This window comes from Tiliqua scincoides, chromosome 12, assembly GCF_035046505.1.
Source record: "Tiliqua scincoides isolate rTilSci1 chromosome 12, rTilSci1.hap2, whole genome shotgun sequence".
Taxonomy (NCBI): Eukaryota; Metazoa; Chordata; class Lepidosauria; order Squamata; family Scincidae; genus Tiliqua; species Tiliqua scincoides.
In genome coordinates, this window is record NC_089832.1 from 9,030,433 (window position 1) to 9,102,521 (window position 72,089).

Consider the following 72,089-nt stretch of genomic DNA (forward strand, 5'->3'; position numbering starts at 1 on the left):
GGCCTTGCTGAGGGAGAGTCAGCATTGCTTCTGTAAGGGTAAGTCTTGCCTCACGAACCTTATAGAATTCTTTGAAAAGGTCAACAGGCATGTGGATGCGGGAGAACCCGTGGACATTATATATCTGGACTTTCAGAAGGCGTTTGACACGGTCCCTCACCAAAGGCTACTGAAAAAACTCCACAGTCAGGGAATTAGAGGACAGGTCCTCTCGTGGATTGAGAACTGGTTGGAGGCCAGGAAGCAGAGAGTGGGTGTCAATGGGCAATTTTCACAATGGAGAGAGGTGAAAAGCGGTGTCCCCCAAGGATCTGTCCTGGGACCGGTGCTTTTCAACCTCTTCATAAATGACCTGGAGACAGGGTTGAGCAGTGAAGTGGCTAAGTTTGCAGACGACACCAAACTTTTCCGAGTGGTAAAGACCAGAAGTGATTGTGAGGAGCTCCAGAAGGATCTCTCCAGAATGGGCAGCAAAATGGCAGATGCGCTTCAATGTCAGTAAGTGTAAAGTCATGCACATTGGGGCAAAAAATCAAAACTTCACATATAGGCTGATGGGTTCTGAGCTGTCTGTGACAGATCAGGAGAGAGATCTTGGGGTGGTGGTGGACAGGTCGATGAAAGTGTCGACCCAATGTGCGGCGGCAGTGAAGAAGACCAATTCTATGCTTGGGATCATTAGGAAGGGTATTGAGAACAAAACGGTTAGTATTATAATGCCGTTGTACAAATCGATGGTAAGGCCACACCTGGAGTATTGTGTCCAGTTCTGGTCACCGCATCTCAAAAAAGACATAGTGGAAATGTAAAAGGTGCAAAAGAGAGCGACTAAGATGATTACGGGGCTGGGGCACCTTCCTTATGAGGAAAGGCTACGGCGTTTGGGCCTCTTCAGCCTAGAAAAGAGACGCCTGAGGGGGGACATGATTGAGACATACAAAGTTATGCAGGGGATGGACAGAGTGGATAGGGAGATGCTCTTTACACTCTCACATAATACCAGAACCAGGGGACATCCACTAAAATTGAGTGTTGGGCGGGTTAGGACAGACAAAAGAAAATATTTCTTTACTCAGCGAGTAAAGAATCTGTGGAACTCGGTCTGTGGAACTCCTTGCCACAGGATGTGGTGCTGGCGTCTAGCCTAGACGCCTTTAAAAGGAGATTGGACGAGTTTCTGGAGGAAAAATCCATTATGGGGTACAAGCCATGATGTGTATGCGCAACCTCCTGATTTTAGGAATGGGTTAAGTCAGAATGCCAGATGTAGGGGAGAGCACCAGGATGAGGTCTCTTGTTATCTGGTGTGCTCCCTGGGGCATTTGGTGGGCCGCTGTGAGATACAGGAAGCTGGACTAGATGGACCTATGGCCTGATCCAGTGGAGCTGTTCTTATGTTCTTATGTTCTTATGTCCAGAGGTTCCATGAATACCACCAGGTCCCACCTCATTTACCACCCATACCACTGACTGAGAAACACTGATCTAGTTCAGTTTTGTTTACATTTTGTGGCACCAGTTCTTATGGGTTCAGCAGGGGTCTTATCCAGCACCTCTGGAAACATCAAGGATTGAACCTGGGAATCTTCTGCAAGCCAAACTTGGGGGGGGGGGTCCCATCCTTAAACTCATAAGCTGCATATGATAGCTATGACCTCTCCCCTTCTTTTTGTCTTAAGCATCTAATTCTTAGAAGCTTATTTCTATGGGATATTTATTCTTCACATTTTTATAACGCCTTTCCTCCAAGGAGTTCAGTTCCTTCCCTCCTTTTGTCCTCACAACAACCCTGTGAGGTAGGTGAGGCTGAGAGATATGTCACTACCATTTCGATATGATAGCTGAATTTCAAGTTCTGACTTCTTGCTCTTTACCTATACAGAGGGTCTCTGCAGAGGTAAAGAAGAATATATTACAATTGGGGAGGGAGCTTATTGGAACAATCCAATGCATGTTTATTTAGAGATAAGTCCTACTGTCTTCATTGGGATTTACTCCCAGGAAAGGACAGAGACAGGATTGGAGCCTATCTTTAGTTCTGCTCTCCCTATATGCCTACACTGTAAATCCATATAATGTTTGAGAAGGACTTCTTTCAAAATTGGTTCCCTGGGTACACCACTGGCACTTTTATCCTCATGTAAATAAATGATTGCTGTTTGCTTCTATGTGAAAAAAGAGCTGCACAGAGTGACAATGTTGCAGGTGAGTGAAAGCAGGACACCATCAGCCCTGACTCCAAGTCTAGGGTCCCCATGGGACTTTGGTCAGTGAGTGCACAGATGGATGGACTTTGTAGCCTCTCAAAGGTTGGCACTCCCTGCTACCCTTCAGATAAAGGCTTTTTCCTAGCTTGAGATAGTAGCCACTGATCTATTCATTATGATACCATTTTTAAGCAGTCATTTATGGTAATGGGCAACACAACATCCTGAGGCCATTTCCTCCATCAATTAATCATGTGCTTCATCAAGAAGCTCTTCCTTTTTGGTCCATCCCGGAACTTGTACCCATCAATTATGTTGAATGCACCATATCGGATCATTACATCTATTGTTCCCATTTTGTGCAAACCTAGCACAAGAACTGACACATGAGCAGCCGCACTCAACTCCTCTGTGTGACCCCTGGACTGGGAAAAGTCTTCAGTCCCAAGAGAAAGGGAGAAGAGTGCCCAGCCAGTCATAGGGGCCACCCACTTGTAGAGGGAATGAGGTAGGATGAAAGGTGAAGCATCAGTCATCATGGACAAATGACAATTGGAGGGCAGGTGTTAACCCCAGGTGAGGTTATGTGTTAACTGTATGCAGTTAACACTGGTGAGCCATCTTAGGGATCCATCTGTGAGATGACCAGCTGCATCTGCTGAAATTAGCTTTTCTATACAATTGTTAAAGGTCCAGGAGCCAGAACATTGAATGGTTGGCCACCCTTGGTGTGCAGACAATACTAAACTATGCAGAGAAAAGATCTATTTGGTAGCAGGCAACTTCCTGTGATCCTATTGAGGTGGAAACTTTCTCCAACATCATGCACCTTCATTATAGGTGTGGTGGATGAGCTCTGTTCTTTAGGCAGCCTTTATGTGTTTTCCTTAATAACTGCTTTCTGAGACAGAACTGAGTTTAGGGCTGGAAATGATTCTCAGCACACTCGTGAAGGGAGATTACTCAATCCCCTTGCTCAAGCACTTACTCAGCCTCATGTGATGTGCGATAATAAGGCTAGCCCACTGGAAAGAGGACTCTGAAACAAACAGGGTACACCCCAGGGCCTAGTAAATCACTGTATCCCCCCAGCGACTAGAATGCCTGGATGTAAAGAATCTTCTGGCGGTGACAGTAATGGCCCTACCTGACCTCCAGGCAGAATGCCGAAGAGAATTCATGGCACTTTAACAGACACAAGATATAGCCATAGAAAGATTAGAGTAAGAACTGGCTGTAAAGCAGCAGGAAATGCCAGGGAAAAAAACACAGAGGGGGAGAAAAGGCAAAACAGCCCTCCACATTTTGCATGCTGGCACAATGCGCCACAGAATATATTACCCATCGACATTGTCCCTGAGACTGGATAAATTATCTCCCACCATTTGGTAAGACAAAGGTAATTCTATCCCCATATGTTGTGCCGAAGATCTCACACTGCGACAGGGCTCTCGCAGCAGAAGGCAGTTGTCAAGGTGGCAATCCCAAATTTATTTCGTGATTCTGTTTTTGCTTTATTCAAAGCAAAGCAAAAGATTCAAGCCAAGCCATCAATAAAGACTGCTTAAACCCACTGGCCCACTGTATTACTAGCTGGGCATCAGAAATGTTCGTATGAGTGGCTTCCAGCCCACTCTTAGCCATCACTTCCAAGGAGTGATGGAGCCCATGCAGATGGGACATGTACTGCGTTCTGGGGTTCGGGGGGGGGGCAATCACTGATGCCTCCTCAAGATAAGGTAATGCTTGTTCCCTTTCCTCAGCAGCTATGTTGCGGCTGCATCGGAACTGGAAAATTGGTTAGGATTGAGCAGTTTATTCTCATCAAGATTTACTAGGAATGTTTTCACTCAGCACTCCTCTCCCTTTTACATTTCTTCTTTTTGTCTGCCTTCCTCATACTTTTCCAATCCAGGGAGTGTAAAGAGAAGGAGGCATGTCAGTCGGCAGAGAGAGATATGCCCCACCAAAGTGTTGCCTGAGGAAACAGCTTCAGTTGGCCTCATAGATGGGCCAGCACAACTTCCTTGAATTTGTGCTGGAAGAAAGATGAGATGGAAAGAAAGATTGTGCATGGAAGAAAGATGAGATATAAATTAGATAGGCAAAGGCAATCCTGGAGATACCCAGGTCCTTTAATCTCTTATTTAAAAGGAAAAAAATGAAAGACTGGGTGCTCTGGCCATTTCGTTCAGTCCATGGTCCTTTATCTGCCTGCCTTCCATATGTGTGGTGGTAAGTAGGTTTTCAGATGCCTAGAACAGGAGGTGGGAGGATCATAGAAGGGAATGGGGAAGTGTGTCCTTCAGATGGCTTGTCTTCTGTATTAGCAGAAGTGTGCACAACTAACAGACCAATCTTATATGTACCACACATCCTCAGTTCTTCCCTTTCCTTGAGTTAGGACAGAAAAAAGAAAAAAAATTTCTTTCCCCAGTGTGTAATTAGTCTGTGGAACTCCTTGCCACAGGATGTGGTGATGGTGTCTGCCCTGGATACCTTTAAAAGGGGAATAAACAAATTTCTAGAGGAAAAGTCCATCACCACATCACAGTTACAAGCCATGATGGCTCAAGGTTTTAAAAGTAGGCTACCTCAGAATGCCAGATGCAAGGGAGAGCACCAGGATGCAGGTCACTTATTGACTTGTGTGCTCCATGAGGCATCTGGTGTGCCACTATGAGATACAGGAAGCTGGACCTTTGACCTGATCCACCAGGGCTCTTCTTATGTTGGCAGGTCTTTTGCTCTGTTTGCCATAAAACAGTCAGCACCAGTCTCAAAAAGCAACCCTTCAACACACTTAGCACATTACCACCAGGGTCTGCACCTTCCTGCCTGTGTTGGAGTTTTTCCCACTTGTTGCTGATGGAGATAAGTCAGTGGGTGAGGCAGGAGGGGTAGCAGGAGGGTGTAGAGGAGTGGGGGAGAAGTGATTGGGCCCCAGAATCTGCAGCACCATCTTCCCAGGCCTGATTCTGCAGCGCGGGTCAATTAAACTTGTGACAGCTATTTGTGACCCCCCTGCTGCATCACAGAGGCTTACCCCTGGGTAAGAAAACAATTGTTCCCTTAGTTAGAGGAGAACTCTGCAATTGCTCCCCCCCCCCGCATAAGATGCAATGGTCACAACTTTGGCACCACTGTATCAATGGAGAGCAAAAATAATCGGACTGAGTTGTACGTCCAGTATTGGATTGGGAGATGAAACTGCATCTCTTTCTCTTGTACATTCTCCCACATTATTAGTGTGTCCTGCTACCCAGCAATTACATCCTACTGTACCTATTTTAAATATTCATGTCAGCTCCTATTTGCACAGTGCAGCATTCCCCAGATTTGATTTGATTTTTTAAGAAATCATGTTATTCATTCAGTACTTAGAAGATTGACCCAAGGTTCCTACTTTAAATATACAGTGATATTGATTGCAAAAATACACTAAGAAAATTATGTGGTTTAATATTACATCTGCATTACATCTTCTGAGTCATCTTAAAGCTTATAATTTAAGTCCTGGTGTTTCAGGACTTAAGTAAAAAAAAATGTTTCAGGACTTACGTAAAAAAAAATGAAATTGCTTTGCTAACTAAGACTGCTTTGATTTTGGCTTTAGAAAGTCAAGCTTGTCAGGCAGAAAAAAGAAAAGAAAAGGGGGGGCAATGAGATGGAAGGTCTCGCTCCTGTAGAATGTACAGTCATGCTCCCCTCAAAATAGTATGCTATCCAAACACATCAAGTGCAGGTCCAAGATGGTTTTACACAAGCTCACTTTGGCAGTAAGTCAACAATCCCATATCCTGTATCAATGGGAGATGGCAAGAAATGAGTGACTGGTTGATTTGAAGAGAGGTTCCCCCCCCCCTCATCTTTTTCACCATGCTCAGTTCTCTGGATGACAAGTGATGATGATAGAGTTGCTTTAAAAAAAAAAGGAAAATATACAGCACCTGAAAGAGGAGATAGAGTGGATTCCTGCCACTAAGGCTGGTGTCACACAAGGCACCCAACCTTTCTTGATCCTTCCATTTGCATCATCTCCAAGATAAATCATCCAGCTGGAAGCAGATGACTGATGCATTTGCATAGAGTGTAATCTGAGCCAAAGGATCCTCAAGAACAAAGAGATGGTGATTCCGTACCATCACCAGTTTTGGTGACCCATAGTTGAGAACTCAAACTATGGCCTGAGCTTCCAAATGTACAACAGGTAGTTAGAGCTCTTACATTTATGACGCTTTGAGAATCTGTGTTGAGCAGGATATAAACATTGCCTTCACACCACCCAATAAGCCACAAGAGAAGCAGGTTTGGGGTTTAAATGGGTCACCATTTTATTGAAATATATACATAGGACTTGAAGCTGCCCTAACTATATGGCCACTCCACCCCCTTTTGGGGCAGATTCTCATCTTTGGGGGAGACCGTAGCTGTGGTCTATTCTACTTTTGAGCCTTCCCATTGTGGCTGTCAGCAAAAGGTTTTCCATGCTGATTGCAGGCTTATCACTCCAGCCTCAGCAAGGGATTGGGGATGATCTGGACTTCACCATCCCATCCTGCCCTCAAAATGAGAGGCCTTTGAGGTTGACTTTACAAGCCATGAACAAGGGGTTCTTGGCCAGCATCTCCAAGTCAAGGAGCCTGGAGGTGTCCGTGAGGAAAATGGCACCTGAAACTGCAGCTTGGAATTCCAGAATTTTGGGGGTGTTTAATGACATCACCATGTTGCCCCAAACCTTCTGGGTCTTCACACTGCTTCAAATATGAACGCCCACCACCAGACCACTTCATCTCAGCAATATTTGGGCTCTCCCAGCCCTAGTCACTTCGTATTCTGGTCGATGAGTGACAAAAACACAGAGGCGTGGGGCGTGGTGCAACTGGGTCTAAAGGTCACCGAAGGGAGGCTTTCCAGTGCTGCTGTGTCACCCCCTGAGCATTGGGTGAAGGTGAGTCAAAATGCCAACCCCCTAAAATGCCTTGTGGTTGGTCCCATTTCAACAAACTGCTTTCCCAGTTTCATAAATTCACTTTGTTCTTCGTTGTGCCCCAGCTTCTGAAGGCAGAGCTATGGTGATAAACTTTGGTTTGCTAATTCAGGCATCATACAGGGGCAGGAGGTCTGGCTCAGTTGGTAGAGCTGCCGCTTTGTATGCCTGAAGATCTGAGGCTGCCAGTTCAAAACAACCGGAAGTACTTGAGAACTGACGACACGCTGATATACTGATGAGCTGACCCTCGGTGGCAGAGAGGAGTTGCCCTCAAGTGGAGCGTGGGAGGCGAAGGGCCAGAGAGAGGCCAGATCAGGAAGGAATCCAGCTGGAACGAGGAGTTCTATGAAAGACTAGAACTAGTCAATTGTAAAAATTCCTACGGGGGTTTAGAACAGCCCGCCTATGTAAACCGCCTTGGATTAGAGTCTGAGGAGAAATCTGACAACCAAAGAAAGGCGGTATATACGTAAATACCTGTATCAATCAATCAATCAATCAATACTAAACCATAGTTAAGGTTAAATGTACAAAGCCACCTTATATCCATACCCTTGATCCATCTAGCTATTGTCTGCACTGACTGATACCAGCTCTCTAGGTCTTTCCTCTCTAGGTCACACATGGTAATACCAGGGATTGAACCTGGTACTTTTTACATGCTCTGCCACTGGCTTTTCTTTAGGTTTATTAAGGTTTCTTAGCCACCATTTGACATCCCCTTTGAATTTAACAGTGTAGTCCCTGGAGTGTTGGACTTAGTCCAAGGATATATGAGTTTGAATTCCAGTTAAACCGTGAAGCTCATGGGTGACATTGGAAAAGTGGATTGATCAAAAGGATCACAAAACCAGTCTGCAGAAGCTATTCAGCTCAGGGATCTTGGATGCACCCCTACTGAGCAATGGGTGCAAATTCCACCTCAAAGCTTGATCTGGTGGCTTTGGGTAGGTGTTGAAACTCCTTTGGATTGGCAGTGATAAGCTAGGATCACCACTAGATTGTCTGCAGCAGGGAGCCAGGATGAGATCACGAAAGGAAAAATGGGAAGATACAGAGGCATAACATCTGTGCTGCGGAGCCAACTTCCAAAGGTAAGAATCCATACTGGAAGAAGGGTAGGAATTGGCAGGATGGATGAGACTCGCCACAGTTCATGTTTATGGTCCACAGTCTTATCTTGTTGGGGTAAGCAGGCAAATTGCCTTGAACAAATCTTAGAAGCTGCCTTTCCTTTTGCTCCCTTGGTGAACATCTGCCATAATTCCACTGAAGTGACACCAATGTTAAAATGATGCAAATGAGAGAAGCATCAGGACCTCCCTTCTCTCTTAGGCCTGTTGCTGTACCAGGAATTAGCATAGCATCCGTGCTGCAGAGCTTTGTGCCTGGTTGCCGGACAATTACAGAAAATGGCTCTTGAAATCATAAGCACTTTGCATCTGAGATACCTTTATCCTCTAGGAAAAAGAAAGAAAGAAAGAAAGAAAGAAAGAAAGAAAGAAAGAAAGAAAGAAAGAAAGAAAGAAAGAAAGAAAGAAAGAATGTTCGGCATTGAACAAACAAACAAACAAACAAACGAATGAACTTCCTGGACTAATTCAGTTAATATGTAATTATAACCCAATCAGCCTGATGACAGGCATTTCAAGTCTCGGAGCATAAGGAAAGGTTTGGAGTTGGTCTTTGTGGATTCTTTGGGTCAGGACTCCCATCATGCTTTTATTTTTTTCACATTTTTATACTACCCCTCCTCCAAAGAGCACAGGGTGCTGTACACAGCTGCTCCCCTCTTTTTGTCCTCACAACAACCCTGTGAGGTAGGTGAGGCTGAGAGAAAATGACTAGCCCAAGGTCACCCAGGAAGCTTCATGGCTGAGGGGGGATTTGAACCTGCAGGAGAAACAGGGTGGCATCTGCCTGTCCAGACCTTTATGCCAGTCTGCCCACAGCCACACCTCCCAGTGGTGCAAATGGGGCATTGAGAATTCCTATACAAGGAATTCTGTTTCCGAATTCACATTTCGGAAACAGAAGCCTCACACAATGAGGGTTTCTATTTCCATGGGGGGCACAGAATGTTGAGCATATGGGTTCCAGAAGCAGTTGTTGGCATCCTTCAGTCTCGGAAGACTATGGTATCGCACTCTGAATGGTGGTTCTGGACAGAGTGTCCTCTCCAGTGCACAAAGCCTGGGTAAAGTAGTTATGGAGGATAGACTGTTACCCATGCAGCAAATCCCCTCCTCTCCACGTCACTGAAATGGTCCAATGGAAAGGCAGAAGCCAATACGGTTGGTTCCAGCGGCGTCGCAGGAGTTGCCAGAACGTGACTGTGTTCAGCCATGAACTGCCTCAGGGACTCCGGCTCCGGATTTTGCCTCGAGGTTGACTCCTGAAGCCTTTTCCATAACTGGATGTAGCCGCAAGGCAATGGAGGTTTGGGATCAGAGTTTTCCCTCTCTCAGATGAGCTGCCTTCCCAGGCTGACGAGTCCCATCTACTCGGTGGCTGTTTAGTCGCCTCTTACGACAAGTACAGCCAAACTGAGGGCCTATTCTTATCCCCCAGCCCCCAGGGGGAAGCAGTAGCATTGTGGTAAATGGTAGTCCAGAAGCTAATCATCCTATTATAACGCTCCTGTCATATAAATTCCCACATATTGGGACAAAAATGTCTGGGACACATACAAATTGAGGCAAATGTCAATGGCGCAATGGTCCTGTCACTTTCACTGTCACAGCATGAGTTTCTCCTGCCCCCACTCCATGTCAGTTGCTGCATCATCCAACTGCACTACATAATCCTTTTTTGGTAATGTAGATTTAAAATTAATGGGAAACCATATAGGGGTCCCTGTTGGTTTTTTGTTCAGGACCCATCTCTGCAACAGGAGACTGTAGGCTGACCTAGACAAACATTCCACAATGCCCAGTGGATCCTGGTTGTGTTTAAAAGCCAACCAATATTTTTTTTATAAACCAACTCAAGGAGTCTCTGCTCTGCAATAGGTTATCCCTTGCCTCCAGCTGTCTCCGTTATCTTTAGATGTAATTGAGAATTATGGGAGAGTGGTGGAATGGGACCTTTTCTTTTTATTTCAGTAAATTAAGCTGAAGTCAGTTCTATTAAATGAAATATGGTAAACTTTGCTCTATCCAGAGACCTTCAAGCTGCAATAGTAAGAGAATGCACAGCCCAACTGTGCGCAGATTTGCTTGGAAGTGAGGCCTGCTCTACCCACATAGAAGGTTGAAGTGATAGAATCCTAGGGTGGCTGAATAGAATAGAAACATTTAAAAATATGAGACCAAACCGGCAGGTGAGGTGGAGGCCTCCTTGTGGAGGCCACACCTGCAGATGAAGTGGAGTCTTCCTGGTGAAGGTCACATCTCTACCAGGAATGGTAGAGTCTTTGCTAGCTTGCTTGCTTGCTTTCTACCTCAGAACTCCATCACTTTGCTCCTGCTGAGTTAATTCCAATATTTTAATGGAAATATGAGCAGATGGGGCCATTAAAGTGGGACATATGTGCCACCATATGAAGTGGTTCATTGCTACTGAGAGAGTGGTTCTAAGGATTCCCCCGCTTTTGTCTAGAAGATTCCCCATGATGTATTGTTTAGGGAGAGGTTCTCTAGGATCTTCCTTCTTTCCTGCTCTTTTCCAAAACAGTGTCACTGTGCTCACTGCTCAAGAAAACCAAGGATACCCATTCTTTCAGCCATGGCCTCTGAGAGGATTTTTATCAGAGGATATGAAGTTTCTTTTGGGCCCCTTCCCTTCTCCATTGGACTGTAATTTCTTTCATAAGATCATTGAATCATAACTTCTATGAATTTTGATTTAGAAAACCATGTAGGCTTACACAAAAAGTGAATGCCAGTTTTCACACAATATATGCAAAACATTTTCTGGGATCCCAGAAAATTTCTGGCTGCCCTCCTTAGGCTCCTGGGTCCCCTTTCTGACCCTGAGCCCAGGTAAGAAGTACCCCACTGCACCCCTTTCTCATGGGGCCTGGAGAGATCAGAAAATGTAAGATCCCAGGAAATCCCCCCTTTAGCTCCCAGACCCCCTTTTGACCCTGGTCCTGGGTACAATTTATCCCCTTCACTCCCTTCTCATGGGCCATATGTTAAGGCAGCCATAGAGAATGGAATCCCTAGTCTCTGCAAGATCAGCCACAAGGTCAGCTGAGCAGAGCAGTGTTCCATGTGATGGAATGCAATCACCACAATCACAATCTAGAAAACTCTAGCCAGTACTGGATTAAGCTAGTATGTGGCCAGTAGCAAATGTTATAAAGAGATGCCAAATTTTAAAATTACACATCAATATTATTATTGAATATAATTATTTACAGATTGAATATTCGTAAATTATTTTACGGATATGCGTATATTTATATTTAAATATTTATGTATATTTAAATAAACATAAATTATTTACGGATTGAATATCTCTTATCTGGACTGCTTGGGATGGGAAGGTGTCTGGATTTTGAAATAATTGCATATATATACTGAGAAATCATAGAAACAGAGTTGGAAGGTCTGGTTGGAAGGACTAAAAGGTCAACCCCCTGCCTGTAGCAGGAAATCCTCCTAGAGCATCTTCAACAGGTGCTTCTCAAGCTTCTGCTTGAAGAGCTCCAGTGAGGGAGACTCCACCATGTCCCTTGGCAATTTGTTCCACTGCCAAATCACCCTTACTGTCAGGAATTTTTTCCTGATATCCTATCGGAATCTCTTGCCATTTATACCCATTGGATCTAGTTGTACTTTAATGGGCAGCTGGGAACAAATTTGTTCCTTCTTCCACATGACAGCCCTTCAGGTATTTGAAGAGAGCTATCATATTCCCTCTCAGCCATCTCTTCTCCAGGTTGAAACTACCAAGTTCCCTCAGCCTTTCCTCGTAGGGCTTGTTCTTTAGCCCTCTGATCATCCTCCTTGCTCTCCTCTGAACCTGCTCCAGTTTGGTTGCATCTTGCTTAAAGTGAGGTGTCCAGAATTGGACACAATACTCCAGCTGACGTCTAACCAATGCAGAGTAAATGCTTCCTCTTGCTCTTTTCATAGTTACCCATATGGGTGTCTGCAGGCCTCTTGGACATTTTTCAACAATGTATGTGTAGGTACACACTGCAGAGCAGAGAATAGAACTTACAGCCCATACCTGTACTACATACCTGCACAAGACCTTCTAGCATTCACATGACAGAAAATAAAATAAAAAATGTTGGCCAAAAAGCATCTGGATTTCAGAATAATCTGGATTTTGGATAAGGGATAATATACCTGTACTTGCATAGTTTTCTTTTTTTTTATTTGCTTTACATCCAGATAAGGAACAAATACATCTGACTCTTCGTGTCCACCCATGTAGGGAAATCAAGCTCAGGAAGGGGGATAAGATACTGCTGAAGAACTGTGCTTGCTGGCACTGATGCAAGCCGATGCATAAGTACATAAGAGTACATCCCATTTCACAGTGGGACCTACTCCTGACTAAGAGCCTAAGCCTAGGCATGTCTACTCAGAAGTAAGCCCCACTGTTGTCAAAGGGGCTTACTCCCAGGTCAGTGAGGATATAATTGCCTTCTAATAGAGGTCTTTAAAATGGTGTTATTTACCTTACTCAGAAGTAAGCCTATTGAGTGTTCAGTGAGACTTAGGCTGTAAACCTATCTTACTCACCAGAAACAAACACCTCTACTGATCATACATGGATTGTGTTGCATGTCCCTTTTTTGCTTCTCCCGCCATCTCCTGTTGGTCACCAGTGAATGTGGGCAGAATTCACTGGATTCACAGAATTCACAGAATTGTGACTGTCTCATAGCACCAGGGAAGGAAACTTGAATGTGGAGGAAAAGTCCATCACAGGTTACACCCATGATGGGTATATGCCAGTAGCTCTTAAGCTGGGGCGTCGCGATGCCCCAGCCTGAGAGCCCTGTGCTCTGTGACCTTAAGGGTTGGGGGCAGGGGGAAGGCAGCGACGCGATCCCTAGGATTGCGCCGCTGTGGTTGCAGAGGGGGCGTTTCTCTATCAAGCCCCACCTGCTGCTGGGGTCCAGGGGGTCTGAGGAGCCCTGCAGGGCGTTCAACGGGGCTCGTCACAGCTTGGAAACAATAAAAAATGCTATTGTGACCCACTGCTAACACAAAATCAGAAGAGGGTCGCGATCGTGTTTTTCACTCATTCCATGCTGTGGGGAGTCCTGTCAGGAGTCCTATCAGGAGGTAGGCTTGGTCGGGAAAAGCCCCCCCGGCACCCACTGTGACATGATCCTGGGGATTGTGTCACTACCCACCCCTGCCAAGACTTAGAGGTTCAAACTTTAGCTGAGAATTGCTAGTATATGCAATCTCCTGAATGCCAGATACAAGGGAGTGGCAACAGGATGTAGGTCTCTTGTTGTCCTGTGTGGTATCTGGTGGGCCACTGAGAGACAGAGGACGTTGGACTAGGTGGGCTCTCGGCCTGATTCAGTGGAGCTCTTCTTATGTTCTTAATGTGGAAAACTAATAAAACAGCCAGTGAGAAGACTGATAGTGTAAACCCTCAGACGTCTTTCAGGATTCATTTCATTCTGAACTTGCCTGCCCAATTACACAGAGGAAGGAAGCCGACTTGGTAACCCCAGATAATCTATTCCTAAAATCCTAATAGAGAAAAGTCCCTTTCATCTGCTCTTTTTCTGCCGTGGAAAGTTAATTTGAGCTGACAAGATCCCCGTGTCTCCATAAAAACCTCATATTGAGCAATGTGTCACTGTTTTTGCAGTTATCTTTCGAAACAATTACCAGAGCATAAAACAGGTTTATCTGACAGTGAAAGTGATCCATTGTGGGTGCACCCAGGCCCAGTGTGCATGTGCCCACTTTATCCACAGGCCTTCATCTTTTGAACAACCGGAGCTGCCCTTGCAGTGACTGGGAATGATAAGATATACAGGAGGAATTAAGTGAAACAGATCTCAGTGCAAGCCACTCAGGCCGTAGCACACCTGGCCCAACAGTGCTGGTATATTTGGAAACTGGTATGTTTCCAAGTCCTTTTAAAAGTAGTAGCATTGGTCTTTATAGCCTCAAACAGCCTGAAACTGGATTACCTTAAGAACCATCTGGTCCCATCCAATCCTCAAGACTAGGCACAGATACCCTGCTCTCTGGTCCGTCATGGTTGGATGTGTGGTTAATGGCTGGATCTTAGCTCTCCAACTCTGGAACTCTGACCCCAGGGAGGGAGGGCAGTGGCAGACCTTCCATTAAGTAAAAGGGGCAAATGACTCGGGCACAAAGCCTTATGCACCTCTAGGACTGTGCAGAAACCTCACTGAGGCTCCCGACATGCTCAGAAATTGCTTCCGGTTTGCCAGGGCAGCTTCAGCAGGGCAGCTTCAGCAGGCTTTCCCAGTGCGTCCTGGAGTCACGAGAGGCTCAGTGTGCTCCAGGTAAGTGGGGGGCAGATTTGTCTGTGGGGTGGCAGCATCCTGCGGGGTGGGTGCTATAGCGGATCTTTGCCCCAGGGCACAGGGCTAGGGAGGGAGTGCCCCAGGGCACTCCCACTACTGAGGGAGGAAAAGCTCATTCCCTGTTTATCAATGCAAGTTGAAACTGTTTCTATCCCTAAGAGTTTTTCACCCCATACTGTTATTATGAATTTATTCTGTTTTGTGTCATTATTTCTGGGGATTTTTTTTTAAGACTCTCCTGGCGATGCTTTTAATAGTTCTATTTTTGGTATTTTGTGATTGTTGGATGTTTTCATCGTCCAACAAGAAGCTGACGGAATATACCAAGATCCAGGTCTACAGAACACTTCTGTACTGCAGTGAGTCATGGACTCTTCGCTCACAACAGGAGAGGGAACTGAATGCTTTCCACATGCGCTGCCTCCGGCGCATTCTCGGCATCACCTGGCAGGACAAAGTTCCAAACAACACAGTCCTGGAACGTGCTGGAATCCCTAGCATGTATGCACTGCTGAAACAGAGACGCCTGCGTTGGCTCGGTCATGTCGTGAGAATGGATGATGGCCGGATCCCAAAGGATCTCCTCTATGGAGAACTTGTGCAAGGAAAACGCCCTACAGGTAGACCACAGCTGTGATACAAGGACATCTGCAAGAGGGATCTGAAGGCCTTAGGAGTGGACCTCAACAAGTGGGAAACCCTGGCCTCTGAGTAGCCTGCTAGGAGGCAGGCTGTGCAGCATGGCCTTTCCCAGTTTGAAGAGACACTTGGCCAACAGTCTGAGGCTAAGAGGCAAAGAAGGAAGGCCCATAGCCAGGGAGACAGACCAGGGACAGACTGCACTTACTCCCGTTGTGGAAGGGATTGTCACTCCCGAATTGCCACACTAGACGCTGTTCCAGAACCACCTTTCAGAGCGCGATACCATCGTCTTTTGAGACTGAAGGTTGCCAACAACAAAAACATCATCCACACAGCCAGTCCAGCCATGAGGTACCTTGATGTGGCTTGTGTCTGGTAGTTCACTTGAACCAGGGCTGGGTTAAACTTGTGCAGGGTCTATGGCATATATTGTAAAGGGGCCCTATTTTTTTAAAAAATACACATAAATATTAAGCAAATTATTTACTTGCATAGTAAACTAGTTCAATTTTTTTTTTTCAGCCAGCACTGGGGTACGATAGGATTTTGCCTGCAATAAAGTTAAAATTGAATGAACTTATTTATTCATATCATGTTATCAATGATGTTCGTAATGCATATGTACCATGTAGCTTCTCCAACATGTAAACAACGGGGTTGTCAGAGAGCGAGATACTGATTTTTGCCAGCGACAACTTGCAAGCATGTAGTGCTGTGTCCTCAAAAATGCAGGGCTCGTAGCATGTGCTACTTTTGCTTCTCAATCCTAAAGTGGGTTTAGAAGGGGGAGAGCAACTCTCCTCTTCACCCCAGTAGGGCATCTTTTCCAGTGGCTGTTGCTGGAGTCTCTTCTCCATCTCTTTTAAACTGTGAGCCCTTTGGAGACAGAGAGCCATTTATCGATTTGTGTAGCTATATAGACTGCTTTGTGAACTACTTTTTGTGGAAAAGCAGTATATAAGTATTAATGATAATAGTGGGGGGCTTTACTTCACTTCTTTTACTTCACTAACGGTGGGGGGCTTTTCTTCACCAATTGCAGGGGTGAATGCAGGGCTCTTGAAAATCTCCCCACTTGTGTAAAGCTCCCTTAGGGCACAACTCAGAAGTAAATCCTATTTTGTTCAATTGGGCTTATTCTCAGGTAACTGTGGTTAGGATTGCAGCCTTATAGTGCAATCCTAACCCACTTTCCAGCACTGACAACCACAATGCAGCCCCAAATTAAGGTAACAAACATGTCCTTATCTTGAGGGGGCCCCTTTGACTGCCTCCCCACTGCAGGATGCAGTGCACACCACATTGGCACAGCTGTGTCGGTGCTGGAAAGTTGGTTAGGATTGCGCCTTTGGTGTAATAAACTAAAGCCTCCCTCTACTCTCATCATGGTTCTAAGCCCGATAGACTCCCCCCCACCTCATTTTCAGCAACAACAAATACATAAGGGCCAAACTATATGTGTGATGTGCATTTTGGCTTCTTTTTTTAGGGGGGGGGGGGGCAAGCCAGCAACATGAAAAGACTTCAGTGAAGAGGTGTGGGTAGAAAAGAAGCAGCAAGGCTGCACAGTTAGCTTCAAACAGCCAGCAGGAACGGCCCTTGAATGACCAATGATAAGAGTGGCCAACGGTTTCCTGGATAGTATTTTCATCCTATATTTCAGAGACTGTGAGCTATAATTCTTTGAGGGAAGCAATGCACTGATTTATAGCTAAAAGCTCTTTCTCCAGGAGTCCTGAATTATTCAGCTTGTGCCAGATGGAAATTTCAGGTTGTTCTTTTTTTGACTTCCCTTTTGCAGGGTAATATCTTTGACCATTATATTGCCAGTTTCTTGAGGGGATTATATTAAGTGTCTTGAATTGTATTTAAAGAGACAGGACAAAAGGAAATCTTAACTAGGGCTGTGCTGAAAGGGAGAATGCTTATCACCATCTGAATAAAGTGCTCCGTTTGGTGACCCTTCTTCGGGGCGGTGGGCAGTGAAAAGAGTTGAAAGAAAATGAAAGTGGTCTCGGCACACTCACACGTCCTGTCCCATGGCATCATTAGGGTTTGCGTCACCCTGTGCAGCAGGCCAGTGCATCATCCCTATGATGGATCTCCTCCCATGCAGTGGGCGGGGCAATGTCTCCGGCAGTGGGCATGGTGATGAGCTATTGCCCAGCCCCCACTGGGGTTTTAGCAATAACTTTTGATTAGAATAGAGATAATTCAACACGGTTTGTTTCATTGCATTCTGCATGAAATTACATATTGATGAATATATAACATGATAGTATTATTTGAAAGCATTTTGGGGAGTAGTGTTGTCAACCCCCCCATGCGCATCGTCCTAACGACGCCACTGCCCATGATATCCATTCATGCAGTCATGGCCATGCTTCTCCTTGTCTGTACCCTTGGTGGCAGCCCTGAAATGTGCTGCTTGCTCATCCAGAGTGAAGGTAATGTGGTGCAAGAAATCTTGTTTTCACTCAGAATGCACTTTGTTTGCTCTTAGTGGTGTTTCCACGTAGCCAAATTTGATCACTATGTGATGTAATTTCCAGGACAAACACCATTTTAAAAAGTGGTGTCAAAGCAGCACCCAGTCAGGTTAGCAAACAAATAGCTAAAAGGGAGAACAAGCAGGCTACTGGCAGGGAGGGGAAGTGCTCCAAAAAATTTGCATTTTAAAAAATTGCATATGAGCATTCAGTGAGGACCTAATCCTGATTTAAAATGACATTTCTGAACTGCCTTAAAAAGTGGAAGCCTCAAAGTATGTAATGGGAAGATGCCTTGGTTTCATGGTGTCTCTGTATGCTGTTTATTTCCAAGGCAATTTCCTCCCTCTGCCAAACTGTCACTCCTGGGTGCCTCTTTTGTAAGCAGAGCTGCTTATGCAGTCTTTACCCAGTTCGATCAGAGGCACAGTCAGTGACCAGGGTGGAAAAATGTTCTGGAAATGATACTATGGGCACAGTATACTAGACCCTTGCTAACAGAATGCACATTCAAATCTTTTGGCAATCCTATGATGGCAAAAATGACTGTGAGAATCAGGTTTCGCAATACCAAGTTCCGCTGAAACCAGTAAGACTTCTCTAGAATTTTGATGCTCTCATCCAAACATATCTGGTTCAGTTAAGCCTGACATGTATATATGTTCTCATTGCTGCACACTCTGTGCATTGCTTTTGTCCATTCCCACACTTACCTGCTATCTCTGAAGGTCATGTGCGATTCCCTGGACTATGTGGATACTAATCATGACAAAGTTGCTCCCCAAACCCAACCACAAGTGGTGGCTCTTTGGGTACTACCAACTGGATGCTTGAGCCACTGTGCCACCCAGAGTAAGACTGCAAGTGCCGCCCATGCCTTCTAAGGCCTCCAGAGAGCCTTAAAATATCACTTCTGTTTTTATTTGAAAAATCAGAAGTGATTTACAGCTCTCAGAGGCCTTCTAAGACCTTCAGAAGGTCACTTTCAGGTTTGTTTTTTTTGGGAGGGGGGAATAGAAATGATGTTTTAAGACCCTTCAAAAGCCTTAGAAGGCCTTCTGAGGGTTGGGGAGGCAATGCGTGGCCTCTCCAGCCCTCAGAATGCCTCCAGATGGGGAGGGGGCAATGGGCTCAGATAGCCCTTGGGGTGGCACAACTGGGGGGCAGTGCCACCTTCCTCCAGCTGAACTGCCTGGGAGCACTTGGTGCTTGCGCACCACCCACCCCCACGTTTGCCATTGTTCTTGAGATGTGTAGAATGCATTGAGAAATTCCACTTGTTTTATGGAAACTGACTTCTCTTGGATGTTTCAGGTGTTTCTCTTGGGATGATATCTGAAATTTGTTTTAAATTTCTTGTTTTCTCCTTCATGTTGATGCTTCTTTGAGCACCAGATAGGACAGAAAGGCCAGGTGTACATTTACATCATCAGTGATTTAAACCCTAACCTTGACATGTGGCTCTTCCCTTTAAACGTGCACAGACTAACAACCTTGCTTAGGGCCATGTCTTATCCAACTTACCAGCCATGGTGTAGCCATGCTAATGGGGTGTGTGCTGCACCTGTGGTGAGAGCGTAGTTATGGAGGCCTCCACAAGGTAAGGGAACATTTGTTCCTTTGCAGCTGCACTGGTGTTGGAAAGTTGGATAAGATTGGATCCTTAGAACCATTCTTCACTGGCAGTGTATAAATTGGGCCACATGTTAAAAGATTCTTCTTCATTCTTCGCAGTATTTCCACATGAATCCAAGCCAAAATATACCCTTATGAATATCAAAACACAATACATTTCCTGCTGATTTGTAGAATTTGCCTTCTGCGCACTAATATCCCAGACCTGTGGGAACTATCTCTCCATATATTTAATTAAAACTCTTTCCCTCTTCATAAATTAACTTGTAACTCATTGCTTTCACATGGAGAGTTGTTCTTTATTTCTGCTTTTGCCTCTTTTTGCTCCTTGGGATGCCATTATAAGGTCAGAAAGACATTTCAGATTGTCTGAAATCCATTTAAAAAGTTCTACAGCTGAAAAAGTTCCCCTGTTGGCTGCAAGGAGGTTACTAAAAGAGGTTAAAGGAAGCTTTGAAAGAAAAGAAAAAAAAACAAAAACCTCATTTCTATCCAGCATGGGATGTTTCATGATTATGATCAGAAGTTTACAGTTCAGCCTTTATACTGCTTTCATTGACAACCACTAATTAAAGCTACTACATTTGGCTTCTATTGACTTTCAACCTGGTGCATCACCCAGAATTAATTTCCAGCTTTGTTAATACAGAGACTACCATGTTCCTCTTTTATTTCTGTTGTCTGCCTGACAAAGGGGCCTGTGTGCTTCAACTAGCACTAGGGCTGGAGCAGGGTCACATCTCACTTGTGCATTATGAAAGTGGAGGAACAACCAAAATGGTCTCATCTTCTTTTCCCCAAAACCCCGAGTGTAACCTGAAATCCTGACTGGCACCCAGTGAGGCTAATCTCCATCAAAACTGTAATTCTCCCAAAACATCATTTTAGGGCTAATATTCACCCCATCGTTTTTGCTTTGCTTAACATCTAGTTTGATGAGGTATACGAAGTAACTTGAAAATTGGTTGACCCAAATAAAGTTGTAAGTTTCTCTGTTCTCCACCCCCAAGCAAGATTGCCATGAGAGCGGTGTGCTCCACTTGGTCTCTTGAGTCCTTATTGGCCCCAGGGAAAGAGGGGTAGAAACAAGGGGGGGGAGAGTTGCTGGCCCAACAACCAGGATCTCCAAACAGTCCTCAGAGTGTAGCAGTGAGGAGCAGTGGCATTGCTAGTGGGGTGCGGGGGGGAGGTACCAGCCACACCAGGTGATGTGCCAGGGGAGTGACGCACCCTGGGGGGAGGACGTGCTAAAATTGCAGCTTCAGGAGCTACCCTGTCATGCCATACGCCTTTCCTTCAAAAGTTATGGCCAAAAAACTGGAAAGAAAAAATGCATGGAGCCCTATGGAAAGTGAAAGTGAGCCGTATCATGCATATACTCGTGAGTAGGCATACTTGCCTTAATGCATCAGAAAGGGCAGGCTGAGGGGAATCCAATGACACCAAAATTGTCCCAATCCAATGAATGCGGCCCAAAAAAACACCCGAGAAGTAGGTCCCTCCGTCCCTCCCAGCTGCCCTATTGAGCCCTATGGAAAGTAAAGCAACCTCACGATTGCATTTACTCATGAGTAGGCAGATGTGCCTTGGCTGGTGGTCAGGCCAGGCAAAGGGGAATGTGAGGACACTAGAATGGTCCTGATCTGATGGAGCTGGAGCGCCACAAATGCTCCTGAAGGCAGCTTCCCCCACACACACTAAAAAGGACAAAAAGAGGCTTGAGCTGGTAAGGGGAATGTTTTCTATGTTGCACTTGCAAACCCAGCTGGGTCTTTGTATTGATATTCTTGAAATAGAAGCACTTTTAACTGGGCACTGGGAGGGCTAGAAATCTCACTGATTCTTTTTGGGGGGTTGTTATTGCAGGCAGACTACAGAGTAAGCTCTATTGACCACTGTGCAACTTACTTCAGAGTAGACATGCATAGGATTGGGCTCATGGGCTGCAATTCTACCCACACTTTCCTGAGAGTAAGCCCCATTGACCACTATGGGACTTACTTCAGAGTAGACATGCATAGGATTGGGCTCACAGACTGCAATCCTACCCACACTTTCCTAAGAGTAAGCCCCATTGGCCACAATAGAACTTACTTTAGAGTAGATTCACTTGGTGGAACAAGACTGGCTCCCCCTTATTTCATTATTTCTTTTATTTTAATTTAATTATTTATTTTAATTTGCTTGATGATGTCACTTCTGGCCATGGCTTCACTTCCAGTGGGTCCTGGACAGACTAAAAAGTGGGTCCCAGTGCTAAAAGTTTGAGAAGTGCCGCAATAAGGTGTTAGTAAGTTGATACGGGTGTGTGAGTGACTCTACAAGTTTTCAAAATCACTAAAATCAGAATTTGGAGGAATAATACCATCATGTTGTATATCAATCAATGTGTAACTTCATGCAGAATGAAATGAAACAAACCACATTGAAATATCTGTGTTCTAACAAAAGGTACGGCCAAAAAACCAGTGTGGGCGGGGCTATGGTACATCACCATGCCCACCACCTGGGGTTTTGCCCCACCCACTGCATGGGGTGACACGAATCCTAGTGACTCCACTGGTGAGGAGGGGGTTGCTCCACCTAACTCTTTCCCTGGGCTTGCCTCAGGAAAGCAGAACCAAAGCAGCCTTCAGGTTCAGAGACCTTTCATCACTAGCCCTGAGTGCCTCATGAAGCCCTGGGCCCTCCCCTTCCTGTGTTGTCCATCTCCACCATTGGCTCCACCTGGTCCAGCTATGGGGATAAAGGACAAGTATCACCCCAGAGTTGAGAGGCCCTCATCCTGCAAGGAGCAACTGACCCTGTGCTTTGATGGCCTGGGGGACAGAGAAAGGACTGGACAAACAGCCATGTGCTGGCTGTATGGTGCTAGTGGCTTCTCCCGCGCCAGGGTTGTGATGGGACAGCTGGGGTCCCCAAGACAGTGGGACAAGCTCAGAAATAGATAAAGGGCATTATCAGATAGAAAGAGAAAGGTTCCCTGTGCAAGTAACGAGTCATTACTGATCCTTGGGGTGACACCGCCTCTGTGACGCTTTCTTGGTAGACTATAAATGGGGTGGTTTGCCATTGCCTTCCCCATAAGTTACTTGTTTTCCCTCCCTCAAATTTGCCTAATCACCCCTCCCATCTTCCATTCCAAAAGGATGGTTCAGAGCTTGAGGATAAGATCAGAGCTTGAGGATAGTCTTCATACCTATCTTGTTTTTTTGGGGGGAGAGGGTTATGAATCATAACCAGAATCTAAGAGTGTGCACCCACATACACATGCATACGTTGAGAGGCAAGGGCAGTTGTTCCCAAACTTTGTTAGTCGTGGCTCCCTGGGGAGCTGCAGAAACCAGCCGGGGAATAACGACACATGGTATACTCTGGAAAAATCTGTCACCCTATACCCTGTCACCCTATAGGATTATGGCCCTAATGGGGAGCCATGGCCAATGGTCCAGTAGGTCAAGGGAGCTGCCAGTCAAAAAATTGTGGGGACCACTGTTCAAGGCTTGAACAACTGTCCAATTGCTGCTGTACTTCTGTGTTAATTTGAATAATAATAATAATAACAACAACAACAACAACAACAACAACAACAACAACTTTATTTATACCCCGCCCTTCTCCCCAAAGGGACCCAGGGCAGCATACAACGGTAAAAAACAGATTAAAACGATTTAGCAAACAGATAAAAATAACACATTAACAGATATAAAAAAAAAACAGTAGTCAGATAAAAAGTCAGGTAAAAAAGAGCATATAGCAGCAGATCATAAGGAATCAGGCCAGTAAAAAATACTAAAAGATGTAGAAAATATGTTAAAAAGGCCATGAACTCAGAAGGCTTGTTTAAACAGCAGAGTCTTCAGGCCTCGCCGAAAACTCTCAAGAGAGGGAGCCATTCTCAAGTCAAGGGGAAGGGAATTCCATAACATTGGTGCCACTACTGAGAAGGCCCTATTTCTTGCTACCATCCCACATACCTCCTTAGGCGGCAGCACTTGTAAAAAGGCTTTCTCTGATGACCTAAGAGGACGAGCCGGATTGTACAGAAGTAGGCGATCTCGAAGATACCCTGGCCCAGAGCAGTATAGGGCTTTAAAGGTCAAAACCAGCACCTTGAATTGGGCCCGGAAACAAATGGGCAGCCAATGTAGCCCCTGGAGAAGCGGGCTGACAGAGTCAAACCGCCTAGCTCCAGTGGCCACACGGGCCACCGCATTCTGCACTAATTGCAGTTTCCGAACCGTGTTCAGGGGCAGCCCCGCATAAAGCGTGTTACAATAATCTAACCTCGATGTCACCGTAGCATGGATCACCGTGGCCAGGTCTGCACGATCCAAGTATGGCCGCAGCTGGTGCACCAGCCGAAGCTGAGCAAAGGCCCCCCTAGCCAGAGCCGCCACCTGGGAATCCAGGAGCAGCTGCGAGTCCAGGTGGACCCCCAAGCTGCAGACCTGCCCCTTCAGGGGGAGTGCAACCCCATTCAACGCAAGCCGATAGTCCAGCACCTGCATCGAGGATTTCTGAACCAGGAAAGCCTCTGTCTTATCCATATTTAATTTCAGCTTGTTAGCCCCCATCCAGATCCTCACTGCTTCCAGACAGCACTCCAGGCCCTCAACTGCCACCCTGGAGTCTGGAGGAAAGGAGAGATAGAGCTGGGTGTCATCGGCATATTGATGACACCCCACTCCAAACCCCCGGATGACCTCTCCCAGTGGTTTCATGTAGATATTAAATAGCATATAATTTGAAGGAAGGACAACTTCTGTATATGCTTTTCCTTCCTTCCTTCCTTCCTTCCTTCCTTCCTTCCTTCCTTCTATCTTCTAATCTTTTTATAGCATATCTTGATGGGCTCTCTTCCGTTTATGTTTATCATGAGAGCATTCATTTGAAATACACCATTATTTTTCTTTCAGAACTCTAACTTGGGACAAAGTCCCCCTCCCCACAATGCACTTTGTCCCTTCTGTGCCCTTCCCTTTTTATTTCTGATGCTCCCACTTCACAAACACACATGCCAAGAAGATGAAAATTCCACTTATAATAGAAAAAAAATTATTTTCAGAATAAACCAAACCAACCAAACCAAGCCAGATGCAAAATGTAATTGTGGACACCTCTGGATGTTCAATATCTGGATGCAAATTTAAGGATACAAGGCGCTGGGCACACACCCGCGAAATTCGGTCAAGCTCTTGACATGATCAGCCTGTGTTCACTTGTGGTGCTGGCAGATTAGAAAAGACAAAAAGCAGCTGTGTTCTAAGCAATACCTGCCAATGTGTTTTCACACAAGTTAACTAGGTCAGAAAAATAATATCAGCTGGCAAATGAATGAGAATGTGTATTTGTCGTCCTGAATATTCAGTTTGATTTGAGGTACTGACTGGCTGCAGTACTAACAGGAAACAAGAAGGTGTGCGGGTGGATTTTAGAATAAATGAAGGAGGCTAGAAATTATTTATGAACAGTATCATTGACTAAACCTTTATAAGCTCCTGTCTATTACTCGGAATTGAGGGAGAGCGTTGGCTTGGCCGCGTTCAAAAGAAAGTCGCTTTTAGCTGGTCTCTTTTCTTCTTCCTGTAAAAATGCAGATGTAAAATACATGTGATCAAAGAGTAGGGAATGACAGTATCAAATTAAAATTTAGAGAGAAGTTGTTCATGTTGTTTACCCCAAAATTGTCCCCAGAACGACAGAAGTAATGATTTTTGAGAAATCACACTGTAGCCCAATTGAAAGGAGACAAATGTGGTGTTCAGAGCACTTTTGTATGATGTAGCCTACACCACACAATACCATCACAAAGAAATAGAGAGACTGGATGGTTGATTGAACTCTCCACAACCAGTATTAAAAGCCCCTAGGGTTCCTCTATACCAGTGGTTTCCAAACTGTGGGTCTGTATTGGAATCGCGGAAGATCTGGCAAGGGTGTGGTGTCAGCAGTGGCCCCTTTAAGGGTAAGGCCTGGGCTTTCAGCAGAGGGTGTGCTGCACAGCTGCAGCCACTTGAAGGCAATAGGGCTCTCATGCATAAAAGCACCTGATAAAGGAAGAGTTTGGTGTGGGTAGCAGAAGGAGGAAAGCTTGAGGAAGGGGGAGACTGGACTAATGGCCTGATTGGTGAATGGACTTAGGAGACTGCTGGAGTTTGGTGTGTGGCTGCTGTGCCCAAGACCTGCTGAGGACCAAGGGTCTGCTGTAGTGGCAGGAGGCTGCTGGCAGGAGAGAGGACCTCTGCAGGTTGAACAGGTGAGCTACCCTGGAGGTGGGGTCCAGCAGGACTGCAGGGCAGAACCAGGGTCATTTGTTGGGGGAAAGAAGGGGAGCTAATTTGCTTAAAGTGGGCATAATTCTCCAGGCAGAGCTTGACCTTGGAATCTGGCAAAACAGGGTCACCAACTGATTTTTGGTGGGTCGCAAAGACCAAAGACTAACCACTGGCCTCCTCTCTCCTCACCACCTGAGCCTCTACTCGGCTGTCTTTGGTATGCTCTGGGTCTTATCAGGTTGTGTTATTGTAGCTCCAGCCAGTGGGAGGCCCAGGACTCACTGCCAGCTGCTGTTCTTGCTGACCAGAGTTTCAAATCTCTATGGACTCTGATCCATAAATCCCTTATTTTAAATGACCTCCATTTTTGTATGGAATTGAGTCTTATTTTACAAAATCAGCTCTATAGAACATCACTGATATGCCTTATTTCAACAGCAGCTCTGTTGGCAGGAGAGATTGGGGAGTCCCAGGCCTCATGCTGACCATGATATGTGGGTCATGACAGATTCTCACATTAAGAATTGGGTCACAGTGCTAAAAAGTTGGGAAGCACTGCTATATATCATGTTGGCAGGAGCAGCCCATCCATAAGACCAACTGAAGTGGTCATTTTAGGCATCTAAGAGCCCAATCCCAGGCTCCATGCTGCAGCTCCGTGCTGCCGTGCTCTGTGCTGCCGTGTTGCAAACATGCTGTAAGGCACGTTTGCGAGCCTCACCTCCAGGCTCCCGCCTGTGCTAGCCTAGTGCTGGCTGGTGCTACGTTAGCGCGGGGCAGTCACCCAGTCTCCACAGCTCAGCAGTCTCACGGACTCATGAGCAAAGTAAGTGGGCCCGGAGATGGGGGGGAGGTGTTCCAGGGAGGGGGGAGGCTGGCGGGAGGTGGAGAGAGGGTGGGGGAGGTGTGCCCCAGAGTACTGACGTGGGGAGGGGAGCAGGCGGGAGGCGTGCTGGGGGAGGGAGGGAGGCGGGTCCATGGAGCTCTGCTTCACCAGATCCAAGGTGCTCGTGGAGGGCTTGGCGCCCTACTTTACAGTAAAGTGAGTAGCCCCATTGCGGGGCTGCTTACCATACCCAAGAGAAGGGGACAAAAGTCCCCTTCTCCCGAGGCCCCTCCCTCATTAGCCTGTGCGCACAGGATCTGGCAGCAGCCAAGGCTGGGGGCCCTGGGCTGGACACCTATCTCTGTCTGCCCACTTGTTTCCACTGCTCCTCCTTGGGATTAGGGGTTGGGGCTAGGGATTGGTGTGTATTCTGAGGAAGTGGATTGGGCAGGGGTCTTCAAGAGCTGCTCAACTCAGGGTTGCTGGAGGGAAACCCCTTGTCTAATTTGAAAAGTTAGTCTCCAAGTCTGCTTATCTTGAGGTTAGGGTGCAGTGCAATTCCAATTCTCCTTGATCCTTTATAATGGTTGGCACTATGAAGCTTGGATTGTCAAGGACAATCTACAGGTTAAAGTCAGAATGGGAAGGTTCATAAGGGGGAACAGAAAGTTGCTGCATGTCTTCTCCAAGGAAGGGAACACACATCAAAGAGGGTGAAATGTCAAGAGAGTTAGGACTTGCTGAAAGATTATGTGAACTGGGAAAAAATTGTGGCTGATTTAAATCCAATTTGCTTTCCTTATTCTTTATTGGGGGGGGGGGGGAATGAAGGCAGTATAGAATTAACATAAGAATTTGGCGTTTTACATGAGTAAAAATAGTTATTGAAAACTCAAAATTCTGGTGATTATATACTAAAATGTGTATCTTTGGTTCCAATAATTCCGGACAGATCACAAATGAGAGTTAAGACCAAGATGCCAAAATGCTGCAAATTATAAACAGACTGTTGTCTTTGTGACCCTATATGAATCCACTTGTATCAGATATGTTAGATATTTATAACAGCAATGAAAAAGAGAGCTGAAGACATTAAACTTAATGAATCTCACTGCCAGACTGGAAGCCAACTCAATTTGTTCTTAGGGGGCTACTTAGATGAGGATGCTGGGCAGGGTTGGAACTTAAAACAGTAGGAATAAAAATTGACAAGGAGTTGAGAAAGTTACGGAAGTACTATGATGATTTTAATGGACTGGAAAACCAGAGAGCCATGGAAGCATATGTTTTTTTTTTTTTCCCTTCTAAGTTCCATAATGTGAATGCATCTATGAGAGGCATGCAACAGAAATCTAAACTAATTGAGGACGCAGGGAAAAGATATCGCATTTAACAATGTGCATGACAAACCCCTAGATACCTGAATTGGCTCTAAAGACCTCCCAGCTTTGGGTGGCTGGTTCAGAGAGATATATATATATATATATATATATAGTTCCACAACAAGTTGCAACACAACACATAACTCCACACTACCCAAACTTCTAGCATAGTGAATTGGTATGAGAAGGTGAACAGATTTCCCTTTATTATCCACTATTCCGTACTTGGAGTGAATTTTTTGGGAACAGATACAAGTGTGCATCACTTAATGATGGGAATATGTGGTCTGATCCCTGTTGTTATGCAAATAGGTCTTTAAGCAAACATTCAGCCCAATCTAGTGCCTTTGTTGTGTAGACACTCCCTGCCAGACACTCGCTAGCTGCAAAGGCTACTGGAGACAGATTGCCCCTTTCTTGAATTAAGAGCCTCTTTGTAGTGTAAACAGACACTCTACTGCAGGCTATGGGAATCCTGACTGCCTCATTAAGAGCCTCTTTGTTGACCTCTTTGACCACCGTCTTATAAGCGGAAGGTTGTTAAACAACACATCTGTAAGTATTACCCCGCACACCCACAATAAAGACACAGGCAAAGGTCTATGGTAGGAAGGGCCACTTTACTGTTTAACTATTTAACAACGTAACTCCAGGTTCGGGACTGACGACTGAGGGCCCAATCCTATCCAATTTTCCAATGCCAGTGTAGCAATCCCAAAGGGGCATGCACTGCATCCTGTGTTGGAGAGGCAGTCACGAAGGCCTCCTCAAGGTAAGAGAACATTTGTTCCCTTACTTCGGGGCTGCATTGCAGCTGCACTGGTGCTGGAAAGTTGGAGAGGATTGGGCCCTAAGTCATCCGGATTCTACATGGGGGAACGGAGCTGCCCGTTTACCTTCCCCAAATCATTTATGGGCGACAGCATCTGACTCTGGGCTGCTAGCCCCCTTCTTTGTCACCCCAAAGGGTCAGGGGACTGGCAAACCAGGCCACCCGGGTGAACCTGAGGTGCTCTTTGGCTGCCAGGCCAAGGTTTGTCCAGCCCACTTCGCCCAGACGGGTAAGCAAGCATGACCAGGCATGAACTCCCCTTGCCACCCTGCGGTGTACACAGAGGTGTACACCTTACCTACCCAAACCCGCGTAACACGAATTAGACATCTTTAACACCCCAAATGACTCCACCATAAGCTCTGCATTCCGGGTTGGCGAAAAACCCTCCAATTGTACAGCCGATTAGTCGATGGTAAAAAAATTCCTACCTGGACGTAACTGGCGATCAGCTAGCCTTCAGACTGAAAGAGGGTGGGCAGGCGGGTGACTGCTGCTTGGTTTCAACAGAGCGGGCTCCAGGTTTGGCACCCACATGGTCCCAATCCAATATCCTCCCAGCCAATCTGCTGGGGGATAGACCCCTCCTATGCCTCGTTAACCTACACACCACCAGAATTCAGATGAAAACTATATTGATCTGAAAATATATTTGAATTTGGTTTGGTCGCTTTCTGTCCTGCTTTTGTAGCTATAAACTAATCACAATGGAGTTTAAGCTGCCTTAAGGGTGCCCTTCGGGTAGAAAGGCAGAATACTAATCGAATTAATAATAATAATATGATTTTTGAGTGTAGATACTAGCGCTTAAAAGAATTTTAAGCAAAACAACTGATAAAAAATAATTTCTAAATAAATCAATAAATTATACAAGGGGCTGGTTTTATATATCCCTAGCAACCTCTACCTCTTTAAAGAAGCATGAATATAACTTGACGTTTGGGGAATACATTATCAAGCAGTCGAATATCAGGGCAAATGCCAAGAGGAAATTATTTAATTAGACTCGCTCCCCTTTTGGACAGCTGCATTTAAGTCATAAAATAATAATTTACATATTCTAGAGAAATGTTAAACTGTGATAATGCAATCAGACTAGACCCCAAGCAATGATTTAATTCTCAACATTTTAATTACAGATTTTATAAATCAATTTTTTCTTTCCCCTTTAAAAGTTCGGCAAGGGCTATGTTCAGAACCGGTAATATTTGATATAATTTATTGTACAAGGGAAAACTCTATTACCACTCACATATGACTGCCTTCTATTTATTTTTTCACATTTTTATACCACCCTTCCTCCAAAGAGCTCACAGAGGTGTACACAGCTGCTCCCTTCCTTTTGTCCTCACAACAATCCTGTAAGGTAGGTGAGGCTGAGAGAAAGTGACTGACCCAAGATCACCCAGGAAGCTTCATGGCTGAGGAGAAATTCAAACCTGGATTTTCCAGGTCGAAACCCACCTTCTGAACCACTACACCACCCTGGCTCTTCTATGATAGCAGTTGTTTCCATCTTCCTTTTTTCTTCTTTTATTTATGCCTCTCATTTGAAATAAAGGCTTCAGAGGGAGATGGTGTCTAAGCCTGTTCGAAGACAATTGCCTTCCCATCCTCCCAAGAAACATTGGCAGGTTCTAGGACCTCAGGAACAAACAGCATTGTCTTATTTGGAGTCAGACCACAGATCAATCTAGACCAGCGGTTCTCAGGTTTGTCCCCCACTGTACCACCCACATGGCATTGGCAGCTAGATGCAGTAATACAGAAAACCAAACACACTTTTACGTTTTTCTCTAAAATCTTTTATATATAGGAAATCATTGCAGAAAATTAGCATCACTGACTTTAGGCTCACACTGGCATGGAAAGTTTCCTGTGTGCACCAAAACTGACAACTGAGAAAACAGTTGTAGCCCTGCAGCTGTGTCCCTCAGCTCCTATGCTTCATGGCAAGTGGATCTATATGCCAAAAAGCTACTGAAGCAGGCCAGTTTCCTCCCCGATTTGGGACTGTGTTAAGTAGTGTCACGTATGCATTCCACAGGTCTCCCAGACTGCCGGGCTGCGGAACGGGAGGTAGGGGTGTGGCCGGGGGCATGGGGGAGGCATGTTGGGGGAGAGGAAAAGGTGGATCCGCGGAGCGGAGCTCCACAGGATCCAAGGCACTCGTGCAGGGCTGCTTGCCCTACTTGAGCACACTTACTTTAGTGCCGACCTTTTGATTGCTGCTAAAGTGAGTAGCCCCATTGCGGGACTGCTTACCTTACTCGGGGGAAGGGGACGAGCATCCCCTTCTCCCGAGGAGCCTCTCACGGTAGCACAGGAGGCTCAGGAACTGGCGGCAGCCCTCCAGGTAGCCGCCAGGTCTGGGAGCTCTGGGCAGTTCAGGATTGGGCTGCCCATCAATGAGACTGGCTGGCAACCCTGCTGGCTGGATGAGACAAAGATCTGTGGGCACTTGCGCTGTCCAACTGTCTCGACCCTGCGGGGTTGACCGTGATAAGCTCAATCAATCTATGACAGAGTGTAGCTCTGAGTCAGACGACTATTCCTGTTTGATTACCTGGGGGATGTAGTCGGTAACATCATTCCCCCCGCCTTAGTGGGTTGTATACCTGGGAGGGAGTCAGGTTTTCCCTGCTGCTGGTGCTTAATTAGTTATACCCAAGCCTCTGCCTCATGTGCTTATTGGGGGGGGAGGTGCATGGGTAATGGATGAAATTTCATCTTAAGCATATGCCTGACGCTGAGTACTAACTTCTTGCCCCACATCTGGGCCTTGGGCTTGGAGAGGACAATTTTTCTTATTCTTGTCACTTAGAAGTTGCCAGCTACTGGTTTGAGTAATCCACCAAGGAGGGAGAGAATGGATTAGAATTGAGGGAGTCAGAAAGGTAAGGAACAGTGGTAAGGTAAGGTAAGGGCAGTGACATCACAACCAGGGTGGTGCAGCTGGTGCAAGGCACAGCAGGTGTCACCTTTAGGAGGGGTGAAACCACACCACCCAAACCACCATTTGGTATTCTTCAGTCCTCTCCAGGCCCAGTCACCTCGCACTCTCTGCTCGTAGGTGAGAACATGAACCAGCTGGGCCCAGAGAGCCAAACATTGCAGGATGGAGACGGCCTGGAGGCAGGCTGATCCCATTAAAACCAATGTGATAGCCCAGAAGGGTCAGGGGGAGAAGTGATTATGTCACCACATCACCCCCAAGCTCCTGGACTGCCAAGTTCAAGCAGGGAAGTGCCGCACCAGGTGACACACATTCTCGGAACTCCTCTGGGTAAGGACCCCCCATCTTCTTCTATAATCTGAGCACTGTACAGAAGCCACACAGATTTGCAAACATTTTATGAGTGGTTTGCTCCTCTCCGTAGTTAAAGTATTGTGCGTGTCCCGTGACCCAATAGCAAAAGTACTGGCATTTCTAAGAGGCAGCAGCCACAAATATGAGATAATCCTGAAAAAAAGGACAAGCAGAGGACACTGGAGCAGTACACAGCTTGAAAGTGGAGCAAAGAGCATTTTTCCATTTCCCTTAAGCTTGTGTGCCTCTTAAGCAGAACAGTAAAAGAGAAGAACAACAATTTATTTTATCCATTTGAAGGAGACTTGCAAAAAAAAAAGGCGCGGCAGAGATTTCAACCTTTGATGACTACTGCATTATGGTAAAGAGGTAATTTTTCAGCTCGGCCATAAATCCAGAATCTCATTATAAAAAAGAAAGTAGTGCTCTGATTTAAAATGAGTAGCCTGGGTAGGTCTCTTGAAAATATCCCTAATATAGTCACTGTTCTGAAAACAATTTCAGTTCTCATAAGGTTGAACCTTCTATGCTTGAGAATCGTGGCTACATTCTGGTGGTGTGGGTGTTGATAACAGACATTAATTTGCTGCATTTGTATACCATTCTCCCCCACCCCGGGGTTCAAAGAGGCTTACCGTTTTTGAATACGTATACTGTTGCAGACACGGATTGTAAAACAAATGGATAATTTCAAATACTGCAGCCCTGATATTGCTTTAAGGCCCCCCATTATTGCTGCCTGCGATTGGGACAACATAGGGCGCAATCCTAACCCACTTTCCAGCACTGGCATAACTGTGTCACTGGGGGATATGCTGCATACTGCAGTTGGGGGGCAGGCACAGAGGCCTCTTCAAAGTATGGCAATGTTTGTTCCCTTACCTCAAAGTTGCATTACCCTTATGTCAGTGCTGGACCAGCTTATGTTTGTACCAGCTGCAGTTAATATCATATTGGGTGTGTAATTTCAATTGGGAACTCATGGCTGGGGAAAGGGCCCTTCTTCCCTGCATTGGAGCCCAATCAAAATTGGATTCCTTCCCCCAAGCCCCACATCTGCTTTGAAGAAGAAGAAAAAAAAGTCTCAGGATGTACAATCATTGACCTCCCAACTCTACTTAGGCTTTATGTCTTTATGATATATTCAAAAATTTGCTTTCCTTGTTTGAAGTAAGGTTCTTTGGGTTTTGTTTTGGCCATCGGGGTCGTCAGTGTTTCATCTAATTTAGTTTAACAAATAATATTGCGGCCTAAGTTTTCATGACCAAAAGTACCCAAAGAAGACTCCTTTAGCCATTCTAAAACATCAGCAGACGCATAATGTGACAGTCAGGCTGTTAACTGGGGCTGCCCAGTAAGATTACCCAAATGCTTTGTGACTTGAAGTAGTCACCTGTTTCTTTCCAAGTTCAAAGTAAGGCACTAGTTATGATCTTTAAAGCTTCTGGGACCTTCATAACCTAAGGCAGTGGTTCCCAATTCTTTTTGACTAGTGACTCCCTTGACCTACTAGGACATTGGCCAAAGCTTCCCATTAGTGCTACAATTCTAAACATTGTATAGGGTGGTGGGTTTTTCATGGTTCCCCTGGCTGGTTTCCATGGCTCCCAGGGGAACCACAGCTCACAGTTTGGGAACTACTGATCTAAGGCTTCCCCCCATATGCGTCTCCCCCTATATTCAGAACTTGCTCTGGGTGGTACCATTGTCTTTGGAGGCATTCACTGGGAGGCAGGGCCTTTTCACTGATGGCACCAACCTTGTAGAATGTCCTACCTGTGGAAGCCTGGCTGGCCCCTAACATGTACTCATTTAAAAGATGCATAAAACTCGGCCTTTTTTGTTCAGCGTCTAGAAGTGGTTGGGAAATGATTTGTAGAAGTAGTTGAGAAGAAATTTAGTTAATGCTTTTCAGTAGTGGCTTTGCCCTTTGTTTAATGCTGCCTTTTAATTAATTCCATTGACTTCTTTTTGGAGTCATTTTGTTCTGTAATTCTGATTTATCTCACTTCTATTTAATATCTCACTGTAAGCCTCCTAGGGTAGGATAAAAAATGTTTTAAATGGTAGGATAAAATGTTTCAAGAAAGGTAGGATAAAAAATGTTTTAAAAACTAAACCAACCTCTGAAGCATCCCTGATAAAGAGATAGACAGATGTATTTAAGACTCTGTTGCATTTTTTTTGCTGCAACAGACACATGAAGTCATCTCCCTAGAATTTGTTGCATCAGACAATGACAGAATATTTTGAAATAGTCAGCACTGATCCAACAAAGGAGATAAAAAATTGCATAATCCATCTTCTAGATGCCCATTTAATCAGCTACGCATTCCGTAAATGGAGGGGAAAGATAGGAAATGACCACACTTGTACTGTTCTAGTATAATAAACAAATCCAGTTTATATTCTTTTTCCACCTACTAAACAGAGCTTTGTTTCCCCCACATAATTACCCTAAATTGTGCAACGGCCTATTTAAATATGATTTTTGGAGTATAATTTTGTTGGATATTTTTCTTGCAAACTTCTTTCTCTAAAAAGAAAAAAACAAATCTCTCTCTCTCTCTCTCTCTCTCTCACGCACACATTGAAACACATACAAACACCTTAATCTGTTTTCAGTTTGTTCATTAATTCTAGCAGTTTGACACCCGTAGGACAAAATTCCTCTGTTTGTGTAGTTATCTAGTAACTCAGCAGGGAAACCCCACCCAATTCATTAACTAACCAGCAGTTCAGTACTACCCACAACACACAGTGGAAATACTGGGGACTGCCACCATTTAACCAAAAAACAAAGCAAAACATTTTTTTTTTTTTTTAATTCTAGCACATGGGCATAGAATGAGCAAACTGTTCTTTTAAAAATTTATTTATTTATTTATTTATTTATTGCTTCATTTAACACAGGAGCAGTTTGGATAATACAAAGGGTCTGTACTTCATTGTGTAGCACTGTGGTTTTCAAACTCTCTGGGAGTTTGAAACCCACAGTAAGTCTTTGCTGGGGTGGAGGGGAGGCAGCAGGGGAAGGCAGGGGGCTGCAGAGACTGGGATGCACACAGGGACGGCTGCTGCAGGGACTGGAGCCCTGTCAGAAGGGAAAGCTGAGCGATCGTGCTCCGCTTCCGGTTTTGCGGAGCAGGGCACAATCGCTCCGCTTTCACTTTCCCTGACCTGGGGAGCCCTGCCAAAGATTGTGCAGGGCTCCCCACAGCCCCAGGAGGCTGCAGGAGGCTTGGGCAAGTGCACCCAAGCCCCTGTAGCCCCCCTGAGCGGTGCAATCCTGCGGATCGCGCTGATGCCTTCCCCCGTCTCCTGGCTGACCCCGCCCCTTAAGGGGGCAGAGGCCAGGACCCACAGGCTGGGGCATCGCAACGCCCCAGTTTGAATGCCACTGGTGTAGCAGGGATGCCCCCCTCAGTTCTGAATCTACATTCACAAGTGATGTGCAGAAATAAAGAAGGCTGAGTTGAAAGGTGGATTTGGCAAGGAAAGCTGTATTCTTTGATCAAAGGTAGTTCCCCCTCCCCGCAGGGTGAGGAACTCATAAAAGAGCATAAGCAGTTCCATTATGTAGTTCAGTTTGCATTGTACCCTACTTGCAACATAATTTCAGCGAGTACCCTCTAACTGGCACTTGTCCCAGCTTAACCAGTTCTGACTGCTTTCTGTAGTGCTTGATTTTAACTAGCTTGCATATTTCACACAAACAGAGCTTGTTCCAGGCAGAATTGAGAATGTTGCCATACTGAATTTGTCTAGGGGTCAAGTTGGAATCTGTCTCATCAACAATTGCATGGGGGACCTCTGGATGATGGGTAGCCCAATCCTGAACTGCCTGGGGTGCCAGCCTTGATGGCACCAAGAATTGCTGCCACCAGATTCTGTGCGCCTTGGGCTACCACAGGCGGCACCTTGGGAGAAGGGGATTTTCATCCCCTTCTCCTGGGTAAGGGAAGCAGCCCCGCAATGGGGCTACTCACTTTACTGCTGACCAAAAGGACTTTTTCCAAACCCCAGATCCAGCTCTGGTTTACACTAACCAGAAAAGCTCTTCAGGGCTTCAGACAGGAAGCCTTTCCTGGTTCTGCCTGCAGATGCGGGGTTTGAACATGGGACCTGTGGCATGCAAAACATGTGCTCTACATGTTTGATGGCCTTTTCCAAGGCAACATGGCCTTGGGCTCCCTGGATTTGTTCATATAAATACATGCTCTGCATCTCAGCTGCTGGTGCCATGTTATTCAGAAATTGAAATATCCACGTTTGTGACTGCTTGATGAACTTTTTGTTGAAAAGTGGTATATAAATACTGATGATGATGATGATGCATTAGTGTATCAACAGGATGGGGGGCAGGGTAAGAGGTTTAGTCTGCTCCATGTACCAAGCAAAAGAGGGTGCAGTGCCACTCCCACCCAGCTGTATAAGCATGGCAGAAGAGCCAGCAAGGTTTGTCATGACCAGAGCATTCCTACACGCACATCCTCCCTCTAGTAGCACATCCAGCATCTCCTCCACGCCACACGCCTGCCCTCCTCCCTCTGGGTAAGGTATTTGTGTCCTGGAAAATTGTGTCCTGGTCAAGTGTGTCCCAGTCATTGGAATCCCTGGACATTTTCTTTTTTTTAATTGGACATTCACATCTGTTTTTTCTGTTTATATTGGTACACAAATGTCTGGGATGCATAAAGAATAGACACAAACGTCCAACAGTTGGACATATTTGACTGGAAAACAGTTGTCGAGGATGCAATGGTCCTGTCATTCTGGCGGTTCTGTCCCGGGGTGCCCAAACCCTGGCCCGGGGGCCACTTGTGGCCCTTGGGAACCCCCAATCCAGCCCGCGGGGAGCCCCCAGTTTCCGATGAGCTTCTGGCCCTCCAGAGACTTGCTGGAGCCCACCCTGGCCCAACATGACTTCTCTCAGTGTGAGGGCCAACTGTTTTGCCTCTCGCATGAACTGCGGGCTAAGGGCACCCTCTGCCTCTTGCCTTCAAAGACATGAAGCAGCAGCAAAGGAAACGTTGACCTTGCTTTGCACAAGTTCTTTTATAGGCCTTGAGTTATCACGAGATCTTCATTCATTCTTATAAGTTCCGTCTCTAATATATTCATTTATGCAAATTTATTCAAATTTTAAACATAAATTAATTCTCTTTTCCCCAGCCCCCAACTCAGTGTCAGAGAGATGATGTGGCCCTCTTGCCAAAAAGTTTGGACACCCCTGCTCCAGCCATTATGATGCTGATCCTCAAGTGTGTGATATTCAAACATATACTGCCATTGAAAATGAATTTTTCTGTTTAGCTGTTTGGCCAACAGCCGTCAACAGAACTCTCTTCTGTGAATTTCTCCAATAACAACCAACTCTCATCAAGAGCTCTGTGCACATTATACTGTTTCTAATCCTGTACCAGCAGTACTCTTACAAAGCCACCTTGAACGAAAAAAATACGAGAAAATGAATAGTGAGAAGTAGCAGATACTGTCATTGTTCCCTCTTGCCTTTACTGCCTTTCAGAAAGCACTTTTAAAAAAAAGTTGTTAATGTGTCATTACCCAGTCACGACCAAAGGAAGGTGTTGTCAGATTATGGCCTGCAGACCCTTCTCAGGTAGCAGATAAAAGAGGTTACACCTTCCAATGCCTAATGGGAGGCCAGGGGAAATTGCACAAAATTGGCTCTTGTTAGTAAACAGCATGTCTGCGTTTTCTAACTGCATCACAACTCTGATTCTAAAGGCCGAGTGGGAGAGGTAAATGGTGTTCTTGAATATTTATGGGGGGAATCTTGGCATATTTGCTAAAAGTTATTGTCAAGTGGAAAGAGCATGTGGGATCAAGAGTACTCTTTCCAGGGTTTGGGGTTGAACAGGATAAGGAAGAAAAAGGACTTCTAATTCAAGGAAAAGGGCTTTTGATAAGACTGGGAACTGGTATGAATCTTGCTGTGTATGTACACTTTTATCTTCAAAGGTTCATAGGAAGCTGCCTTCTACTGAGTCAGACCATTAGTCCATCTACAGTAGGCCCTTCTTCTCCATCGGCTCAGCACCCACAGATTTGACTATCTGTGGATGCCGAGCCCGCAGCTGGAGGGCTTCAGAAGGCCTCCCTGACACAACCAAAAGGTTGGTAACTTGCATACGGAAGTGTTCTGAGGCATGGGGAAGCAAAACACAATGTCCCCACACCTCAGAAGACCTCCCAGGCATGACTGGAAAGCACTTCCAGTTCACCAGCACAAACTGTATGTGCCTTCCAGTCATGTCCAGGGAGGCATCTGAGGAAGCCAAGAGGTTACACATGACCTCTGGAGGGCCAAGAGTGGCTCCCACTGTTGGCCCTCCAGAGGCCTCCAAGTAAGTAATGGTGGTGCCACATATTATGCCCCTGCTGATTTCGTTATCTGTGGAATTCTGTATCTGCAGGAGGTCCTGGAATGGATCCCCTGTGGGTACCAAGAGAGGGCTTGAGAGGGCTTCAAGAAGGAGCATATCCTTCTTTGCATCTTTGCAAAGAATGCATCTTTGCCTGCAAGACAGATGCTCTGCAACAGAGCTGCAATTTGGCCCCTCTGCATGACAATGGCTGCTTTCATCAGCATTTTGTCCTCACAACAACCCTGTGAGCTAGGTGAGGCTGCGAGAGAGTGGCTGGCCCAAGGTTACCCAGGAAGCTTCAAGGCTGAATGGGGATTTGAACCTGGATCTTCCAGGTTCAACTTCCAAACCACTTCACCATCCTGGCTCTCGGTAAATTGCTGAATAAGAGTCCGCACACCTTGTGAAGTTGGTCATAACTTGTTTGGTCCTGGTTTTCCGCATTGCTCTGACTCTCTTCTTGCTCACTTGGCAACTGGTCCAGAATGGGGGGATGGGACCTGCTTTGAAGTTCAATTTGCATTGAGTAGCTGCATTATGAGCTGGCTGCAAGAAATATATCATTTCACTACAACTGTGCTTTGGGAGTGTGACATGGTTGAAAAATAGGAGGGGAAAAAATACCTTGTGACACAAGGTTCCCTGGCAAGGTGGCTGCAAGAGCCACTGAGTCATGGAGTTGCTGGGTGATTTATGAGTGTCTTGAGTGTCTGGTGTATGTTTGGAGGGGCACAGCTCCTTCCTTTCATCAGTTAGCCATGGTCAAAGATCTAATCACGTCGGAATTTCCCTTACCTGACTTTCCCCTCCCACCCTGGCAGTTCTCAGCACTCAGGTCAGCTCAGGGAAAGGAAGCGCCTTTTATTTTTATTTTTTCATTCTGATAACAAATTAGAGTAAATTGATGAGGTCACAGGCAGCTGGCTACATCCAAACAAAGCTGTTAACCATTTTTGGCAGCAGTCCTTATTAAACAGCATTTATCTTGGGTGAAACGTAGGCCAAGGAAACAAAAATGATATTGTTTGATAAATTAGCCCATTCCTCCAGACATCAGCCATGATCCAGAGGTTTGCATCCACAAGCACAAGAATTCAAGAGTGAGGGATACCTATAAGCACCGTTCTCCATGAGGCTTTAAAACAGGGCTTTTAAATGCAACCCTCCCCCCCCCCCCCAGTTTAAGGGTCAAGTCAGATGTGATAATAAATAATAATAATAACTAGGTATTTATATACCGCCTTTCTGGTCATCGGGTCACTCCTCTGACTTTATTCAAGGCGGTTTACATAGGCAGGCATTCCTAAATCCCTCAAGGGGATTTTTACAATCATAGAGATTCTCTCTTTCAAGAACCACACAACATTTCAGAATGAATCTTCCTGGTTTGGTCTCACTTCTGGCCTCCAGTTCTCCCACGCAGGCTGACAAGCAGCTCCATCTCTCACATGGAGGGCAGCCAAGACGCTTCTTGCTCACACCAAGAGCAGGTGGAATCACTCAGCTGGGCTTGTCAGCTGCTTCAAGGTCTTGCCACTCTCAGCCATTCAGAGAGCTGCTGGTGTCCTCGAACTGGCGACCTTCTGATGTTATCTTGGAGCTAATGGAGGCTCTACCCTCTAGACCAGACCTCCTGCCTGTGATGCTACTTAGGTTCTTGTGCCTTGTAAGGTTTATTTCTGACCAAAAAATGCAGCCACAAACTATGTTGCAATCAAGATTGGGAATGTAACTGTGGAGAGGGCATGTTTAACCTTTTCATCCTACACCATGGCCCCAACAGGAGTGCCCCTTCTCACCCAAGATGCTATAATACCAGGAGAAAAAAAAGTCAATTGCCGTCAGTTGAAATGTTCCTTCCAGAACTTTCTCAATAATAGAAACAATTAATTTGTGCGTATTCGGTGCTTAAGAACTGGGGAATCAGCTTGCTCAAGTGACTCAAAATTAAATACGGGTTGAAAACCAGAAGTTGCAACCAGAAAACCAGAAGTCTGCATCTCAGAATCATCATTCTGAGCCCAGTAGATGCCATGGGTGGATACATGCAGCCTCTGCCTGGCTCAGAAGACTCTCCAGAGGGAAGGGGAGCTCAGCTCTCCTGGCCTCTGGAGGTGGGGGGGCATTCCCTCATATCCATGGTTCTACTTAACTGCAGGAGGGTTCTGGAAGTTAAACTGCCTTGTATGAATCTGAATGGTGTGCCTTGACCATTTCAGTGCCTTGTCAGTGTGCCGTGATATGAAAAAGTTGAAAATCACTGTACTAGATAATGCATTGCTTTCAACATTTTTCTTGATCCAGAGGTAGGGTCTTCCCCTGGAGGGGGATCCCTTGGACACAACAAGCTCAGAACCCGTTCCCAGTACTCGGTAATTAGAAGCAATGTACGTGCTCTGAATTGTTTTGAACCTTTGAAAAATACCTAAACTTCTTGGCCTCTCTACATCTTGTGGTTATGAGTTCCACAGGCAGTTAATTGTACAAAGACATATTTCCTTGTTCTGGTCCTACAAGCATTCTTTTTCATTGGATAACTCCAATGTAGACTCCAATGTTATTTTGAAGGAGGGGGAAGAAAATATTCATTGGTCTTGATTCCTTCTTTCCACGTGATTTATCATTCATGAACCAGTATTGCAGTCCCTCTTTGGTTGTCTTATTCAAATTTCTGTAGAATATTTGGCAACAAAAGCTTGGAGCTGAATGTTCATTACTCTTCAGCATACCTGAGTCTTTCGTTTTCTGCCAAATCCAACTTTTATTAATCCTAAAACAATTTGAATTTGGCACCCACTCCCCATTTTGTGCCGTTGCCCTCAGTGAGAGAGAAATTAGCCAAGAGGTGACATTTTTGTCAGTGCTTAAATGTATCCTTTATGAGAGCCCAGTTTAATAATTTGTAACTCTCCTGCAGCCTTCCTGAATTCCAGTATTCAATCACTGAGACAGGCCCGTTAAATACCGACATGGATGACAACATATGGCTTGCCTTTAGCAAGGAACATGTTGCCAGCAAAAGGAGAATCCAGCTCACCAAAGTAGTAGCAGGTTTCTTTTTCTCTAAGATTGGTAACTGGGAAAAAAAAAGAAGAGAAATCCCACCATAACTGTCTGATAATCCCAGTACTATTTACCAGTTTTGGGGGGCTGAAAAAGGGAGACTACGGAGCTTAGGAAAGGCAGGGATGACTACAGAGCAGAGTCTAAAACCCTACGTAAGAATGAGCCTATAGGATCAGACCATCTAGTCCATATGTGTTTTCCCACAGAAGCCAAACAGATGGCTCCAGAAGTCCTCAAGCAGGAACCCACTTCTCCTTCTGCTGCTCTCCTGCAACCAGGACCTTTGAGAAGAATTTTATCAGGGGGTACGAAGTTTCTTTAGAAACCCTTTTGAGGGTACAAAATTTATTTTGGGCCCCTTCCCTTCTCCATTGGATCATAATTCCTACAAATTACAAAATATAAAACTGTTTTATATTCACCAAATGTGAATGCTAGTCTTCATACAATATATGCAAATGTTTTCTGAGATCCTAGGAAATTTCCAGCTCCCCTCCCTTGGCTCTTGGGTCCCCTTTTTGACCCGGGCACAGGTGTGATGTATCTGCATCGCCTGATGTATCTGCATCGCCTCTCATGAGCTCTACCTGCAACTGGTATTTTGACTACCTCTGGCCCTGGAAGTAGCTCAGAGTCATCATTACTAGGAGTCATTGATTTTGTTCTGTGAATTTCTCCTATCTCTTTTTAAATCCATCTAAGCTAGTGGCCATCACTATATTTTTGTGCTAGTGAATCCCATAGTGATAGACACACTTTGGGGGTACAAAAGAATCTTGCATCTTGTTACAAAAATATAATCTCTATAAAATAAAACCCCCAAATCAGTTTCCCCATAACTATGAACCACAACTTTACTGCGTGCTCAATTAAGCTGACCATAGGAATGAGAATAACCCCCCTGAGAAATGTCAGTGAGCATACATAAACCAATTGGCATCCCCTGAACATTCTGAAATATTTCTTCTTGGGAGAAACCCTGAAAGTCACTTCAAATCTCATGTGCAACATTTGGGGAGAATTGTTTGTGATGTCACAGAAGCAACACCATGGAAAATATCAGTGTTGAAGAGGTGAGAAGCCTTACTATTTCATCATTGAACCCATTTCTGCCCAGCCCGCAGGTGTACACATTGAAACCCTGTTGCGTACATGCAGAAATAGCTTAAGTAAGAATTTAACAAGTCTCATGACTGGGGAGGCCCTGCTGGGGAGCTGCTCACCCAAATAGTCTAGGTTTCAGGATAGTAAAAACTAGCTGTATGGCAAACGTATCCAGTTCCTTGAGTGCACACGAATGTGCACATACCAACCTGGTAGATAGAGAGATCAGCATATCCAAGATGTGCTTACCCACCTTGGAACTTTCCTGGACATGCTATTCTTTTAAAATTATCTCTGTAATTCAGGGAATAATTGGAACTCTCTTGTCCTCAACACCACTAACGTTAGATAAACAGAATAGGGTTGACTGGGGAAAAGCACCTTCAAGAGAAAAAAGATCTGCAGTGTAACAGGAGAGTATCAATCCCACATTGATGTGGTTAGTGGTTGTTTTTATACCTCATGTATCAGTAGCTAACCACCCCCTGGAATGAAAATGAAGACACCAATGGGGTTTCTCTCCTCCTTTCCTGCTCTCTCTTTCAACAGAAGGGTGGTGTTGGACTTGTCTCTCCCTCAGTCTCTTTGATGACTTCCTCTATTTTTGATGGACCTCATGCTAGCAAGATTGGCTTAGACTCACCTTCAATGTCTATCTGACACCCTGCAACTTCTGGTATGAAAATATGGATCTGGCTTTGGTTTTGAAGCATACAGTATAGATTTGCTTAATGGTTAAAAATGCATGTGCTTGCTTTGAAACACACCTCTGTGTCTGCAGCATATATGTGAGTATAAAGTTCAAATGATGAAATTCAAGTGGGGGGAATCACAAAAGGAAACCAGAGAAAGAAAGAGACTTTCTTGTCCTTTTACTCGTGTGTAGGACAAAGCTGCGAGTTGCTTGGAGAAAAGGGAAACTTTAGTTGCAAAGCTGATAATAGAAGTGACCCTTGTTTTGTCTCTGCATAGTAAAAGAAATCCCAGAACAATAATCTTTGAGAAATCTTACAAGACAGGAGATGGGCTCATGGAACAGATAAAGCAAAGATTGAGTCTATCCTCTGCTTTGCCTCTTGCCCAGCCCCCCAAAGGAGAGAGAGTGGAAAGAATGAATGACACCAGAAGCGACAAAGCATCTCGTTGCACTTTAAAGACTAACCAATTCCTTTCAGTGTTAGCTTTTGTGGACTACAGTCCACTTCAACAGATGATTGAAAAGCAGTCTTCAATGGGCAGGTATATACACACATATGGAAATGTGTTAGGAAGTTACAAAAGATGGGGTCAAAGTGCTATGGGAATGAAGGGGTGTGGAATGAAGTGGTGTGGAAAAACAGGGGTTTTTCCCCACTGTTATGGAAAAAACAGGGGTAGGACCATTGCATCCTAGACTGTGTCCCAGTTGAAAACATTTCAGTATTGGACATTTGCATCTATTCTTTTGGTATCCCAGACATACATTTGTGTCCCAATATATCTATGTTTATATTAGATGTACATTTTAGGTAGTGTTGGGGTAAGGGCTGGGATAAGAGCTTAATATATATATAACATGGTGTTTGTTGCCCAGTTATTGTGGGATGCAAATAACCAGGACAGACGGATGGACACACACACACACACACACACACGCACGCACGCACGCACGCACGCACGCACGCACGCACGCACAAGAAGCAAATGTTCAGGGACGATAATGACTGGGACACATTTGACCTGGACACAAATACCCTAGTACAGGAAAATACATAATGCCATATTTTTGTCACAAAATACTAAGCAGCCTATCTGGCTATGCTGAACTAATTCACTAAGGGCACATCCTATCCGGTGCTGGAACAGGCAAGCCAAGAGGGGCCAGAAGATAGGGGCCAGAATCGGCTCAGCCAGAGGCAAGGGGAAACTCTTCCCCTTACCCCTAGATAAGGCACTCTGGCCCCAATGGGTCTCCTTGAACTTGAGCCACCTCCTGAGGTGGCACAAGTCCAAAGGGAGTGGAGTGGCTTCTAGCTGCTCCAAACTCCTAGGGAACGAGGGTTGGGATTCAGCATAACTGCCAAATCCCACCCCCGCCTCCTGCTTGCTATCTGCCCCCAAGGTCACCCCACCTCCCCCCCGCCCATGAACACCTTCCTCCTGCCTCCTCCCTGCCCACTCCAGAGGCTTGGCCTGGCCAATGCAAGCCTCAGCGAGGAAGCTGGTGTGGAGGCTTTTGTCAGTCTCCGCAGGCCAGCACTTAGAGGAGCGCCGACCTGGCTTCCTCCCGAGGAGGTGCAAACACGCTTTATGGCACATTTGCGACCCTCCTGGGCCAGCACAAGGGACTTGCATTGGCCCATGGCTGCTTCAGGATTGTGCCCTTAAGATGCAACCCTATGTATGCTTACCAAGAAGTAAGCACCACTGATCTCAATGGGATTTACTTCTAAATAGTCATGCGTAGGACTGCACTGTCAAGTACTGAGGCAGGAACAATGGTTTCTTGCTATAGCCCCCAATGGTAGGTCCAGGACTGAGCATGATGGAGCCAAGTAGTCACAGAATGCAAGAAAAACAATGGTTCATATGTGAATGTAAATGCTTGACATAAGTTCAGTGATCAGATACATCAGCAATGCTCAGTGATAATATGACAAGGGAAGAAGTCGTAGGGATTGGTGAATATTTAAGTCTGGAAGGCTCATGTTGGTTTCCCATCATGATTGCTAGAATGAAACAAATGGAAAATTATTTGAGATGGGTTTTTTTTAATTGAAAGATACATTCTCCATGCTATGATGTTGGATGGGAGTGGACTGTCTTTTCCTTTGAAGGCACCTGTGCTTTTGTCCATGAGATGTGACCTTCACATTTTCTCCCCAAATACTTTTGACAGAGAAAATCCATCTACACCACACAATGATAAGAACTGCTTGGAAGAGAAGGGAACAGAAGACCCTATTATGTGCTAACCGGCCAAGCCCAGACAATGAAACATCAACCCTGACCCCACAGTCCTCTGGCTATTGAGTTCCTGGGGAGCTCCCAGGTAATCAACAGCTAAGCCAGTGTCATTTTCAATTCAGTATCTACCATCGCAGCCTTGGCCGACACAACACACTGGAAGGGGCTTTGGGGTGACCTGTGGATGTGCAGCAAAGCTAATCTTCCACAAGCAGAGATCAACAAAGCTGTCGGCAGGTTGCTGTAATAAAATTACACCCTGCTCTTCTTACCCTGTGGCAGACATAATAGTAGCTCGCTGTTACTAAAATCGCACTTCTTGGAGTGAGGGGGTGTGTGCACCCTGATGTGAATGTCTCTGTCCACAAAAAAAATAATCCGTAATAACAGAGGAAGGAGCTTTATTGAAAAGTGCATGAGATCTTCTGGGATTTGAAGAATTAAGATGTCTTCAAAAAAGGCTTTTTTAAAAAAAAAATCTGTACACTGGGGGGGAGACACTTGCTGCATTTGAATCTTCAAGGAGAAAGCACAATTCAAAATGGGTTCCTTTCTACTTGCCCCCCCCAAAGTGTTTCCAGATCAGATATAAATTATGTGATTTACATTTTAACAGGTGCATTCTCCAGGCAGACTCTATTTTCTTTTTTTCTTTTTTTGCCTCTGTTTATATTTAAAACCTATATACTGTCATCTTCGCTCAACAAGAAAACTCTCAAAGTCATTCTCAATAAACATGAGAATTCAAAATCACACTTTCAGAATGAGCAATAAGAGCTTAATAGGCTCAAAACAGCCAACATAAAAAGCACTTTGAAATAGTGTTTCATTAGGAAAGAGATAAGCCTGTGATTCAGCCTCCCATTGGTTGGCAACCTTCAATCTCGAAAGACTATGGTATAAGCCTACAGCACCCAGTATACCCAGGCGGTCTCCCATCCAAGTACTAACCAGGCCTGACCCTGCTTAGCTTCCGAGATCAGATGAAATCAGGCATGTGCAGGGTAACAGTTGATGTCAAATGATAAAGGTGTCTAACACTGGTGTCTGTGCATGCCTGTGAGCCCTGGGTGTCCTAGCTCAGTTCTTGTGGAGACCACTGACAACTTCTCCCTAGCTGCTGCCAAAGCAGGGGGAATGAGAAGCCATGGAGAAACTCCTTGCACACCTTGCTGAATTGGCCACACAACATCTATTGTCACAGCAAGACAGACCCTATGGCCAGGTGATTCTAATCAAGCAGGAGTTGACAGAGAAAGAACAAGCCGTGCCCAGGTCAATGATAAGGGTTTGTTCATGCTTACAAGATGGTGTCCTCGCTCAACATCCTTAAGTGAAAGGAAGCAAGTTCCTCAAGCCTGGGCAGCTACCCCAAAGAGGAGAAGGTTTTTGTTAATGATTGAGGGCCTAATCCTATCTAACTTTCTAGCACTGGTGCAGTCACAATGCAGCCCCGTGATAAGGGAACAAATGTTCCTTTACCTTGAGGAGGCTTCTGTGACTGCCTCCCCACCACAGGATGCAGTGCATGCCCCATTGGCACAGCTGCACTGGCACTGGAAAACTGGATAGGATTGGGCCCTGAATCTCCTTAAGAACATAAGAAGAGCCCTGCTGGATCAGGGCAAAGGCCCATCTTGTCCAGCTTCCTGTATCTCACAGTGGCCCACCAGATGCTTCAGGGAGCACACAAGACAACAAGAGACCTGCATCCTGGTGCCCTCCCTTGCACCTGGCCTTCTGGGGTAGCCTAGCCTCTTTCTAAAGCCTTCCCGCCCTGCTCCCTTCACCTGCCCCACCTTCCTCCCACCCTCCTCCTGCCCTGGAACCTCCTACCTCCCCTCACCCCAACTTACCACTCCACCACCTGGCACTCACCCGGAGCTCCAGGCTGTATTTGTCCATCCTCCATCCAGTTCTGGCTCAGCGCAGACTTGTGCGGAGCCAGTACTGGTGCCAGCTCAGTGGTAAGTGTCACAGGTGTGCCTTGTGGCACATTTGTGGCTCTGTGCACCAGTGCTGGGCCAGCAGGAGCCTGTTAGGATTGTGCCCTTGGAGTGTTCCAGCAGAGTTAATGTGCAGGAGAGACCTGTGAACACTTGCAACCCATATTTTCATGCCATGCTCAAGTGATGAATGAAGTAGCTATCCTTATGCAATTGCAACGATACAGGTAATTCATGATATTCTGGCTGGATAGGGAAAAGAATGCCCTATGGAACAGAGCGTTCTAACCATTAGAGTATGAATTAAAATTATCAATGTTTATAGATCAGAAGCATCTGTTGCCTACAAGGAGATGCCAGACATTCTTGATGCTTGGTGAGCCTTCCAAAAAAGCAAATGCCTCTTAAAAAATAAAAATCTGTTCTGGAGTGAAACCTCAGAGGTTATGTGCCAAATGAAATTCTGTGTTGAAATCCAGGAAGGATGACAATGCTATCTTACTGTTGCCTTTTTTCTTACCCCGTTGTGTAGAAAACTTGTGTGCTCCACAAGTTTATATTTATCTTGCTTTCCTGGGGTCCCCAAGAGATCCCAAGTGTGGGACTCACAGCTGATAAGCACACCTGGGGAGGAATCCGTGGATGGTGGGAAACATGTCAGCTTGGCAAAGGAATAACACTCTTTCCGTCTCGCTGTGTGAGCAGAACCGGGTAAAGACACTTGCAAAGTGCAAAAAGGTGTAAACATTTCCTATTTGCCTTTGCAGAGGATAGCTGGGTCCCGGCTGTCCTGACCTGTCCTCCAAGTTGAAGCCTGCAAGCTACACCAGAGCAGTAGAACCTTGAAGCACCCCCTCCCAAAGAACATGCAAGAAAGTAGCTTGTTCCAGCACATTCCAGAGGAGGTACTGAGTGCTTCCACTCCCTGATTACTCCCCAGGTTTTGCCTCCCTGTTGAGATAGCAGAGAGATTTAAAAGGACAGCTCCCCCCCCCTCCCCGCAGCCTGCAGTGATGCATTCTGTTCCTCCTGAACCAATGCCAGCACTGAAGTTTCTGGATATGAGAGGGGCTGGTTGTTTGAAAGATTCCGGTTCCGGCTCAGTAGGTGCTGTCTCCACTGTCTCCAAATTTGGGAACTCTGACACCAAGGTGGATTCTTCTGTCTCCAGAGTCTCCAATTTGGGGGTTCTGACACCAGCGTGGACTGCCTGGCAGGCTCTTAACTGCCTCCCCTTCTTCAGAAACAAATTCCTGGTTATTGCCTGAGGTAGGGACAGGGGCATCACTGCAGTTTACAACACCCGGTGTGAGGCAATGAGCTCACAATGGTCACCCCCATGATGGACCTTCTCCTGTACCAGACCATACAGAATAAATTACAATATCATATGCATAGCCTAAATGCAGAAGCATCACTAGCATTGGTATCACCCCATCAACTAACTAACTAACTAACTAACTAACTAACTAACTAACTAACTAACTAACTAACTTTCTTTCTTTCCATAGATAACAGTCAGGTTACCCAAAAACCTGTCAGTCACCAACAAAAACCAATGAACAACTTGATGACACTCTAATGACACTCTTGATGACACAACTGAATAAGGCCCAAATCCTAACCTTCTTTCCTTCGCTGACACAGCTGTGCCAATGGGGCATGTGCTACATCCTGCACTTGGGTGGCAGTCACGGAGGATTTCTCAAGGAAAGGGAATGTTTGTTCCCTTACCTCAGAGCTTCCTTGCCCTTACCTTGGTGCTGGGAAGTTGGTTAGGATTGTGCCCTAAGAGTTCTAGTATGATCTCTGATACAGTTTCATCGGTCAGTTTTGAGTTAGGATAATCCACTTCTTGTTACATAAGGCAGTTGTATTTTCTTTTCTTGTTATTTGGTCATAACATTAGAGTACGTCTATTTTAACTTGGTTTATTCCATTGCATTCTGCATTAAATCACACATTGATTTATAACAAGATGGCATTATTCAAAAATACCAAGATTTTCACAATTTTGGCCAGTGATGTCACGCACACACACACCTGAGTGTGTCACCCAGTGCTCTCTGCACTCCCCTAGTGACACCACTAGGCAGGGATCATCTCACTTGCCTGGGGGACCTGTGAGTACTATCTTCGTTATTAATATTTCTGTTGAGAATAGGAGAAGCATATTTATCTCTTCCATCCCCAAAGATGCTGAAGGCAACTCACAGTGAAATAAAAAAATGCAGAGGATATGGAACTGATTAACTCATGGTTAAGAGTTACAGAAATGTGGACAGTAGCCAACACTACTTAGCTTACAAATGGGAGAGTTAAAGAAAGAATTGCATCATGTGAGCTTTTGACAAATGGGTTTCACTCCTGGACAATGTCATTAATGGCCAGAGGCCAGAGGATCTGCACTTCAACTGCTTTTGTAAATTGTAATGTTCATCAACTGCCAACCCATGAGTCCTTCTGCTTTTTCCCTGTGTGCAAAAACAGCTTGGAACCAGGCTTATCTGTCAGGGACAGTTAAGTTTGCAGATCAGTGGAAGAGACTGACTCCTTCTCCCCTCTCCCTTTGGAAGTAAGAGCCTGGAACCAGGACTGCAACATTCTGGGGGACAAAAGAAGCTGCTATGCCAAGTTCCATATATTCTATTAACAGAACCATAGCTTTTAAGTCACAAAAAGTTGTGGTTCCTCTTTACTCTGCACTGGTTAGACCTCACCTGGAGTATTGTGTCCAATTCTGGGCACCCCACTTTAAGAAAGATGCAACCAAACTGGAGCAAGTTCAGAGGAGAGCAATGAGGATGATCAGGTGGCTGGAGGACAAGCTCTGCAAGAAAAGGTTGAGGGAACTGGGCATGTTCAGCCTGGAGAAGAGAAGACTGAGAGGGGATATGAGAGCTCTCTTCAAACACCTAAAGGGCTGTCATAAGGAAGAAGGGAACAATTTATTCTCAGCTGTCTCTGAAAGTAGAACTAGAACCAGTGGGTACAAACTGCAAGAGGGGAGATTTCAATGAGACATCAGGAAAAAATTCCTGACAATCAGGGCGGTTTGGCAGTGGAACAGATTGCCGAGAGAGGTGGTGGACGTTCCCTCACTGGAGATCTTCAAGCAGAGGCTCAACAAGCAACTGTTGGAGATTTCCTGCCTAAGACAAGAGCATTTCCTGCCTAAGGCAAGTGGTTGGATTAGATGACCTATTAGGCCCCTTCCAACTCTATGATTATATATATACACACACACTCCTCCAGCACCAGCTGGTGGTAAGTCTTCTTAGGGCATGTGAGAAGTGGGGAGTGGGTGGAATGGGGTGGAGGAAGAGTGGCGCAAGGGGAAGACCGGGCCCTGGAGGGGGTTTGAGATGGCAGCAAGTTCTGCCATCATAGCCTAACCTCTCTGCTGGACTGGGTAGCCCAAGATGGACCTCCTTGGTTCCACATCCTCTCAAAGTGGGCACAGATTTGAAGACACCTACTGACACCGCAACTGTGTTACCCAGGGCAAGAAAACAAACACTGCCTTACCCCAAGGAGGCTCCCAGTGCTGGTCTGGTGTCTACTGGATCCAGCAGTTGCCATTTTGGTGCTGCTGGAGTTGTGGATGCCAGGAGACTTAGGACTGGGCTTCCCATCACAGATAAGTAGCTCCAAACAGAGCCAGCTATACTCTAGAAGTCATTCAGAGATCGTTTTGGAGACTTAGAAAATGTCCGTCACCCTACAGAGGTTGCAACAGATATGGCTTTGGAGGGGATGATCAACACAGGGTACTTTTTTGATCTTGGCTTTTTTTTTTTTTTAATATCTCATTATCAACCACATACTTTAGGAAGGATGCAAGAAACCGAGTTCAAGTCAGTCTGAATTAATTGTGGCAAAGGAAGCCCGCCTAGAGAAGGTCATTTTCTGCACACACTTTTCCAGTAACTGAATGCTATTTAGCAAATAATGCATTAGCTTTTCAGCGCATTATGTAATAGGAAAGCAAGCAGAACCTGACTTTGAAGAGGTTTGTGATGGCAGGGAGGGGCACAAATGCAGGCCCTAATCTGACATTTCTGCAACATGTGAATTTCATTTGGAGTCTTCCATTCTTTCATAGAGAGGGAAAAAAAAATCAAATCTGACAGTGACTTTATGGGAAGAAGTGAGGATTGTGTGTGTGCGTGCGAGCCATATATTGTTGACTCTTCCAACCCCTTTTATGCAGTAACCTCTGTAACATTCTCTGCTGTCTCTGTTGAGAAGGAAACATTGTTAAAAGCTGCAGTTTTCTATAATGTGATGATTTTAATTGGCAAGTTTCCTTTTTATTTATTTTAAGGAACGAGATGACATTAGGAAGACAGTATTAATCAAAATTAAACCACCAATAATACCTTCCATCTGGAAATTTGGCATCCTTTGGGCCTTCTTGGCACTGCAGTAATATTTTATATTTTTAAGACTAATGAATTCAAAACCCCATAATCTGTAAATGATAGATAGATAGATAGATAGATAGATAGATAGATAGATAGATAGATAGATAGATAGATAGATAGATAGATAGATAGATAGATAGATAGATAGATATACAAAATATGTCTTGTAAAGTAGCATCGGTTAGCATTTATTTGAAGATTTCTTATCACACAGAGTGCTATCCAAGCCCTGAAATGAACCAGCGCAAGTCCTTTGTGCTGGCCCAACAGTGTTGTGAAAGTGCCACTTTCGCGCCACCAGTTGAGCAGAGAGGCCACTGCAAGTACCACAGGCTGGTAGAAAAGGTAAGGTCATGCCAGCCGGGTCAGGCTGGCACGGGAGTCTGGGGGGAGTGCAGGATGTAGGCATTCTGGGATGGGGAGGACGGGTAGCATGTGGGCCTATGGGTGTGAGGTGGGTGAGTAGGGGGCAGGGTCAGGATCTGGCACTTGTGCCAGATCCAAACTCTGATCCCAGGTGGCCCGGAGCAGCTCCAGATTGCTCAGATTTGCGCCACCTCTTGAGGTGGCGCAGATCCAAGTAGCTCCATTGGGTCTGCTGCGGCTTTACCTAGGGTAAGGGGAAAATTGCACTTGCCTGTGACTGAACCTCAACCAGCCTCAATTCCACTCTGGTACAGGGCAGGCCAGCTGGCCTTCCCATTCTAGCACAGGATAGGATTGGGCTAACACAGTGGTGTCGCTAGGGGGTGCGGGGGGTGCGGGCCACACCGGGTGATGTGCTGGGGGACGCGCTAAAATCACGCCGTTAGGAGCTACTGCATCGTGCCATATACCGTTGGATGTAGAATGTCCAGCAGAACACTATGCAAAAACCCTGTTTTGATAGCTCCTTTCCTTCAAAAGTTATGGCCAAAAAACCAGAAGGAAAAAATGCATGGAGCCCTGTGGAAAGTGAAAGCGAGCCGTATTGCGCATTTACTCATGAGTAGGCGAACATGCCTTAGTGAATCAGAAAGGGAAGGCTGAGAGGAATCCAATGACACCTGAATGGTCCCGATCCAGTAGATGCAGCCCCCAAAAAATACTCGAGAAGAGGTCCCTATTCAGAACTATGGAAAGCAAGCAAAACCACGTGGCCACGTTTACTTGCAAGTAGGGCAGAGTCGAAAAGGGCAGGCTGAGAGGACCAACTCAGAATGGCCCTGATCGAATGAATGCAGCCCCCAAAAACACCCAAGGAGGAGGTCCCTCCCCCCCAGCTGCAAGTGTATGGAGCCCTATGGGAAGCAAAGCAGCCTCACGGACATGTTTACTTGCAAGTAGGCAGACGTGCCTTGGCTGGTGGTTGGCCAGGCAAAGGGGAATGTGAGGACACCAGAATGGTCCCAATCTGATGGGAATGGAGCGTAACAAAAGCCCCAGAAGTCAGCCCCCCCCAATTGAAAGGACCAACAAAGAGGCTTGAACTGGTAAGGGAAATGTTTTCTATTTTGCACTTGCAGTTTCCCTCACAGCCCAATCCTACCCACACTTTCCTGGGACTCTAACTGACTTTCCTGGGACTCTAGAGCCCAACTGACTCTAATGGGACTTACTTCTGAGTAGACATGCATAGAATTGGGCTCTGAGGCTGGACTCCTATCCCCACTTTCCTGGGAGTAAGCCCCATTGACTCTAATGGGACTTACTTCTGAGTAGACAGGCATAGGATTGGTCTCTCAGTCTTGTAAAGCCAGGTGGGTCTTTGTATTGATGTGCTTGAAATAGAAGGACTTTAAACTGGGCACTGGGCAGGGCTGAAGATCTCACTGTTTCTTTGGGGGGGGGGTGTTATTGCAGGCAGACTACAGAGAAAACTCACTTGGTGGAACAGGGCTGGCTCCCCCTTATTTAATTATTTCTTTCATTTTAATTTAACTATTTATAATTATTTATTTTAATTTGCTTGATGATGTCACTTCTGGCTATGCCATCACTTCCAGTGGGTACTGGACAGATTGTCATTCTAAAAAGTGGGTCCAAGTGCTAAAAGTATGAGAACTGCTGCAATAAGGTAAGTTGACGTGTGTGTGTGTGTGTGTGTGTGTGTGTGTGTGTGTGCGCAACCCTACAAGTTTTCAAAATCACTAAAATCAGAGTCTGGAGGAATAATGCCATCATGTTATATATCAATCAATGCGTAATTTCATGCAGAATGCAATGAAAGAAACCACATTGAAATATCTGTGTTCTGTCAAAAGGTACTGCCAAAAAACCAGTGGGGGCGGGGCGATGGTACATCACCACGCCCACCACCTGGGGTGTTGCCCCGCCCACTGCATGGGGTGATATGCAGGCCTCCAGCACCGGGTGACGCAAATCCTAGTGATGCCACTGGGCTAACAGTCTTCCTGTTACAGTTAACATACAAATAGATGACACAATAATGATCGGCCTGCTGCCAAAATATTGTGTGTGGGAGGTCTCCATACTTGATTGATCTTTGCTGTTCTGTTCTTCCAGTACTGGGGGCTGCCTGCAAGTCACAGAGACTTTTAGCAGAAGGACTGGAAGCTTAGAAGTTGTGACAGGGGAGAGACTCAGTGATGGGCACTGTGATCACTGCGAGAGAAATTTGATTTATTTATTTTTTTTGTTTGAGGGCAGGAAGTAATTCTTAAATACTAGGAATAAGAATGATGCAAGCAAGGAGAAAGCACCAACATGCAGAATGTCTAGAAGGCAACAAAACACAAAGTTTCAGGATGCTCTAATTCATATAATTTAATCTGTCAATAATACACCCAAAGACGAGTAAGGCCATCTGTGTAGAGCAGGATCAATAATGCGGTTTGAGTCACTGTCCTAGAATCCACAATTGCTTTATACTTTCCTGTAAAGTAACTCTTAATTAAAAAAAATATTACTCCACTCTGCTGCTACATTGATTTGAATGGGAAGGCAGATAATTTCACTGGAATCACTTCCACTAGTCAGTGTATTATCTTTAGGGATGTCAGCTAGGAACATTGGCACAAGCCAATTGGTGGGCCGCTGTGAGATACAGGAAGCTGGACTAGATGGGCCTATGGCCTGATCCAGTGGGGCTGTTCTTATCTTCTTATGTTCTTAAGCAGAGCCAATGGCAACGAATGGCACTCGCACATGTCATGTGCCTTTGTGTCTTACGTTGCACGCATAGCCATGGCGCTTCTTCAAGGGACGTTCATTTGGGGCCGCACCCATTGTAACCCTATCAGTGGCAAAGCTTGAGGTTCAGTAATGCATTGGTATCCTTCCCCCGTTTGTTTCTGAGTGGTGAGTATATACCATGGGGAAAAAAAGAAGGGGTTGAAAAGCATGACAGAGCCATTATGAAGATGCTTAATTGTGGTTTTTCAGGCTCATAAACTGGAAAGGTTTTCATGAGCGTGGATGCTCGCCAAGCAATCTTGCTATCACTGAGCGCCATTCCATCTCTGATGCAGGCGGCAAGCCAGCTATGCACATGCCAAAGGAGCCTCATATGTTTCTGACTCACAGATCTTCCACCTGAGCAAGTTAGAGATGGTATGCACTTCTTGCTGGCAGCTCTGTGACACCCATCCTTAATCATCCCAACTCTGAAGCATGCATTCTTTTCACCAGTCTTTAGGGTAAACTGATGTGCCTCTTCCCTATCTTGTAGAAATTTCATTCAGCAGTCATTAAAGACTCATCTATACAATCAGACTTTTCAGCTTATTAAAACACACACACACACACACACACACCCCCTATGTATATGATTCTAAGTGGAGCCCATGGATAGAGTCCAAGCCACAGTTCTCTTTGGGTTGCATAGAAACTTGTAAATTTAGCTCTATTTATTTAAGCACCTTACATTTCTGGGTGCCTGATTTATACGGATAGACAGGCAGGGCTGGTCCATGACCTCCTGATGCCTGAAGCAACATGTCTTCAAAGCAAATTGACGTGTCTTACCCAATGATGCCTCTGCTCCTACCACAGCAAGACAGTGGAGATCTGAACTCAAGTCCTTCCACCATCATAAGCCCCACCCACTATATCTGTGCTTCCCAAACTTTTTAGCACCGGAACCCACTTTTTAAAATGACAATCTATTGTGACCCACAAGACAAAGAGAGAGAGAGAGAGAGAGTGAGAGAGAAATAATATTTTATTTATTAGTAATAAGAGACCCAGGGTGGTGTAGTGGTTTAGGAGGTGAATTCAGACCTGGAAGATCCAGGTCCAAATCTCCCTTCAGCCACAAAGCTTTGTGGGTGACCTTGGGATAGTCATTTTCTCTCAGCCTCACCTACCTCACAGGGTTGTTGTGAGGACAAAAGGAGGGGAGAAGCTGTGTACACCGCATTGAGCTCTTTGGAGGAAGGGTGATACAAAAATGTGAAAAATAAATAATGAATAAAATTAATTATTAATTCATAATAGTTAGGGTCCTGTGCTCCAAGGCTGCTTGAAACCTTACATACAGTATATGTGTGTAGACATTTGCTAGACTCTCCCAAGAAATGGAGTTCAAGGACTATTCCCCCAAACCTTTACAGTCATTCCAGGGTATCCAGAAGGCTGGACTGAACAGCAAGATGAGACTTCCAGGCCAGACAAAAGGCTGAAACTTGGGTTCACACTTGATCTACAGCACACCAATTATTAAAAAAAATATGAAAATGTGACATTTTAATTTGGGGGCATGAAGATTAAATCATACCACAGGTTAGCATTCCAGCTAACAATTTTCTTCTGCAAACTAGGCAAGGGGGCTTGCATTTTTTTTAATTTCAAAAACTTTTCGTGACTCACCAAAAATTGACTTGGAACCCACTGGTGAGTCCCGGTTCACAGTTTGGAAAACACTGCACTATACCACACTGTTAAAATCCACAACTGCCTGGTGATGATCCAACTTAATATCACTGGAATATGAAGATCTTTGCTTCAAGAACCAAAATATCACACATACATACCCCTGTTTTTTGTTTTTTTATTCCATATAAGATTTTCCAGGCTGGTCTCTTTTGAGCTGATTGCCAGAGGATCTGATGTGTGTTGAATTGAGTGGCATACTTGTGAAATGAACCATACTCAGATGAGTCCAAATGCATTTTTGCTTGTTCCCTGCTCCTCAGTAAGATCTGATAATAGCTCCCCAGGGATGCAAAGTTAGTGTACTCCACCATGATACTTGCCTGGGCTACACAGAAAACATTATTAAGAGACCGGCTCTTGATGCCTTCCCTCTCTCCCGCTCTCTCAGAAACTGTCAGTTGAGTTGACAGGAAATAATCTGGAGCAGTGCTCCCCACCCGCCATCACAATGTCTTGGCTTCAAATCACTTCTTTAAGGGATCACAGAGTGGGAGGAGAATCCTGACATCTAGTCCTCCTCCTTGAAAAGCGAGGGCTGTTCACCGTGTGACTAGTCAATCCCTGAAATCCAGCTGTGGCACCATTTTTGACGGGGATGAGGGAGTTGTGCATTCCTTCCCTTTCACCAAATGTGTGTGTGTGTGTGTGTGTCCCCGGGGTGCAAATACTTGCCTCCAGTATATGGACATGTGACATGTGACACTGTCTTCTATTTTTGGAGACCCTCCAAAAACTTTCAGTGTGTGTAACTGCATTTTCCTGCCTCTCTCCATCCTTCCCTTGTTATTCATAGTGCCTGCTTTTGACTGTAAGTTCTTCAGAGGCAGAGACCTGATGATTTTTGTTTGCAGAACCCAATATTGGGTTCTAATTGACTAATGGTCACTTATACATTAGTGAAATGCTATTAGAATATTGGGTTCTAATTGACTAATGGTCACTTATGCATTAGTGAAATGCTTTTCCCCGCATTTTCATCTATTTTCTCTTTCTTTAGGGGGAGTTTTGAGCAAAAAAACCCATTTTTTGGAGGAAGAAAAAATATTGAGATGCCTCTGTCTAGTTTGTTCCCTCTGCGTGTGTAACAGAAAAACATGTCCTGGTGTCACTTAGGCAATGTGCAATATACTTACAGTTCTGCTTTTTATTAATTTTCCCATTAATGTGTGACCTCCTACCCAAGAAAATTGCCCCTATGGAAGATAGGACACCCCCTCCATTTTACAAGGCACAGAAAATATCTGGGAAAAAGTTGTTTTTTGTGGGGTGACCAGCCCTATCATTTACAAATAAATACCAACAATATGCAATTTATGTTATATGTTCAGATTCACCATATTTTCAGATGAGAAATATTGTTGAATGATCAAGTGATATTGTGATATCAAGTGACATGCGAGCATCTCTCTCTCTCAGCCCAAATCCTAATCAACTTTCCTGCACTGACATGTGCTGCATCCTGCAGTTGGGTAGCAGTCATGCAGGCCTCCCCAAGATAAGGTGCCCTCACCTTGGTGCTGGAAAGTCAGTTAGGATTGTGCCCTTAGTGTTGCACTAAGAACCTGTTTGGGCTTATTGGCCGTTGGCTATGAAGATCTTTGTGTGTGTGTGTATGTGAGAGACAGAGAGAGAGAGAGTATTATTGCCCTTCTAAATATGATCAGAACCTCTTCCAGAAAGAAACTGGGTACAAGCAGTCAAAAAACAAGAGGACAACTACACCTGCCCAAATGTGCATCCCTGACTATGAGAGTCAGAAGTACAGACTTTTGTTCCATCTGACTCAGTCCTGTCAGTGCTCCCCTGGATTCCAGATGAGATTCTTTCCTAGCCCTATTCAGAGATGCCATGGATTGCACCTGAACCTTCAGCGGTTGCAGCATGTGCTCCTCAACTAACTCCCCCCCCCATCCTTAAGAAAATGCGTTTTAACACTAAGAAGCTGGCATTCTCCCACATCGACGTAACTCACCTATTTCCCCAGACATTGTTTTAACCGCTTTGAGTCTCCCCAAGGTTCTCACACTGAGAGCAAAGTGAATTTGTTTTGTTCTCCCAGAATTTCTTAGCCGTGAGGAAGGCAGTGGCCCACGGGGAGCTCAAGACTGGAACTTCTTCCCCGAACCGATGGCGACATTTTGTGCTTCATCTTCCAACTCACGCTGAAGTGCAAAGAAGTTTTCCTTCCAGTATTCAAGACCCAGGTCTGACCTCAGTCAAATTTAAATGGCAGTCTTAAGGAGATAAGAGACTCTTGCATTCAGCAAATAGATCACTGGATGCCTGCAGACTCTTTTTGAATTTTCCCTGTGAACTGCCTTAGTGTTAGCATCTTTCATGTGCCTTAATAAGCAGCGTAGCTCAGCTCGGTCTTGAAATATCACCATCTAAAGGTTCACACCTAAGTCTGGGACAAAGGCAGAAATACTGCTCTCTTTGCTCTGCGAGAACTCCAGCTTCCCCTCACCTGTTATATTCAAGTTCAGGGTTGTAGCTGAACTTTATCCCTACATTAAAAATAGAATTCCAATACTGAAAAGAATTTTTTATTTTTTATTCTATACATAAAAGAAAGCCCAGCTGATAACGCCCCCCCCCAAAAAAAAAAACTTGCAGTCACATGAACTGTTATTTAATTAAAGAACTCCAGTGATTTAGGATGGGACTACAGGACTGCCTCCTCCCATTTGAGACAGCCAGCCCCTGGACGGCCCTTCTCCTCCTGTCTCTGCCTGTGGACATTTGAAAAGGGAAAGGACCTTCTCTGTGGTAGAACCTACCTATGGAACCCCCGACTGGTGGCGATCAGGATAGCTCACTCACTCTGTCCCTCATCATTCCAATGGCATCTGAAAACTCACTTTTTAAAGGTTCCATTTGAGACTTACAGCACAGTCCTATACATGTCTACTTAGAAGACACAAGTGGTGGCACAGGAGCCACCTTGGAGGCTTCTGCCTGCCTCCGCGTGTTGGTGCATCTGAATGCGCCAACCTGGCTCCTGCTCACGGAGACGCAAATGTGCCTTACGGCATGTTTGCTACACTCCAGGTCCTCCTATGCCGGCATCACTGCCGGTTAGGATTGTGCCCTTAGAGTCTCAAGGTGGATAGGAGGGTTTTTTTGAGTGCAGAAAGGCATGCTTTGGAGCCTCCTACCACTGTTTATAGTGTTGCGTTCCTGGCCTTGCTGCTGGGCAGCAGGTGTCCAGGGGTCTGGCGGTTATCACCAGTCACCACCTCAGTTACCACTGGTGGTACTTGTACCACTGGTTGAGAAGCACTGAAGTCACCTGAAGGGTGATGCCAATCCTGCAAACAAAGCAGCCAACCTTTGGACTGGGGGAAAAAAAAAAAAACTTGGCTTGGTTCTGTTCAACTAATGCTTGACTCCATTATCTGAGAGCTGACATCTTCTCAGTAATTACTGCAGATGATCCCACCTCTGGTGTAATTAAAAAACGATTACTTAGAGAATGAAGTGAGCCAAGCTCATCCTTGTTCCCTGTTTAGGCCGAAGCCAATGGGGAGGAAAAAAAAGTTGTCAAGGAAAATAGATGTTGTGTGTTAGGAAGCAAAAGGCGGGTTGCATTATAAGAAGGTGGGTGATTTGATGGGCGAATGTAAGCTTGGAATTAGTTCAATGTGCTCAATATGGTTACTTGCATGTAAAGAAATAGCGGACAGATGGGCCTGACAGGCTCATAGTTCCACTGCCTTTGCATTACTGAGCCAGGACTTGCGACAAAAAACCTTAGATCGCTGCTGGCTTGCCGCCCAGGGAGACCGAGAGAGAAGATGCAGGAACACAGTTAATGCTCCAACAAAGCTACGCACTTTCCAATCCCTTCTGAAACGAGTCCCTTTCAAAAGAGCCCACTGGCCACCCACCAAAAAAACCATCACAGTCATCATCACACTGCAAGCCTCTAAACGGGTTGGAACATAATGGTTTAAGCCGTAATGAGCAGCAACTGAAGGAATGGCTTCACTTTGAAAAGAATACTAACGAGGGGGAGTTTGATGCCTTCCTTGTTTTAGCTGCGCCCTGCAATTAATTAGACGTTTCACTTAAAGCACAAATGGAAGGCCTGAAAGAAATATTTAGCCAAAGAACAGCATTAATGAATGCTTTCTCTTAGACCCAGCAAGGTAAAAGATCACAATGGCCCCCAAAACATACATTTCCTAATGCACTCGAGTTCAGCATTTAAACGGCAAAGGTTATATTTAGCCAGTTGGAAATAACAGGCGAATGGGCTCTAAAGGCAAGGGGGGATGGACAGGGGACAAGACAGGATTTTTCAGGTTTTGACTCCAATGGGGAGCCGACCATTTGGCTGAGTGGGCAATCCGGTGGCGTAGCTAGAACGGATGCAATGCACTAAGCTTTGCAGGGAGTCTCACCGCAGCAGTCAAGGGCCCCTTCCCCTCCCTCCATTTTGCTTCCACCACCTGGAATGGCTCCAAAAGAGAGGGGGAGTAGCCCCTTACATGCTGCAGAGAGGCTCCCTGAAAAGTTTAGTGCTTTGCATCCCCTCTAGCTATGCCACTGGTGCAATTCACAGTGCTCTTTGGGCTGGCGCAAGTCCCTTGCGCTGGCCCGGGAGTGTGGCAAATCTGCTGTAAGTCAAGTCAGGAGTCAGGGAGGCTGATGTGAGAATGCATACTGACCTGTTTGTGCCATATCCCCGCCAGGCAGGGATAGGTTTGTGCCAGCCTGGGGAGGCTGGCACAGGGGGCTGGGGGGGGAGGGTAGAACTGGGGCCTTTCAGGGTAGAACTGGGGGGAGGGTGGGCCTCTGTGTGGACCAGGCATGGAAGGGGCCTCTGGCACTTAGGCCAGATCCTATTCCCCCCTCCTGAACAACCCAGCATTACACTGGGATGCTTGGATCTGTGCCAGCAATTTAGCTGGCACAGATCCAAGTAATTGCATTGAGGGGGCTGCCATGTGACATGGGGTAAGGGGGAATAAATCCCCTTACTCTGAATTGTGCAGGATCTATCTCCTACCCTGCTCTGGATGCAGTGCAGACCAGCCAGCCAGCCTGTTCCAGTGCAGGATAGGATTGGCCTGTGAGTTTGTTTGGGGGCTCCAACTGTCATGAAAGGATTCCTTACCTCTTGCTCCAGAGAAAGAATGTGGAAATGGTCTGCTATCTTGAGATAACCATCCCAAATTTACCTTCACGCTCTAGTTTGTTTACATATCTGAGGGAAGAAGTTAATGTAAATTCAGGGCTCCCAACAGGAGGTGACAAAGGAGATTATTACTTAGGACTCTGGGTCATGCATGGGACTGAGGTGCCAATACTTTGTTTTTGGGTTTCCATCAAGACACAAACCACAGCCTCTACTGTTCCTATTGACTATATTACTTCCATGTTACTGATGTCATTAAGGAATAACTGAATTCATGAGGGACCAGAACAGATATTGAGATATATTGAGATATTGAGATATTGCAGGCAGAAAGAAGCCAAGCATCAATGTGCTTTCAAATGTTTGAATCTTTGCCAGCAAACTGACCCTTTGCAAAGGTTTTTTTTTTTTTTTTTTTTTTTCCACTTAAAGCTTTGTGAACCTTTGCACACATCAGCAATGGTTCAGCCTTCTGCAGACACACTTGAGCCTTTGCAAGAGATCCGAACTGGTGGTTCACAAAGGCTCAAGCTTTGCAGACATGCACGTGGAACGAGCACAAAAGCTCACCTTGATTTCAGGTTAAACACTGGGGTGCTTCCATATTGCTGGCATGGACCAGCATGGGGGATGCAAGGGAATAAAGGTGCATTCCTTCCTTCTTGCGATGGCTTCCATCCTCTTGGCTGCTCTGTGTGAATGGAAAGCATCAACAACCCTTGGTAGGATTAAGAGACACCTGTTGAGTCACCTTTCTTCCATCAGAATCAGTGCCACTGTCTCTGACCAGCGGAGTTCAGAGTTTAATAGAGAAAGGCAGAAGCGGTGACTGGCCCACAACTGGCACACAAGGGTGTGTTTTCACAGAGACAGGTCATGCCTTTGGATAATTAGGACTTTAAGGCCCTTCACAATTTGGGTCCAAGGTGTCTGCGGGACCAACCTTCTCCCATACATTCCAACCTGCCCTCTTAGTTCATCTGAGGAGGCTCTTCTACAAGTGCCACCTCTGTCCCAAGTGAGAGGGGTGGCAGCTCAAGGCAAGCCTTCTCTGTGTTGCCACCACAATTAGGGAATTCCCTTCTAGGAGAATCCTCCCTCATGGCTTTACGACAAGCATTCCTATTTTGTCTGGCATTTCCTTGATGGGATGATGTTTGCCTTTGTACCTCTGCAATAGTGTTGTGGCTTGATGGCTTCCTTGGTGTATTTTGTTTCCTCCCAGTGGCTTGATGACATGTATTGGGTTTTTGCTTTCTTTTAATGTTCTTATGTTTTGGTATTTGAGGTTAAAATTAATGTTTTAATGCTTTGTTTTGATGTTTTTCCTTATTATTATGATATACTGTATGTTTTTTATTGAGCTTTGTAAGCAGCCTTGGGCATTTGCTTCAGCATGGGAAAGGTAGGATATAAATTTTTCCAACAAACAACACTTGATACTTGAGATAAGAACCTCTGATTGCAGAAATGAGAACCGGTGTAAACAGTCATAATTTGGTGTTTGCTGTGATCACAATTCCTACTTTGCAGAACTCTAAGGTGGTCAAGGTCAGTTTCAGCACAGAACTCAGGATGTATATTTATTTTTAATCGACTTCAGGGTTACAACCTCCCAGCCTGTGGACATCTCTCTGGCCTCTTGCTCTCTCCATCTATTCGGCCCACTGCTGCTGTTCTTTCATGTGTTCATTTTTCAAACGTTGACTGTGTTACTGTAGCATTCCAAACAGACCAAATGTAGAGGAGAAAAAATTATACTTGTGGTCAGCTACATCACTATGGGTAAAGTTTAGCACTTGAGAGCAGAGTTGAAACCCATTAAAAAACACAACATTTATAAATAAGTGCCCATTATCATATCACAGCTTGGCTGCATAAAATTGGGTAGCCTTTCACCTTGCTTTCTGCCTATCCCAAAGTGTATCTGCGCAACCAAGAGAAAAGTGGAAAAGTTCATCCTCTTTAAATATGAACTTAACTGAACATCTGGCTGCAGAGGTATAAGTTTCAGAAAACTTGTATCTCCCCCCCCCCCTTAAACAAACATGCATGTACTGACCTCAGGATAGGCAGCTGCTTTGACATTCATATAGCTGGGATCTCTGCCATCTCTTTAGTGAACAAATATTGTCTCTTGAATGACAGGCTGAGGTGAGCATCTGTTCGGCTGCTTTCCTATGGCATGACCCAAAAATTTGGGAGCACCTTTATCAAGGAACTGTAGCAGCCTGAAAAGCATCACAGAAGGCAGCTGAAAGTCTCCCTTTTGAGCTACAAAATGCTAGATTGTACAAAATGGTGTATGGTAGACACACAAGGACACAACATTACCATGCATTCCCCAATAAATACAGCCGACAACAGGTATGGGATTAAATGGGCCACTTTATTAAATTACAACAAGCGCAACAAGGCAAAATAGGTAAGCAATACCCAAACTAAGTGCGGGGTTCTAAGTGGGGGAAACGGCCCTAGCTGTCTACGTCCCCCAGTCTCATAGGGCGTCTACCCGACTCCAGGCGTAGCTCAATAGTTATTAAGCCCACCTTTCACCGTCGCCCGAAGAGGGTAAGCCAGCCAAACTACTCTGCCTTCAGGTCACCCCTGCAAGTTCAGACCAGGGGCTAGCCAGCCTGCCTCCCCGAGCCGGTCAAGCATCTTGAGAGCGGTTCTGGTTCACCCCTGCCCTTGCTGGCTTAGATTGGACGCCGAGAAGGTCTTTTGCCTACCCACCCTGCACTTCTACCGCCAGTGACCAGGACAGTAAGTGATATCTGAAGACCCAAACGCGCTCCATAGCCAGTCTGAGGTAGGCGAAAACAAAACACCATCATGGTGCCAATCAGATGATGCTCAAAAATTCCTACCCGGTCCTCCGGAGAGTGACCAACTAATCCCAGACTAGATACAGGGCGGGCTGGCTGGGGTCACTTCCAGGAACGGAACTGAGCCTGGTCTAGCGCCTGCGTGCTAGATCAGACTCAGTCGTCCCGCCCCCTAATGCCAGCCAGCCAATCAGCTGGCAGCAAGCCCTGCTGCTGGCTGATAGGGGGCCAGCCATGGCAATCATTGCTAGCGTGTCCATACAGGCATGCTAGCTGCCTTAACTAAAATGGATTTAGAATTGACCTTTGCTTTATTTACATATCTTGTAGGTATATACCTACAGGGCTACCCTGATGGTAAATCTGTGGGAAGTTTCTTCACCCTCCTCCAGCCTTCTAGCAGTGGGAGCTGCTATAACTCTGGCTCCAAACAGTGGACTAGGCAGTGCCATATCCCTGTTTTCCTCAGCCAACCCAAGATCAGGTTATGATCTTGGGTTGGCTGAACAGGTTTTGAAGGCATCATACCGACCTGGTCCCAAATAAGGAAAGCCACCCAACCTTCCCACAGTTCTTCCCAAGATCATTCTCTGAATATTCTCAATGTGCTCTGAGTCTCGTGCCTTCTTAAGAGAGGTACAGGAAAAACACCTTATCTAATGCATGGGATAGCATGCATGGGGTAGTAGTAGTTAACATTATGTAAGCCCATCCTCTCTGGTGTATGGAATTCTAAAGCATACATAAAAATAAAATCATTAGAGACAAACTAGGTGCAACTGTAAACATGTCACTTGGTCCTGTGTTGGTGGTGTTTTGCTTAAAAAAAACAAAGCAAAGAAAACTCAGGGGGTGCATCCTGAACGGGAATTGCAAAATAGAAGGAATAGAGAATTTTAAAAATAAATTTCTAGTCTTGGGTACTTCTCTAGAGGGGTTGTTAATTTTCATCAGGTAATGAAGACAAAGGAAGGTGCACTGAACCAATGAGGGATGATTCGAATGGGCAGTGACTCATATGGGGGCCTCTCCCAATCTGCTGAGAAGACATACCTGCAGTGCCCTCACAGTGTATTTTATTTATCCTGCCTTTCTCCACCTTAAGGGACTGAAGGCATTTCCCCAAAGGGGACCCAAGTTCAGGAAGCTCTCATTATCTTCAAGGGTACATCTAGGGTGTGACAAGATAGGGCATTTGCCCTGGACACCACTCATGGACTTACCATGATGGCAAGCATCATGGCAGCACAGATCCTAGTCTGCAGCACTCCGAGTGTTTCCTTGTCTGTGTGTGTGGGTGTGTATGTGGCGGGGGGGGGCTTGTTGTCTGAAGTTGTGCCCACTCACCCTCCCAAGCGTCTCTTTGGCTCCGAAATTGAACCATACTGGCATGAGGGTGTAGGTGATGGAATGATGCAGGGCGGGGACGACGACGACACATTGCTGTGTCACCCTGCCCCAGATGTCATTAGGCCCTGGGACATGGCTGCTTATTTATAATGTCTGTCTTCTCCTGAAAGGTGCCTCTTTAGCCTGATAGCCTAGGAAGTCTCATAATCAGGGCATGATAGAGAGCAGAAATCTCCATTGTGCAATTGCCCAGCATCTGGTGATTGGAGGTATTCTGTATCTCAAAATATGGGCTCCAATCCATTCCAAGCTATCATAGTCATGACTAATCCTCTGGAAACAGATACATCCCCTTCTAAAATCTTTGTGCCAGAGGCAATACTTCCAGTGACTCCTTGGCATCACATTGTGATGGAGATTCAGGTTTGGCCTTCATATCTCAGCAGCAGCTTTGGACAGAAAAATAGTGCTGAAATTATCTGAACCCCCCCCCCCCAAAAAAAAAAAAAAAAAAAAAAAAAAAAACCTCCTTGCTAATGCTGCCATGAGTGGAGAATTGAAGCATGATCGCTCAGCAGCCTCTGTCGAACGTACATGGCTCACGTTGGAGGTGGTATAAACCTTACCCTGTAGGTATAACAAGCCTTTGACAGCTGTTAGTTGCAGGGCAGCTGGAAAACATTTTTCAAAGCCGAACAAGAGATGTCTTTGAGTACCACGGCAAGCAGCAGTGTCAGGCTGAGTTGTTATGACAACCTTGCAGGTGTCGGAAACCTCACCCAGCCTGTACAATCTCAGGGAAGCATAGTGGACAGTAGGACAAAAGAGGTGCAATGGCACAATAAACCTCAAGGTGAGGGAAGGAAACTTTTGAGACCTGGTTTGTGGCACCAAAGGGACTGCACCTCTCGGAGGCAGTGAGCCAGCTCCTGTTTTCCTGCACCACTGAGAGCCATTGGCAGGCAGGCTTTTCAAATCAAGATACAACACACACACCCCGCCAGATCTGGTTAGAACTGGCACCAATGTGATAGCAATGCAAAAAATCTGAAATGAATTGCAAGGTTCCCACCAGGGAGAAATTGCTAAGATTTTTTTTTTCCCCCAAGTGAAGCCAAACAAATTATATAAGACAAGTGAAAAGTCTCAGGAGGTTTCTCCACATCCCTGTATAAGTGGGAAAAGTTAGTTGCAGCTAATTCAGTACTCCAATAGACTTGCTCTAGTTTGAAGATGATCAAGTGCCCAACATGATGACTTGGGTGGCATAGCATATATCAGTGTTCTTCAACCTTGGGGTTGTGACCCTAATGGGGTCGTGAAGTCTCAGCTTTGGGGCAGCAGCAACACATGGGAAGACCATTGCACTAGAGCATCAACAGGTAAAGGGGTGGCAGCTGGTATACCCCTTCAGATACCCAGCTACTGAGTTCCAGTCTTGCTCAGGATCTTAGCAATTGTGCTAGAATGGCACACTAGTGCCAGGCTTCATGGGAACTTTTTTCTGATCTCTCTAACAAAATATTTGGCTAAAGTGAACAGTACTGGGAGGGTGTAAAGGGGTGGGGATTGGGCAATGATGGAGGCAGGAAGAGGCAGAATAAGATCCCAGGAGGGGGTGGGATCGATGGTTGGTCACCAGTTTGTTTGTTTATTTTATTTTATTTGGGTTGTGGCACAAAAAAGGTTAAAGACCACTGGCGTATATAATGCATGTCTGCATTCAGAGTAAGGCCTAGCATGGCCTAGGGCAGGGGTGTCAAACATAAGGCCCGGGGGCTGGATGAGGCCCGCAGAAGCTTTTTATCTGGCCCTTGGGCTCTCAGCTGCTGTGCAGTGCTGAGGTGTTAATGCTGAAAGTCTTGCCCTCATGATAATTGGGCTCTCCCATATGTTGAAATATGATCAAGTGCCTATTTTCTCCTCTATCATTTGCACCTAATGTGTTCCTAAGTGAGAAAGAAGTACTTATTTCTGGTTATGACATTTAATGACATCATTTCCTGCCTAATGACAACACTTCCGGCCCTCAACAGGCATCATAATTTAACTGGGAGTCAAAACCTCCCAGTACTGTTCACTTAGTGCAACTTAAGTCAACTGAGTCAACTGACAGTGTCCAAAGAGCAAACCAAGGCCCATTTTTTTAATTTATTTTTTACAAAAAAGATACACTGAGTGAGCAACTACATGACATGCTCATGGTTTTGGAAAATGTAAGGCGGGGTGTCAAACCTGTTTCATACAGAGGGCCAAAATTAGAATTCAGGGCTCCTGCTGAGGGTCAGAAGTGATGTCATTAAGCAGAAAGTGACATCATTAAGCAGCTAATGGCCAGAAGCCAGACCTTGTTCTCATATAGAAACTCATTAACTGCAAGTGACAGAAGAGAAAGTACGCAAATCTTGATCATATTTCAAGATTTGGGAAAGCCCAATTTCCATGTGGGCTGCCATTTCAGCAGTAACACCTCAGCAGCTAAGAGCTTGAGGGCCGGATAAAAAGCTTCCAGGGGCCGCATCCAGCGCCCGGTCTTATGTTTGACACCCCTGACTTAATTCAAAGTCGAGTCATGAACTTGAGTCATGGACTCGCAACTTGGTGCCAGTGACTCGGAAAAAGAGTCTGGACTTGAAATGACTTGAGTCTCTATCTCTTTTGTGTGTGTGTTTGTGTGTGTGTGTTGTAATGGAAATACTCAAGATACCTCAAGGAGGTAGGATGTGGTGTCAACAGTGGCCCCTTTAAGGGTTAAGGCCTGGGCATTCAACAGGGAATGTGATGCACAGCTACAGCCACTTGAAGGCAATGGGGCCCTCAGGCATAACAGTACCTGATGAAGGGAGAGTTTGGTGTGGGTAGTAGAAGGAGGAAAGCTTTAGGTAGGAGACTGGAAACTGCTGGAACAGACTGCTGGAGACACTGAGATTGGTGTTTGGCTGCCATGCCCAAGGCCTGCTGAGGACCAAGGTGCTGCTATAGTGGTGGGAGGAGCTGCTGGCAGGAGAGGGAGGAAGGAGAACTTCTGCAGGTTAAACAGGTGAACTACCCTGGTGGTGGGGTCCAGCAGTGCTGCAAGGCAGAACTAGGGTCATTTTTGAGGAAAGAAGGGGAGCTAATTAGCTGAAAGTGGGCATAATTTTCCAGGTGGAGCTTGGTCTTGGAATCTGGCAAAACAGATGTGTGTGTGTGTGTGTGTGTGTGTGTGTGTGTGTTCGTGTTCTTGCTTGCTTGCACACCCCACCCACCCCCTCCTTTTTTCTGTGTATTCTTACTCAAGGTTTCACAACTCATGACTTGAAATGACTCAGACTTGAAAAAAATTTTCAAGCCAGGCATGTGACCTGTTATACGACCAGGTGTTATGGGGTTGGTTACTTGTGACTCAACTGGTGACTTAAGTTTAGTGATTTGGGCACATCCCTGGCAAGAATTGGTTTGAATTTGGTTCAGTTGGGCATAAGAGTACCTCTTATTGTACTGCACTCATTAAAAAAAAATGCTTACATATTAAAATCCTTTGTAAAATGAACTTCAAATCATGGTATATTCAATTTATTAATGTTCTCTCTCACACACACACACTCACACACCCCTCTATCCTTTTTACAAACAGACCCAAAGCAGCAGTTAAGATAAGGCACAATCAAAACCTTGCCTTTTCAATGTACCTACTAGTTGGCAAGTTCTCTCTCAGGTTCAATCTTTCCAACTGCAAAAGGGGGGATGCTCATACTGACCTACCTTACAAGTGGGTTGTAATAATTTCCTAATGCAATAACATTGAGTGCTTGAACAGTGCTATAGAAAAGGCTAGAATTCCTGTTCTTAGCTTGGCCACTACTATGTACATCTATTTTTAAAACATGCTACAACACATTATTTCTGCCTTGGAACCTGTAAGTTTTGCCCCAAGGTGAATTATCTGCCTGACTTCCAGTGGAGACTATAATGGAAACCCTGACAGACAAATACAGTGATGCTCTTGGCATTGGTACCATTCTCCTAATATCTTTTTGTCACTTCACTTTAACATGTTACAGTTGTTTTGAAGGAGCAGCTATTATGCGCTATGACAATAATTTCCTTCAGCTCATTATCAGCTCTTACAGAGCTTTAGTGCTGATGGCCGTAGGGACTCATTTTGGTCTAATGCATGGGTGACTATTTTAATGCTTTGTTTTTGGTAGGAAGTCAGCCATGAATTGCATTTTGGTACTGACATTCATAACATGATGGACTAGAAAATCTCCAGTTTCAACAAATCCATCTTCCTTCTTGTGAATGATCATACAAAAAGAGTGAACTCACTAGTGCTGAACTGGTTAGTGCCAATGCATAGATACAAATCAGTCCCTTCCACCCATTGCTTCTGTGAGTCCCTGTTTGTGACATCTGTGCAACATTTTCTCTCAATTCCCCTGTACTTTTCATATGATTCATATGATTTGGAGCCCAATCCTATGAATGTTCACTCATAAGTAAGTCCCATTATAGTCAATGGGGCTTACTCCCGGGAAAGTGTGCCTAGGATTGTAGCCTTGGGCACACAGAACCCAAGAATTACAGAGATGGGGAAGAATGCACTTTCTTGGACCTATGAAACTTGCAGCGTGATCCTATACATCAGTGTTCTTCAAGCTTGGGGTTGGGACACCAATGGGGTCGTGAAGTCTCCATTGTGGGGTCGTGGCAAGCTACAGGAATGAAAAGGGTTGAGGACCACTGGATTTGAGCACCGCCAAGTAAAGGGGGAGGCATCTGGTGTACCCTTTCAGGTTTGTGTCCCAGTTCTGCTCAGGTTCTTAGCACTTGTGCTGAAATAGTTTTCACTACTGCCAGGCTTCATGGTAACTTTTTCTGCTCTCTCTAATATGAATACAGTGGTGCCTCGCATAACGAATGCCCCGCGCAACGAAAAACTCGCATAACGAAAGAGTTTTTCGATTGAGTTTGGTAACTCGCATAACGAAAGTTTCTGGCCGTGCTTCGCATAACAAAAACTTTTTAGGTCCATGCTTCGCATAATGAAAACTTTTTAGGTCCGTGCTTCGCATAACGAATTTTTTAAAAAATTAAATATTTCGTGTATGCTTCAAATTTTAGAAATCCTCTGTACAGTATGTATGCCTTTAAAGAGCACATAATAAACACTTTGTAAACCAAATTTGACTTCGTTTTGACCTTTTTTGCCCATAGGAACGCATTAATTAAATTTCAATGCATTCCTATGGGAAAATGCGATTCGCTAAACGAAAAATTCGCATAACGAAAGGATTCGCGGAATGGATTAATTTCGTTATGCGAGGCACCACTGTATTTGATTACAGTGATCTGGGAGGGCATAAAGGAGTGACCAGTGGGCAGCAATTGGGCAAGGAGTGGGTGGATAGGGTCCCAGGAGGTGGGTGGGACCAATGGTGTGTCCCCAGTCTCATATGGCATTTATTTATTTATTTATTTGGATTGTGGCACAAAAAGGTTGAAGACCACTGCTATACATGTTTATTCAAAAGTAAGTCTCATTGTATCCATTGGATCTTAACCTTAGGTTGCAATCCTGTACATACTTACCTAGGAGTAAGTTTCATTAAAAGCAAGGGAACTTTTACATAGACATGCACAAGATTGCACTGTTTATCTATTTAAACAATGCTTGTAGTCTCTTTGGTCAATTTGAATTAAAAAAATATACCAACAGGATAATACCTTAGTTACGACCAACTGAAAATTGACACAACAGTCCACAAGTTTTGTAGGACATTTCTTCAGGCTGAGTGTAATGTTAATAATAGAAAAATAGTGTATGTTCTGCATCTTGCTTGTATTTTGTGTTGGGGCATGGTAGAAAATACTAAAAATATAACTCAGAACTGATATAGAAACACTTCTCCCATGACTTGCTATGGGATCATTGGAGTGGGTGATGGCC